The sequence below is a fragment of the Quercus lobata genome, chromosome 7, assembly GCF_001633185.2.
Source record: "Quercus lobata isolate SW786 chromosome 7, ValleyOak3.0 Primary Assembly, whole genome shotgun sequence".
In the NCBI taxonomy this organism is placed as follows: domain Eukaryota; kingdom Viridiplantae; phylum Streptophyta; class Magnoliopsida; order Fagales; family Fagaceae; genus Quercus; species Quercus lobata.
In genome coordinates, this window is record NC_044910.1 from 45,085,347 (window position 1) to 45,157,435 (window position 72,089).

The window sequence follows — 72,089 nt, forward strand, 5'->3', positions numbered from 1 at the left end:
AATATTGTTCAAGGTTTCCAAGAGAATAAATTGGGGCACAACTACAAAAGCTAGCCGAGCCACTAACTCTCTTACTTGAGAGATAATATCTTATAAGATAGTCTCGTAAGATCATCGTCTCACAACATGTGAAACCTACCGTTGTATGACTCCCACATAAGACGGTCTTATAAGATATTCTTTGCTTGGTAAGAAGGGATGTGTCATCAACTGAAACCTTTTACCATCAAGACAAAACTACTATTCAAACTTAGTGGAGACTAAAATTCTTTGATTGAGGTTTTTAAAATTTTGGATATCAATACTAGAGGTTATGAATGCAGTATTATCAAAGTTGGTTTTTGAATTATTAGTAGCCCACTCTGTCACTCAGTTCAATTCAATGCATCAATGAATCCTTTATTATCTAAAAGGATCAAAATTATAAATAAATAAAATATTGATGGTGGACATTTGTTTTTGGTTATAGACTTATTGCTTCAAAGACTAACCCCATCGCGGCCCATGAGTTGATGGATCACGTGGACATAACCTTGGACAACTCTCACCGACAAGTCCAGAAAAAAGGCTAGCCTTTTTTCAAACAAAAAGCTGTGCACCTGTTTTTCTCATGCACCAAAATCCAAATCCTTTTTTCTTTCCCTGAATGTTTTTACTGGTGAAGTCCATCCCTGGTTCCACTAGATCCATATTTTAACTTAAAATGATTGCACGATCTGTCTTCTGGTAACACTGAACACTAAAACACTGCTTTGCAGCAAGCAGCCTTTTAATCTAATGGCTCACTTTTTGTACCATCCACAATCTCAGGCCAGGATACAACGTTATATATTATAGAATGTAAAATTTAGATTTTACTTGAGCTGTGACAATCTGATACGTTACATAGTATAGAATGTAAAATATTTCATATTTGGTAGCACAGGCATCAGTACCTTTTTTTTCTTTTCTTTTTTCTTTTTTTCATTTTTTGAGTGGAAAAGTGACATTTGGGGGTGCTGTGAATTGTGATTTCTTCTGGGTCCTACTTTGCCGAAAGCCTGACCATTTAGTGCAATAGCTAAGGCAATAGTTTTGTCCAGCACTACTTTCCCCTGGTTCCTATGCAAAACTGCCTCACCACCACCACCACCACAACCCAACACCCCACCACAACCCAACACCCCCCCCCCCCACCAAAAAAAAAAAGTGTTTTTCTTTCAAAAATCTGTTCAAGGAATACCACATACATTTACAGTACAGATTTCTTTTTCTGAATAAAAAAGGAGTTTGTGTATTCATCAACCCCACACTACAATGACCGTAAGATTAATATCACGTATATCACTGGGATTTTGATGACACTATTGTTGAGGAGTGAGGACACAACACATTTGTTGAAACGCTACTACTTAAACTACTAAACTTCTACTCAGTATTATGTGTGTTGGGAAATTGCCTCAAATTCCAATTGTGACTTGGAAAGTCAATTAGGTTTCCTAATTGAAGAAGGAAAAATTAATTTGGGTTACCTTGTTATAGAAGGAAAGGTTATTCCTTAGTGTGGAAGTAAGTCTATTCCTTATTAAAGAGGTGATGTGTTCCTATTCCAAGAGAAAATAGACTCCTTATTAAAAAGGTAATGTATTTTTAGTCTAAGAGGGAATAGCAAAAGGGTCTTATAAATAGACAATACTACAAAAAATTTGATGGTTTTGACCCAAAGGTCCTCCTTTTAGGGAGAGGGAAAATAAAGTGTGAAACCAAGAGAGAGAAAAAGGACTTTCACTTGGGAGATACACAAGAGGAAGGAGAGAGTAAGCTACTATCGCCTTCAAGAAGATATAAAGAGAGTATGTGCAAGAGCAAAGAAAGAGGAAGCCAAAAAAAAATAAATAAATAAAGAAGAAGAAGAAGAAAGAGAGAGCAACCAAGAGGAAGTCACTTAGAGAAAAAGAAGACAGTCAAGAGAGAACTGTGCATGGAGAAGAAAATAAAAAAGGAAAGAGTAAAGTATTATCGCCTTTGAAAGAGATAATTAATGTGTGTGTGTGAGTAAAAAAAAAAATGATAGAGGTTTTTTTTTAGTCGTGAGATATACACAAAATTAATGTAATTGATTTGATAATATAATAAAATTATTCGAAATTTGTCTCGTGATTTTTTCCCTTAAAAAAGAAAAGATTTTTCACATAAATATTTATGTTATTGTATATAATTTTTGTTTTAAACTGCTAATATTATTAATAATATTATTTAAGACACACCAATGTGAAGCACCAGGCCACACCCACCCAGAACAGCTTCTTGATAAGATTACACGTTGTGTTGCATTAGTAGAGTTATTGTGCTGTTGCTGTGACAGGGCAGTAGAGTACGAGATTTATAAACAGATAAACTTGATTTTGGAAAACAACTTGATCGCATGGGGTAATTTGCTATTTGGAACAATTTATCGTCTCTCCTAGCCACTTAATTTTTCAATTTCTATGCGTCCATGATTAAAGGGGCGAAAATTGGACTGCAAATGATGAGATTGTTAATGGCCAAACTGAAAATGACAAGAACGGATAGAGAAGTCAATGGAGCCTGCAACCTCCAGTCTGACATGCCGTGCGATGGGTCCCATATGGACAGAATGTTTGGTAGTAATACACTGCTTATACCTCAAGCTAATCTAATGCACTTTTGTTTAGTGAAAATCTATAGACCACAAGCAATTTGAAAAACTTTTCACAACTGCTGTAAAGCAATATCATTTGTAAGAACTTCTAAAAGCTTGTTAACCCAATTATCGTAAATGCCAACTTAATTATTGTGAAAAACACTGTTTATATGTGAATGTTAACTCAATTATTATGAAAAACATTGTTTATGTAGCATTGTGGGTTAAATCCATGGTTCACTTTGCCAAACTTACTGAGTTACCATAATTTGAGTCCCAACATTGAGAAATTACACTATCCCTGGATCATGTTATTTGTCTATCATTTCATCAAAAGACTCTTACTTGATTAAAATTATTGAGTCAATAATCAATTTTTATTTAAAAAAAAAATTTAATTCAACAATTTTAATTATAAATTTTTTAGTGAAATAATAAACCACATCACTGACCTACCATGTACCTTATAATTTCTCACAGACATTAGCCTAGTATTTCATCTTTCCAAGTCCATAAATGCACAGAGACCCTGTGTGCCTGAAACTTGGCCCAAGTGGCAGCTTCTTTAAATATTTCGGTGTAAGTGTGAGTTTGGATAACACTGACCACTGGACAGGTTGCTATGGGGCCTTGGTTTCAGAAAATTGTTTGCTTAAAACAGATCAGGCTAAAAACCATGCTCAATTACATTAACTAGACAAGCTCGGGGTAAGGACCACACTAATAAATGTCCTAGTTTGTAGTCATAGTGAGAAAAATTATTACAATTTCATGAAACGAAGTTCTCATAACATAACATGTGGGTCTCATTAGTTTGAGGGTATAACTCATGAGACAGTCTTCTTAGCCACTTTCTACACGATGCAGTAGCTGTAAATTAACCCTCTCAAAAACCATGCTTGTTCAACACAGGTTTAAGTACTTGTTGGGCTTAAAAAATAATTGTTGAAATACAATTTTAATTTTTTTAAAAGTAAATTTAAGATAAATAGATGTCCCTACGCTGAATAAACTTTTAAAATAAAGTAAAATAAAATAAACTTATGGCAAACATGCCCTGAACCAGGTTTCAATTATCTCAACCTAATCTTTGTAAAGTGGTCTGAATCAAAGAAATTTAGCTCAAAAGAAAATTTTCCACCCTATATTTCTTATCTAATGTGAAATGGATGATGGATTATGTTCCCTAATCATCCTGAAATGAAATGTCCAAAAGCTATAAGACAATGACCTGTTCACGTACCTTTCACATTTTAGACATTAATCATGTACCTTTAGACCATACTTTTTGATCAACAAACCTTTAAAAGTTGAAAGTAAACAGTTGGTCAAAAATCTTAATTGCAAATCTCTGAAAAAAAGAAAAAAAAAAGAGGCAAAGTGGCAAAACTAGCCCCCATTAAAAAAATTTAGAATCATGTTTAAAAATTATTCTTTATACTATAAGATTATCCCCTATATATCAAATAGTTAGAGATATGAACATGTATTACAATAAGATGTGGGGTCACCTCATAAAGGTATTATACCAATAGGCTTTCAACCAATATTGAAGTTGGTCAGTTAAAAAATTCAGAATCATGTTTCATATTTATTATTCTTTATACTATAAGATTATCCCCTATATATCAAATAGTCAGAGATATGAACATGTATTGCAATAAGATGTGAGGGTCACCTCATAAAGGTATTATACCAATAGGCTTTCAACCAATATTGAAGTTGGTCAGAGTATCCAAAGATACTTATTATATTAATCAAAATCCCATTACCCCAAGCCAGTCCATAAAGCAAAAGCAGAAAACACTGAGAACAGTCCCAAACTTCTCGTTCCATGAAATTTGTTGAAAAACACAGACTGATTTAAATGGCACAAACAAATAAAAAGTAATAAATACAGACAGCTACCCATGAGGAGTGGCAGAGCAAAGCGCAGCAGATAGATAGATATAGATGAATACAACTATTTCATTTCTTTCAGCTTTCAGCGTACGACCAAACTTAACTTTTTTTTATATTACCATAGAACCATAGAGATTCTCTCCTCTCTCTCTCTCTCTATATATATATATATATAGCTCCACATGTAATTTTCTTTTTCAATATAAAAAAAAAAAAAAACAATTCAATTCAGCTGCCCAAAAATATTTTCAATTCAGTAAAAAAATAAAAATAAAAAGGGGTAGAGATTATAATAATGGATTTAATCACAAAACAGGTTGTGAGTTTGAACTAGTGAGACCCAACCTTCTTCTTTTCCAGAAATTATATTCTGGAACAAGCTTCTCTCCGGTTCTTGCTGGTTCTGATTTACACCTTGTGAGTATAAGAGGCCCTACAGAGACATCTACAGCTTTCAATTCTTCAACGTTTGAGGAGCTGAGGAATCCTTCTTTAATTGAACCTTCGAATTCTTTCAAAAACTCCAACTTTTTCTCGGTTTCGGGAGCTATCCTCGATTCTTGATCCGAAATTGACTCGCTTGCCGATGTGGGTTTCGCTGTATGCTCCGCATGTTCCTCGTCTCTGTTGTTTTCTTGCTCTGTTCTTTTCCTCTGTTCCTCTATTTCCTCTGTCCCGAGCGGTGATTCCCAGAATCTACTGGCCAGAGATGAAGATCTGTACGGAGCAGATCTGCACCTAGTTAACAAAAAAGCATTCTTTGGTGGTGAACATGAATTAGACACAAAGACCTTAGCTAGAACTTCTTTTTCAAGATCTTCTTGTTCTTGTTCTTCCTCTTCCCCATCTTCTCGCTCTGAAAATTCAATTTTATTCCCAAATTTCTGTTCAGATTTTGGTGAATCTTGTCGAGTTTCGCCTTTTCGTCGAAAACCCACTTGAAAAAACAAGACCCACTTGCGCCAAGCCGGCCCGCAACACCTGGTTTTCCTATTCAAGGCAATATGGCGGCATAACAGAGCATTTTGGAGCCATTTGCACCTGCGTCTTGTCTTGGCTCCGACACGGCGGTTCCGAGCCTTGCAGGGTTGTTTGTTGGAGGAGCGGCGGACCCGGACTTGGCCCATGCATGTGACTTTTGGAGAAGTTGGTTCTTGAGTTTCAATGGCAGCGTTGGAGTTCCTTTTGTTGCGAACAAACATTGGGCTTGAACGTGCCCTGCCTCTGCTTCTGCTCCCCACATTGGTCCTCAGAAACCTCATCAATGGTGGTGGGAACTTCTCAGTCCGACCCGGACTCGATATGGGTTTTGTGGATAGCTTCATTTTCAAACAAACAAAAAAAAACTCTCTCTATTTCAGTTTTCTCTCTCCACTGGACTCTGTTTTTTTTTTTGTTTTTTTTTTGTTTGAGCTTTGTTTATGGAAGAGAGAAGAAATGGGGTGTCTTAACTCCTATGTTATAGCTATATGTGGCTTTTATCTCTCATGTGTTGTGCACCTGTGCTTGTGCCAAAGAGATTTATCTTATTTTATTTTATTTATATAATTTTATTTAATCTTTGCACGGATGGGTAGGATCCACTGTTAAGATTTTATCTATATTTCGAGGTTGTAAAATAAGTCTTGTTGTGTTTGTTTTGTTGTGCAGTCTTCTGTTTGGCATGGCTGGCACTTGTGGTCGGTTCTAGACTTCTAGTAGGAAATTTCTTCCAAAATTGTTTACCTCCAAATTTAGTTTTCCTTCCTTCTAGTTATTTAATTTTTGACGTGCATCAAATTCAAAATATTTTTATAATATTTGTTTTACAAATTATAAATGATATGTTGTTATTGATTTTCATTTGAATCCAAGATTTAAATTATTTTATTACCCACTCATAATAACTAATAACAACTCATCATTTATAATTTATTGTAAAAAGATTATAGAAATAGATTTTTTTTTCTTTCCTTTTCTTTTTTATTCGAAACGTAAAATACGTTAAGAAAATGTCAATAAGTTGAATTATAAGACTCTTATATATTATGTGATGATTTAATCTTTATACGAGCATCTAGGACTATTTACACATTATCTACTTATCCCAAAAAAAAAAAAAAAAGTGGATAGTGTGTAAATAGACCAAATTGGATTAATATTTTAATAATCTTATGATTTAGTATCTATTTGGTAAGATTATTTTTGTCAACTTATTTTTTTTACTATTCATGGGTTTTACTACATTTGTTGGTACTATTCATGAGTCTCATTGTATTATTTCAACTAACTTTTATCTTTATCTATAATACTTTCAACAAAAAATTTATAGTTTCAACAAAATAAGCAGATCCCAAACAGACTCTTAATATTTAAAAATTTAGACTTGCTAAAAAAAAATTAGACTTAAATGGGAAAATTAGACTTATAAGTTTCACCATAATTCATTTTAGTTTTATGAGTTCCAAGTTTATTCAATTAAGACATTTTCAAATTTATTTAATTAATATCTTTTCATCATCTTCAGTTAAATTTTTTATTAAAAATTTTTTGAAAATATTTTCAATCATTAATTTGATTCTTTTTTAAATTTGAAGAAAAAAAATTAAAAGTTTGGACAATTAAGCAATATTAAACAAAATTTGATTGAGAGACCTTAATTGAATCTACTTAAAACTTAGAGGATTAAAATAAACCAAAAAAAATTGAAATAAATTCTATTTATATTTTAAGTGTTAGTTTTGTATTTTAGCCAAAATTTTAATATACTTGGAATTGAATTTTTTTAATTTGAAGAAAAAAAAATTAAAAGTTTGGACAATTAAGCAATATTGAACAAAATTTAATGGAGAAATCTTAATTAAATCTACTTAGAACTAAAAGGACTAAAATGAATAAAAATAAATTTTGAATTAAATCCTACTTATATTTAAATGTAAATTTTACATTTTAACCAAAATTTTAATATAAATGGAATGACTAGATTGGTATGAAATCTTTATTCAGAAACTGCAATTTTGTTTTTATTGTTTTGAAGCACAGTTTCTGACTTACTGCTATTCTGGGGGATTTGTTGTAGCGTATGGAGTAAGACAATTGAATCGAGTAAATATTGTAGAGAGAATAACTGTTAGATCTTTTTGATTTTGTTTGGGTTTTTTGTCGGTTTTATTTATAGCAATAGTAACAGTGATACCATTTTGAGCCTAGGAAAAGTGACTGATTGTCAACTTTTTCTCAGGCCTCAAGAGTCAGACTCTGGGTTTGTCCACTGAGTCACTCAACAATCCATGATTGGTTTGTGATTGATGCACTTCTGTTACTACGTCATGAAGTAATTAACTTCTTTAATCTTTCTTCAACAAACTAAACTGCGTCTCGCTTAATCAAGTAATATTCTTTTCTTTTTCTTTTTTAATCAAATATTATTTTTAGCCATCATATTGAATGATGTTAATTTACCCAACCTTCTTGAGTTGAGCCTGAAAGATTCTCCTATAATCCATTTATGTAAATGTTTAAGGTTGTTTGGGAAGAGATTACCCAACCTTCTTGAGTTGAGCCTTCTTGAGTTGAGCCTGAAAAGATTCTCCTATAATCCATTTATGTAAATGTTTAAGGTTGTTTGGGAAGAGATTACCCAACCTTCTTGAGTTGAGCCTGAAAAGATTCTCCTATAATCCATTTAAGTAAATGTTTAAGGTTGTTTGGGAAGAGATTTGTAGTAATGTTATTTAAGTTTGAAAATATGTGTGAAAATACGTGTTGTAATATTTAAATAACAATTTTTGTCGTTTAAACACCATTACTTAATCAAGCAATATTCTTTTCTTTTCTTTTTTAATCAAATATTATTTTTAGTCATCATATTGAACAATGTTAATTTACCCAACCTTCTTGAGTTGAGCCTGAAAAGATTCTCCTATAATCCATTTATGTAAATGTCTTAGGGTTTTTTAGGTAGAGATTTCTAGTAATGTTATTTAAGTTCTGTGAAAATTCGTGTGAGTGAAAATATGTGTGAAAATATATGTTGTAGTGTTTAAATAACAATTTTTTGTCATTTAAACACCGGGCCTAAGTTCCCCATGGAAGAAAATCTCACTATTTTAGTAAAGAAATGCTAATAAATGTTCTTAAGGTAATGATTAATAATCCATTTAAAGAATGTTTTTATGGGGAAAAAAAAGTAATTAATGTTTTGATAACTTTTTCTATTTCTCATAAAAGTTATATCAAAATTTTACTAAAATGTATTGTTAACCATTACCCCAAAGGTACTCATTAGCATGACCCATTTTAGTATTGTAGTGCAATATTATATTTATATGATAGTATAAAATAAAAGAAATTATATTTTTTTACCATTAGAATTGTTTTCATTTAGGTCCTAAGACTGATTCTTATGTTAACCCTTAGGAGGAATTCAAAATATAAATAAAAAATTATTTTGTTGACACTTAACAATTATTATTGAAAACAAAGACAAACTTGAAGAGCAACAAAAAAAAATCTCAAACTTTAAAGGACAAGTTTAATTTATTCAAAAAAAAATATATATATATATTTTATATTCATTTAACTTAAAAAAATAAAAAATAAAGTAGTCTATAATATACTAAAAATAAAAAGAAACTCACATACCTCTCTCTCTCTCTCTCTCTCTCTCTCTCTCAATGTAGCTCTTGCAAACCGATCACCATAAAACCACTTAATATGCATTTACTTCCTCTCTTTAACCATTACCATAAAACCACTCATACATATACTTCTCTTTCATCATTGCTTTCACTCTTACTTATAAAATCATTTGCATCAATCACATTTAAAATAAATAAGTTTATTTCATTTTTTTTTAATATATGTTATGCTTTATATACAATTTATGTGAACAATTCTATTAATTGATTCTAAGTGAATACGTCTTTAATCATAAAAATTAAGAGTATTGAGTCATTTTATTGTTAAACTTTTTACTAATAATAAAAAATTAAAATCTCACAAATAAACATAAAATATCTCGCTTTCACCTTAACTTATCAATTCATGGTCAAAACAACCCTAACTTATCAATTCATGGTCAAAATCCAACTCACTTCCCTTAAAAATTAAAAAAATTTAAAAAAAAAAATCCAACAAGTAACTCTTGTGCTATTTAAGTTAGGTTCTCATTAATATTGACCCACCTTATTCAGGAAAGAGTTAAAACTATTGTTTTTTATATAAGTTAATCTAATATTTCTTTTGAGATAAGCAGAATTATAAAAGTTCTATCCACTTTTCTTCTTCCTTTTCAAATTAATTCACAAATAAAAAATCTCTTGAGCTATAACTTGACTAAATAAGTAAATAGTTTGGCAAGTTCAATATGCAGAATTTATTACTTGCTTGGATAAATTTTATTTGCTACCTAATTTTATTTATCAGTTTAAACTTCAGAGCTTTAAGTGAAGGCATTAAAATCAACAGTTAAGACTCTTCCCTTCTACTCAAAAACAGCAGTTGCTATACCTACAAGGTAAAAGCAGTGGTTAAGTCTCATAATGGTTTGATCAGTGCCCAACAAGCTAATTCATTTTTGCTTAAGATGTGGGTCTTGCCAGGGGGTCATGCTGGGGTCTTCATTCGTCAATGATCATAGGTTGAAGGGTACTAGACTACTAGGGTAGAACCTAATTGGTTAAAAACCTTTGTGTATGTTTAGTAAGCCTAATTTGATGAGAGTTTTAAACAAATAAATTAATTGATTTGATATCTCAATTAAATTGCAACAAACGGCACCTTACCACCACTCATTTGTAAATTTTTTACTTTTTTTTTTTTTTTTTTTTTTTTTTTTTTTTTTTTTTTGTGTAGGTTTAACTTTTAAGTATCAACCAGCTTATAACTTGTGTATACGTTTGGAAATGTTGAACAATATTGATAAAGAATAACAAAAAATGGAACAATTTTATGTGTATTCATTTTGAATTTTTTAAATTTTAAATTATTATTATTATTATTCAAGGGAAAAAAATGTAGATTATTGTCCTGAATGTTGGATAAGGAATTTGATAGCGTGAAATACTATGGTTAATAACAATCTTTTAAAAAAGTTTTGAAGTAATGAAATTGTTTGTTTATCAATTGGGATTTGAAATAAAAACAAAATTGAAATCCACATTTAAAAGTATCTCATTCCTGGTAATGCTAAAGTTTTGTATTATGTTTATGTATGCAGTGATGAAAAAGTGGTCTTAAAGTCTTACATATGAATTACTTATAGTCATATATTAATGTTAATGTTTCTACAATTTGTTGGATCTATTAATTGTAAAAGAAAAAAAAATATAGTGTCGCATCTATTAATCAGAAAAAGAAAAAGTTATAGTGGAATTATATTGAATTATACGAGAACTTGTTGCATCTATCAATTGTAATAGCAAAAATTTATGGTGGAATTATATTAGATAACATGATGTTAAATCACAAATTTGCAAGTTATCTTACCACTCATTCTTAATCTCTTGTACACAATTGCAATGTTTGAATTTCCCCCTTTACTGAGGAAAATAATATGAATTAAGAGTTTTCTATCTAATTCTATCTGACATGTGATCTGTTTAGAATGTTATGGATATTTTATCAAGCCTTTTTTATTAGTTCCCTCAATTTTAGTGTGTAGTAAATACCTATGCACCAAATTTTTTTTTTATGAAACATGGTAAAAAATTAGACCACGATTGAAATTCAATGGATTTTCTCTAGAAAAGAATAGATTTGATGTTCTTATAAAAAATTATAGTTTACAACATGTATCTAGAAAAAACCACTTGCTTTTGCAAAATCTAAACATTCATAAACTTTAATAAGCTAATATATACAACAAATAGCATTACAAAACAAAATCATTGGTTTTTTTTTTCTTTTTTAAGAAAAGAAAACAAAATCATTAACAAACCAAAACTAAACTTAACTAATATAACTATTATATGGATCGATTGAGGTGAATAATCACTGTCTTTCTTACTTTTCAAAAACCAGAAGAGAACAAATATTACATATATGGGTTGCTTTTTATCTACTCTAACCTCTATTACCAAAGTGTCAGACCACAAAAACTTTCATAAATACAATAGATAAAGTTTAAGCCAAAATAAGATTACCCATCAAGAATTCTATTAATTTTTTCAACTTCTCATTTATCAACATCCCAACCAAAGGGTATAATGAATATATATATATATATATATATATATATAGAGAGAGAGAGAGAGACACACACACACACAATTAAACTGAAATGAAAGAGAACAAACAAATAATTATAGAATAATTTTCTAACTCGCCTAATAAAGTTAGAAATGAAACGATTTGAGGACAATCATAAATACAATACACGGATACACAAAATTAATTTAACCAAAATACACAAAACAAAACTAAAAAAGGTAACAACCCAAAAACCTTAATCAAAACCAAATCTGTTGAAGTGATACACCATTACTTTCAAATCTCCTCCAAAACTAAATGAATGCCACAATAGCAAAAACAATCAAAATCTGATTTTTTTTTTTTTTTTTTAATAGTTGATGGATTTGCTCTGGTCAAAGAAGAATTAGAAGATGTAATTGGTCTCTTTCAATTCAAAGATGTTCCACCTATAGATGCCAACCTGTAGGCCCAAATCAATGAGATGTTAATCTAATAATCAAACTCATAAAAAATTTATGTTCATGACTTTGATTGGATGACTAGTCGAATGCAATAAAAATATTGTATAATAAAATATCTTGATTGAAGAACAGCTACCAATTGTGTGAAGAAATCAACTGTGGTAAATTATGGTGGCTAGCTAATCCCCAAAGTGCATTCATCTCTAGAGACATTTGAGTTTTCTTCAATAGAGGAGTAAATTTGGGTTGAATCTACCACTGCATTCGCTTGTTTATAAAAGCAAAGCCAAGAATTAATAGGGGGTTTTAGGAGTTGAGAAGACGACCAAGTGCAAACTGCCTAAACGTCAAGGTCATTGAGTCATAAACATTGTATTGAGATTCAAAATATTGTATTGAGATTGTACGAGAGTAAATGTTATCTTATTATGTTCACCATCCTTATATGCTCTTCCAAGACAAATCCATAAGTGATTTATTCATAATGGACACTTGGAAGGATAATTATGGTGTGATCTCCACATAAGTGATTTATAACTCTAATTTGGAATTCTAATTTTAGTTTCTCTTAGTTTCACCTATTATTATATGTATAGATTGAATTAATTGACTATAAATCAGTCAAATATTAAAAGTTAAGGTTTATTCATTTAGTTTTATTTCGAACGTTAGCTGAACTTGAGCTTTTGAGCATTAGTATCCGGCATTCTAAAACTCCAAATATGCTAAAATTTAGCATCATACCCCATAAATCTTGCATTACCCACACTTCTAATTCTAAAAAAATTTACCATTGAGCTACAATACTGTAGAGTCTCGTTTTTCAGCCTAATACCACACGGTGGGTGGGATCTTGGACCAGCGGGCCCAATACAATGAATTTGTAGAGAGTGGGCTAAAAAGCTAGGCCTTGGTGAACGGACAGTCGTTAGTCATGGTGTTCATGATGATCGCACAGAAGTGAACTGAGCTTATCCAATAAGACTTTCTCCTCGACACGACCTGGGTTGCTCCAGTTCTTGGACCTCGTCCGTGTCCCCTTTCTGGACTGCTTCTTCCTCCTTTTATACTAGCTTTTTCCCATCCCTCGAACGTCCACATGTAGGTTAAGATTTATAGGGCTGATACTTGTCCCATCAGCCCATACCCAAAGTGATTGAGGGTGGTTGTAAAAGCTGGAAAGTATGGCTCTGTCAGGTGTAGAGTAATTAATTGCAGTAATGACAGTATTTCCCTTGTTCTTTGTTATTTTAGTACTTTTCCTGTTTGGCGAAATGACCCGGAATGTCATCACCAAGACCAAGTTGCTCCCTTTGCCCTCAACTACATTTATGGCCGAGGAGGGTCCTTCCCATGGCCGAGGAGGATCCTTCCCATGGCCAAGGGGTGGGCCTTCCTTGAATCGAGCCCTGAGCCCAATGCAGACATTGACATGGGCTTCCCGGTTTTATACCCCCCCTCCCCACAAATACCATCCTACTACTTTTATGCTGGTACTGTAACAAGAATGTATTTTTTTAAAATATTTTTTTTTTGGGTTTTGGGTATTGAGTTTTATTATTTATTGTGTAGATATATTATTTTAATGTGTTATATGGTAAAATAAAGCTGGGATGTTAGGTGTATTGTAAAATTACATGATATAATAAATAAAGTAGCATTTGTGATAGTAAAATGTGATATTTTTCAAATCCCGAATGCTAATGCTCTTACCAAACAAAATTATATGTCCAAACTTAATTAATTTTCTTGTCAAATAAACTCGAGCTTATTAACAAGCTATTTGTTTAACTTATTCTTTTGCATTATATATTAAAACCATGACTTAAATTTTTACCCTTCACAAATCTATGGACTTTTATTTCGAATGATTGTTTCTATTATCAATAATTACAAATAATAAGTTTATTATATAGACCTATTCACAAATTTACACAATCCAATTTCAAAGGTATATAAGTATATTGAGTCTTATGTTCAAAAGCTTGTTCAAGAACATATTATTATTGTTGAGGGTCATTTGTGAGAATCCATGCAGAAAGAAGAAAAGCCCAATAACAAGGGCATCAAAGAATTGGCAAGCAGATAGCAAAACCATTAGGCCCAAACGGCAAGAATAATGGATCACAGGACCATGAAATAAACAAATGAGCCTCGAAGAGGCAAGTGGGTTTAAAGAAACCCAGAAAGAGAGAAATAACATACCCATGGGCAATATATGATGTAGAAAAGTGAGAAAGGGCCGCCGCAGGCCCAAAGTAATACAAACTAAGAAAGTAAGGGTTTTATGGCAGGCCCATGAATCTCAAGGATGAGAATAAGGTAATTGGGCCAGGGAAACCCAATGAAGTTAGTAAAAGCCCATGGGAATGCAGAATTAGTAAAAGGGTCAAGGAAGCCCAAAGAAAGCAAGTGGGCCAAGAATGCCCAAGAGAAAGACAAAAGGAACACACGAGCCCATAAGTAGGAAAAACCAGTAGCCATACCAAGCCACTGGAGGAAAGAGTAAATGGTTGGCCTAAAGAGGCCCAGCAGGATTGAGTCATTATAACAGGAATAACAGAATAATATGGCAGAAAATGAGGGAAATCAAGAAGTGGGTCAAAGAAATATAAGGTCCATCATCAAATAAGGCTCAGCTCCTAAGAGGAGCGGGAAATCAAAAAGCAGCCCACATAAAAGGTCAAAGAAAACGGACGGCAGGCTATGCAGGCAAGCCTCCAGACCAAGACAAACGAATGGGCAGCAAACAGATTTTGAACACATATGGAAGGAAGGCACGCGCAAGGCCCAGGCACCACCAGCCTGTACCCAACCAATACAGAGTATAGTGAGGTCGGGGGTCAGAAATTCAGAAAGCATGGTTTGGTGGTGAGGAGAGGGGAAAAATCTATTTTTAAGGTTCCGGCTTAGGCTCTTTCGGGGAGGTGTCCTGTTGGGATGACTTACTACCCAAAAGAAGCAAGCTAAGTTGGAACCACTAGGTGCATGCCATGAGGGATAGAGAGAGAAAAAGAACCCAGACCGTAGCAAGAAAGGGTGCCATGGCAAACAAGCAAACAAAATACCCTTCTTTGTCTAGTGATGGGGGGTTGGCACAAAGACAGAACAGTAATGGTCGGCCAGTACACCTAGACCAGACAAATGAGGTTAAGGGCTAAAACAGTAAAATTCGGTTATGGCAGGCACTATAAAAAGAGGGTCTTGCCGTGAACAGAATAACGGAGCAACAACGGGAACCTTGACTAAGAAATAGGAATTTGAAAAAAAGAAACCAAGAAATAGAAAAAGAAACGAGTGGGAAGGAAAGAAAGAAAACAACCAGAAAGAAAACAAAGTGAGAATTAGGGCAGACATGCACCAGTAGATTGATTCCCTCTCTCCCTCACGAAGTCCTGCTCTCTATAAAAACCACAAGGAGCCTCTGTGCATAAACCATTCAGGTTCGTTTCTCTCAGAGCAGTTAATATCCACGGCAGGACTTTTCTTGAGAGATTAATTGCGTTGAGAAAGAACATTCTTTCCTCTCTGGCTTTGCTCCTGCGGACCAAATTTTAGTTGATTTCCTAACATTCTGATTAACCGTACATATTAATACTTGTTCATTTTCGTTCTGTTTTTTTCCTTCTGCAAAAGTGATTATTATTGTTGTAGTTGTGTTTGAGGGTTGTTTGGTCATTTCCCACTGAGTGGCCAGATATTTTATTTATTTTATTATTATGTCTGTCTGCCACAACTTGTCTGAAACAGCTCTGCCTGCTGCAAGCACATTCCTGGCAAACCTGGCCTAGTTTGCGCACAAACTGGACCACCGGTCGCAACTCTCTTATACAAAAAACTTGTGCCTAGTGCCGCAGAAAGCAGCCCAACACCGCTAGCATAGCCCACCACTTTACAATTATATTTGAGATTGACTTGTTTAATAGTCAAGTCTAAACTTAAACTTGAACTTGACTTGTTTGTTAAGCAAAAAAAATAAACAAGTTTTATCCTAAGTCAAGCTTAAGCTGTTTATAAATAGCTTAGTTCATTTATAGCGCTAAATTTGATTCCACGTTAATTTATTTATTTATTTAAGTAGATAGTGGAATTATATTAGGTGAAATAAAACCACAAACATGAGACGCTATAAAGAAAGCCATTAGAGTTTTCATATTAACTTGTGTAAAATTTATTCTTTATTTTAAAATAAAACCTTTTTCTTTACCCAAAAAAAGGAAAAAAGAAAAAAAGAATCCACTTCTTTTTATTTTAGCTAACCATTTTCCCAAACATCTGCGTATAAATTCTCTATTCTAAACACTATTTTATTTAAATATTTTCTTTTTCCTTTACTTTCCAAAACACCAACTTTTCCACCAATTTTCATTAATTTAAAATTAAAAAAAAAAAAAACCGAGTAAAATACATGTTTGGGAAGTCAGTGTGCTATTGTACTATCACTGATTAGACCATAATCTTGCAAAAACAGCCGGAGCAACTAAAAAACTGTTCCACTTATAGTTGGCGAAATGCGAAGCAAGTGTAATTGTTGGGGCCTAATTATCAGATCAAGACGCTTGTAAGCTAAGATTTAAGTCCTGCAAATACTAACTAATCATACCTTTTAAGATCATGTTTAGCAAAAAAAAAAAAAATCATACCTTTTAAGATTATGTGTAGTATCGGCTCTTTATTAAAAAATAAAAAATTACCAACTAATCAGCTGGTCTTTCATAAAATATTCATCCGTGTCATTTTTTTATTTATGGATTATACTAACGAGTGTTTTTAGAATATTGATTAATAATCTATTTTTAAAAAGTTTTAATATCATTTTTATAAAAAATAATAAAAACTGTCAAAACATTAATTGATTTTTTTTCTCATAAAAATTTTCTTTAAATAAATTATTAATCAATACTCTAAAAACATTCGTTAGCATTTTTTTTTTCCTTGGGATTGTTAGCTTATTATGATACTTTCAAGCTCTATAACGTTTTATTTTGATACAAGTATAACTTAAAAATTTTATTCAAAAAAAAAAAGTATAACTTAAATTCATTAATCTTAGCAAAAAAATAAAACTTAAATTCATTAACTTGTTTAACTTAAAAAATATGAAAATTTTTAACAATTAAATCTTATAATTCAACTAGTTAACACTTCCGAATATTTCCAATTCAAAAATTCAAAAATTTGTAACTATCAAAAAATATCTAATAGACAAACGAGAATTTAAAAATTTATACATAAAGTGATTTAAAAAATACACCGGCTTATATAAACTTCAAAGTAACGGACACCAACGCCAATAACCATGGGTCCCTTAATCATAAACAGTAAGAGGTGTTTATACTTTTAATATCAATCAAGACTAATTAACGAATACCTTTAGAATATTTATTAACTATTTTTTTTTAAAAAAAAAAATTGATATCATTTTGCCGACCTCCGTTAACTTTCCCATATTAGTACCCACCAGAAAAACAAACAAGAAAAAAATCTAGGTGTAATTATTTATTAAAAAAATAATAATAATGAGGAAACCTTCATTTTCATAGGATGGGAATCTTCACAGGATGGGAAACAGCAATTCTCCTAGTCCCAACCCCACAATGGCTGCAACTTTCTTCTTGTGTCTCCCTGACTGAGCAACATCATAGCACTAGTTATTGCTACTTTCCACTACTACCCCAAGTGAACTCACACCACCTAATGATAGGTCAGTGCATCTTAGGAAAATACCAGTGATGTGAATGGAGTACCTACTCATATTCTTCCAAACCACAAAACAAAAAAGTCAACTAGGCTTTCAGGTTTCCTTGCTGGCACTCAAAAAAGAGCTTGACTAAGAGCAAGAAGACCAGAGAAGTCAATAGGGAATCATATAGTGAAGATAGTATAGCGCTAGACACTAGGCTTAAAAATTAAGATCATATATAAAATTACTAAATTACATGTGCAGATTGCAAGAGAAGCAAACTACTACAAATTTTTTAATACTATACTATCTTTTGGGAGGGGTGGGGTGTCAAGCTGTTTTTTTTTATTTTGGCCCAAAGAAAGGAACAAGCTGATGATATTTGGTAAATAGGCATTGTGCAAATAAAGGAGGTGCTAACATTACTTTCTTTACCTATATATAATACATTAGTCATCTTACATAATGACCACACAATGCTTAGTCCATAGGTCTTTTCATCCCAACCATTGATTTATTTGATTCAGATTCAGTCTGGTTCTTGTAATCCCATTCACTGGTATGCTTTTGTTCCTCAAGTGCCTCAGTTTCATCATCTAGGAAACAATGCCACCAAGTTCAGTCATTTGAGTTAGTGAGTTACTACAATAGTTGCAGCTATTAAAAACCAAAAGCTTCTTTTCACAATTAGCTTAAATGAAATGAGTTCAGTCCTACCGGAAACATTTGACAGAGAGAAATTAGTTAGGCGTCTAACGCAGTCCTTCAATGCTTGGAGTTCAGCTTCCTTCGAATTAAGTTTGGATTGGGCTGAATGCAATTCAGATTCCAGCTCTACAATTTGGTTTTCCTGCTGTTCAATGAGCAAATGGCAAAGTTTCTGATCAAGTTCAGCTGGCACCACTCCATCAAACTGATTAGAATGCAAATTCTGGCCCTCCACTTCATGTAACTCCATATCTGAAACTTCAGTCTGGGAAACATTTTCAAAGTCAATCTGATAGAATTATCTAATTTAAAAAGATGAATGGTTTAGCATAAAGGAGCAAAAATTGACTCATTTCATGAATTACCATGCCCACAGGCATGTGGCATTCATCTTCTGCCAAGTCCTGTATGGATGTATTCTAACATGCATAAAGATAGAACAATCCTATGTATCGTTTCCTGCTCCATGTACTAAAACTCTATATTCTTTTGGATTTTTGCCGAGTGAAAGTTGAGAGGGATGAATAACTAAACTTGATATTAGAAGTGGAATGCATATTAGTTTTGGTGCACCATAATTGATAGCAGTTGTCATAATACTTGACATTATTAAGTTTTTAGTCCAGCACTCTTACATGTGTACATTTAAGTATAAAGTGCATCACAGACACAAAAATTCCATATCTGGAACTGACACAGAACTCAATTTAATAGAATCAGCATGGAACTCTACGTAAATGTAAATGGGAAGATGAACGTGTAAGTATGAATATCTTTATATGTTAAATAAATCTAATAGAAGGGCATAAAATTAAAAATACTTGTAAAAAAATCTCACCTCACGGTCCTCACCCAGAATTGGTCTCATTTCTTCTTGTTGAGAAGCTTCCATGATGCACCAAGGAAGTTTTTGCAGTTCAGACTCAAACTCAGCTTCCAGTTCATCCATTTCAAGTAGCCTTGGTTCTGGCTCTTCAGTAAGAACACTACTTGCATATTCACCATCATCAATAACAGAGACACCAGAAATTTTGAAATTTTTAGGGTCTACATTCTGTGTGTTAAACTTATTTAACGCAAGTTGAGTATGCTTGCTATTATTTTTCCTTGACTTTGCATCAGCTTTACTAGCAGGAATGTGCAGATGATGAGATGATTTTCTCTTGTAAAGCTCAGTTTTTAATTCCTGAACAACTTTTGCAGTCTCGTCCACAGCCATATTCAGCTTACTGATCTCAGTTTTCCCTGCTGACATCATGTACATGATCCCAACACCAAGTCCCCAGCCAAATAAAGAGCTTTCTGTAAAGTAGAGCATTAGGTGATTTCAAAGTTAATATTAACCAAAAGAAAGCACAAAATTTAAAAACAAAAAACAAATACTGCAATTTAACAATAGACTTAACAAAATGAAAACTGGTGCATGTCCAGTTGTCCACTAAAAAGCATGGATAAGGATTTGTCTACAAAGCAAACAAAAATGATAATAACAATTGATTTTCTCTTCTTTTTTTTGGGGGGGACCCATTTTTTGTCTAGTTATCACTTTGGAGTTGGACCCCTAGAGCTTCATTACAGGACCATAAACAAAGTTGATGGACAATTAGTACAAATCTCTTTTGAAGCAATCAATCGTATGAAAGATTCTTCATGCAAAGATGAGGGTAATAATATACATGGTTTAAATTTATGGCACAAATGATTAGACATCTAGGTCACTTGAATTCTCTAGAAATCACAGAGGATGTGGATTTGAAGACTAAACATAAAATCATGGAGACAGCCTCTTTAGTAAAATGTCTTTACAAAGACACATTTTTTCTTTTATAAGTAAATAAAGACTTTATTGAAATCTTTACAAAGACACATGACCCTACATATAATCACCCTGCAATTTTTAATATGGAGCAATCATTTTTTACGTTTGTGTTATAGGAAGTACGGAACTTCTTTACCTCAAGGCATCATTTTTTCTTTTATATAAAGTATAACAAGACTGCTTCCAAATCCCATGCCCCATTTCTAAGTAAATGATTGCTTTTGGATAATTTCTTTGCACGTAACCTTATCTATGCGTCCTTAGTATCAAACACTACACCCAGATCACGGGAAAAGGAAGCTTCAAAAATTCAGTTTCTATATGTTAGAGATATGTTAGCCCAATAACATGGACTCGAGCCCAATCCTACCTTGCATGCAAGCCAAGTCTTCTACTTATCTTACAAGCTTATTAACCATAGTTACTTAGTTAGAGCAACCGCATCAGCTCATGCAAACTTTCCGTCTATTTTGCACACAAAAAAAACTACTTTTTTTTCTATTTTACATATCCATTTTTACAAAACACCCACATCAATCTGTCTATTCTATACATCTATTCAATAAAACATTCATTCTTTTACAAATTTTTATTATTTCCTCATCCTACCTTGCATGCACAAGTGCATAGAGATTGTGCATTTATGCACAATCTTACACTTTTTTTGCTTAAAATGTATAAGATGGACTACTTTTTGTATTTTGCAAGATAATGCACGATCTGATACGGTTGCTCTTTAGTGTATGGTTAGTCTAAGATTTAGCCTACTATATATACCCATTTTGGGTTTATTGTAACATAAGATTTGTACTTCGCTCTTATAATAAAGATCTGTAAACGTAATCTGTCAAGTTGAACCACGTAACGCTCTTGTGTTGCTCTCTAGTTTTTACTTCTGCTTCCACATCTATTTTAGCATATTTAACACTATGGAGCTCTGTGTTGCTCTAAGGAAACTCCTATTTCAATTCTACACATGGAATTCAGTTTTCAATGGATTGAATTATAATTTTCTATTTCGATTTTTTTTATTATTATTATTGGTAGTCTGATGGTTCAGTGTACTTTGTTCAGCTTAATAAAACTCCTTACTAGCATTTTTTTAAAAAGTTCAATTCCAATTTGGGGAAAAGAATGCCACAAACAGTGAGCCCAATTACAATTTACAAGCAACAATGATACTACACTAAAGAAACAGTAAAAAAGTGAACCTTAATTGAAAAACAACAATTCGGTGACTAACCTTTAGAATTAGAAGAAGACGATCCAGACTTGTTAGCGACATTCTTGTTAGTCTTCCTTCTCTTTAAGGAAACGGCGAATTTCCTAGCAGAGCTCTTCCTCTGAATCTCCTTCACTGCCTCTCCTTTCTGTTTCTCCACACGGCCAGATCTGTCTCCAGCCTTCTTAGCAGCCCCAACCAGTTTACGAGTACCGGGTTTCTTCCGCGAGTTGCTCGATCTAGATCGAGACCCCGAACTCGAAAACCTGAAGATACCATCCCGTTCTTGTTCCTCGAAATTACAATCAATCGGAGTCGGCGGAGGCGGAGAGTCCAATTTGGAAGCTTGAGGGTTGAGGCTGTGGGGTTTTTCGGTGGGATCGGGACTGGCATTGGGGTTAAAGAGGTGTTTGGCGACGAGACTTGTGGATCCAGCTACTGCTGCAGCTAAGAGAACCTGCCACATCCGGTGAGAGAAAAAAGAGAGAGAGATATCAAACGAAGTTTCTGATTTTGTGTTTTTGTGTGTTTTGATAGTGAATTAAGAGAAAGAGAAAGAGGACGTTGAAGAGAGCAGAGAGAGAGTGAAGGTTTGGTAGGAGGGAGGGAGTACTGTACTTGTCACGGTGACACCCTTTGGGTTTTTTTTGTTTTGTTTTGTTTTTTCCCGCTTTCGGCAATTTTTCCAAATGAGAGAAAATAATAGGATCCGGGATTTTGATTTGAACAATTTTTTGAATTTTGCTTGGTGTTCACGTGTACGGCGCCCTGCAGGCTGCAGCTTGCAGGAGCTCTCTCGTTTGTACATGGGCTAAAGCCCAATTATATAAGAGTAAGGAGCGTTCCTATGGAGAATGCGAAATGTCAAATATTTGGTATTTAGCACACTAAATACCAAAAAATAAGATTTATGAGGTGTTTTATATGCTAAAAATTTTAGTATTTGTAGCAAACTTGCTACAGTATAATTATATTGATAGAATTGTACTGTAGCATGAGTTGTTTCAAATTAAATAACAATCTGTATCGTAAAATTACTACGATATAATTTTTGATTGCTATGGTACAATAGCTAGGTTTTTTTAATTATTATTTTAATATAGTGTAATGTTAAAATAAAATATCTGATATATAGCGTATTGTAAAATGATGTGCTAAAATTGATAAAGTAGGTTTTGATGTGATAAAATAGCATTTCACATAGCACACCTGATGGGAATGCTCGAAAAAACTTAGGTGCCCTCTTGTGTAAGAGAAGAGAGCATTGCTCTTTGAGCATATAAGAATTACCGAGGTCTATTACATATTTCCTATTATATAAAGGACAAAATTTAGTTACAAAATTTATTGTAGTCTAAGGTTACAATCTTACTCAATAAAATAAACATTACAACATATTTTTAAATTTTGACCATTGAATTACATGTTCTTTACGCTCTTAATACACATATCAAATTTTGTGTCAATTGGATATTATTTACTATATGGTGTATAAACTTATATTTTATGTATAATTTTAAACTACAAAAATTTGTAATTTAAACAATTTATTGATGACATAGCTATTGATATTTAATTTTTAAAAAATTTTGCAAGCATGGAGAATATAAGAAGAATATGTAATCCAATAGTAAATTTGTCAAAATTTACCTCCAATAAAAAAAATATTGAATAAAGTTGTAAACTAAGGCTATAACCAATATCCCCCTAAAAAAAAAAAATTCTACAACCAGTATTATAGCTAAATTTTGTCCTTACACAAAAACGTGTGTAAAATTTTTAAAATTAAAATGTGCGATTTCAGATTAAATTACACACAAATTTGTGTGCACCAATCATTTTTCCATTAAAAAGAAAATAGTCAAATTAGTTAATAATTGCTAAAATTTTGAATAAAATATAATTTTTCTTTCTTTAATCTATTGTTTAAATACAAAATTTGATAATTATGGTAGTTCTACTTAGTAGACATTTATTATGTTTGTCAAAAAAAAAAGTTAGACATTTATTATAATTTTGTTTGTGTATGGAACTTTTTTTTTTTATTAGAGAATATAATTATGGAACTATCTAAAGAGAATATGATTTAGCATGATTTATGGCAAACTTAATGGAAAATTTTTGTCTTAAACATGTTTGGAGCCTTAGGTTTCAACTCCCAATAGAAATATGACATATGTTCATGTCATGTGCAATGCACATAATTCACTTGATTGGTTTAAGTGTGGTTAAGTGAGTCAAGTGCCAATCTAATACTAGCTATTGCTAATACAATTAGTTAACTCACTAACAAGATCATCCCTAGTATGGTAAATAAGAGTGGCTGCCCAACTAATTAGCAGCTTCTAATAGACAGATTACTGTAACTAATTGTTCTTAAGATATAAGGTTGTCAACTTGTTGCAGTTGCTCTTATGTGATCCAAATGACTCGGCACCATCTTAGACTCTTGGGCCACCCTCTAGAGCCCTTAAATGAAGTCTCTAGGAAAATCTGACTCGAACCGATTCGGTTTTGACATCCTTTGTCACAAACTTATTGGTATCGGGCACCTATTTTTTCAAAGTGGGGTCGGTTTTCTCTCCTAGATTTGACTTTTCCTTAGTGGTCACTGAGCTTTTTAGGTGGGTCAAATTGTAATACTCTTCTTAGAGAGTATAGGAATTGTTTGCCAGATTGTAATGATATTTCTCATTAGCTTTTGGATTGGTTTCAGTGGATTTTCTCTGAAAGTCTGGTCTCTGCCAACATACTGTTATATTTTTCTTGTAAGTTTTTTGTTTTTTGCAATAAAATTCTACCACTTTATCTAAAGAGGAAAGACACCCTATTATTTCAAAGTATAAGAACAAGTTGATTTTGACCCAAAGTTCAAGGGTCTCTTTGAATTTTTCTATTAATTTAAAGAAGAAAAAAACAAAGAAGAGCGTATCATAAAGGGGGGAAAAAAGGTTAATGGGAATGAGTAGAGGCATATGCTAGAATGAATAAGTAATACTAATCAACCAGGTTTAATATCTCATATTTTAGTCTTTATCTTATATTTGAAACATGTTTTATTTTGAAGGGGAGGGGGGTGTTTCTGCTTTATGCGTGTGTTTGTTTGTAAAATAAAATGTTAATCATCCCACACTGCTTAAAAGAGTGCATTATATGTAGTATAACTTACCTCACTCTCCTTTAAAAATTATTATGATTTTTGAACGTGTATTGTTGTGCATATTAACATTTAGCATCTAATAAACTTTACCATGTATTGTTGTGCATATTAACATGTAGAATCTAATAAACTTTACCTAAGTGTTACCCACAATATCATAGAGTTTTCGGCAAATTTTAATTTAATTTAAAGTTCTTTGACTGAATCACACCGAAAAAAATAAAAAATCGTCAACTCAAATTCATCAGTGAACAAGCTCGTATCTTTGTTATTATTCCACCTCCCTCCCGAATGCATAGCTCTAGCTTACATGAGAGTGAATTACATGTATAGCTAGAATTACTTAATTTTCTATATACTTATGCTGTGATAGTCCAACTAGGCTTGCAAGAAATCTCGACACAAAATGAGTTTCACTGAGATGCAATACCAACCTACCTCATTTTGCTGCTGTAGCTAGTTACTGGATGCAGTTAAATTGATGACAAGAAATACATGCAACTGTTATCAACGACCAGGTTTATAGAACTCTTTGTAGCCAAAGTGTAATGAAAAAGATAATACCCAAGCAAATACTTCCCTTCAATGAGTTGAAACAATTTTTGAACGATCCAAGTGATTGCTACACATGTTAAATGTTGGAAGTTTCTACATGTATCCAAAAATATATATTTCTACAATACTTCTTCAGCATGGTAGAATTTATGCAAGTATTAGAATATGTGGTCTTTACAAACATAAAACAATCTAGACTCCAGTATTGATCCCTCAAACAGCTGCCTTTCCTCGCCCCCAAATGAAGTGATCAAACCAAAAGTAACATTTATTGAATCATGTCATTCAATTTACCTGACAAGAGAAACAAAGAACAGTGATTTCAATGATAAACATATATCAAGATCCAAAGAATTCTTTATCCTCAAACACATGGTACAACGGAAATTCATGAAATAGGAAAGACTTTTTCTTGAGAGCTTCAGAATAACAGGATCAATTTAACTTGTTACCCCTGCCATATATTAAAGGAACTAAAAATAGTCAGATATTCTCCAAGCTTTCCATTGTTAGTTCTAGCTAAGTTGGGTTGTAATCAAGAAGAGGCTTTTGTATGTTATTCTAATCCTCCTTCAGTAATTCAACCTATTTGGATTTTGAAACCTCGGATGTAATAACTTCCCAAGTTATTCAGGGTTCTCTGTTTAGTTTCTATCCTTTTCTACCAAAAAATGGGGGACATAATATTGCCCAACCACAAAGTCAGTTAAAATAAATAAATTTTCACTTCGTTATCATCTTGGATCTTATGTTTAGTTTAAAGCATTATTTATATCCTCAATCTAGTATAGTACCTTTAACTCAAAAAAAAATACATAAATATATATATATATATATCTATATGAAAATACTACTAATCTATATATGAAATAGGAGTATGATTTTTGAAAATACTACTAATCTATCCTCAATCAGCATTATCTATAACTAGTTAGAGGCACATGCTCTATTTATACTCATCTTGTTTCCCACATCCACTTCAACATCTGTCATCAAACTATGCTCTTTCCATAGATATGTTATTTCTTAACCATCCAACACAGAGCATTAACCCAAAATTCTACTCATGCTTCTTCACCACATTTACCCTTTACTGTTCACTCCATGCAAACGTCCTTCAAATGCTCTTGATAACACCCCCCCCCCCCCAAAAAAAAAAAAAGTCCTTTCTTGTAGGATGGAAATGTTGCTTATTATCACCTTACTTTTTGGTATGGCATGAACTTGTTTTTTTTATAGGTAAGAAACATCTATATTCAAAAAACTGCCAAGTGCAAAGAAGCACTAGTAGAACAAACGTACAAGAAAAGACAGAAAGGTACAAACATAAAAGAAGAAAAATACTAAGAACAAACGAGAAGAGAACTAAGGAAAAAAGGAAGAGAATCACCAGATGTGAGTCCCCAAGTCCTAGACCAATCAAAAAGAGAACTAGAAAAGAGAGCAAGCATTTGGTCATCGGATCTATCCAAATCCTCAAATGTCCGCCGATTGCGTTCCCTCCAAATACACCACATCAAACACAATGGAACTAAATTCCAAATGTGAGATAAATGTTTCCCCAACCAATTCCACCAGCCAAAAAGAAGATCAGACACCCTACCAGAGGGGACCCAAGAAATCCCAAAGGTTCTATAGACAAAGCACCACAGCCAATAAGCCTTACCACAATGTAACAACAAGTAATCCACTGTCTCCCCACAACAACGACACATAATACACCAATCAACGAAGTCAAAGCCCTTAAGCCTCAATTTATCTCCTATAAAAATCCTATCCCATGTCGCTGTCCAAACAAAAAAAGAGACACGCCAAGGTGCCTTAACCTTCCAAATACCTTTCCAAGGAAAAATGAAGGGACAAGAACCATGTAACTTGTGATAATATGATTAGATAGTAAAATCCCCGTTCTTTGTCAAGTTCCATCTCATTCAATCACTGTCAGTGACAAGGAGAATTGGATTCCATGAGACGGAAGAAATCATTCACCACATCTGCCTCCCAATCATTAGGACCCCGAATGAAACGAACATCCCAAGTTCTCCTATTCCCCGCTCCTTGGCACAACAAAGAAGATCCTACGGAAGCTTCTTTGTTTGCAGCAAAAGAGTACAGGATCAGAAAAACCAAATGTAGAGGAAGATCTCCACACTAATTGTCTGTCCAAAATTTCACTCTATCCCCCACCCCCACCTTAAAGTGGACATTTTTGCGAAACACTTCCCATCCCATCCGAATACTTCTCCACAGACCACACCCATGAACACCCCTTCCCAACTTAGAGGTCCGACCCCCCCCACCCCCCCCCCCCCCACATTCTTCCTCAAATTTCAAGGCTACCACCCTCCTCCATAGCCTATTCTCCTCGATCCTAAAACACCATAGCCACTTTCCAAGTAAGGCTTTATTGAAAGTGGTCAACTTCCTAATACCCAACCCGCCATTAGCAATAGGCACACACACCTTATCCCAACCCAACAAATGTGTCTTAGTGTCACCCCACAAGAAGTCCCTTTGCAGTTTCTCAATTTTGTTCGCCATATGTGTAGGAATGGTGAAAAGAGATAAGAAATAAGTAGGGAGGCTAGAAAGTGTGCTTTTAAGCAATGTCGGTCTGCCACCTTTTGAGAAGTACAACTTCTTCCACCCTTCTAACTTTTTTTCAATTTTTTCTAATATAGGGTTCCAAATAGAGGGAGATGGCATGAACTTGTAAGAGAACAGAACACCCATTTTAATGCTTTGTACTGCAGTAGGCTTATTTCAATGATGCCATCAAACATTGAAAAGACCATATCTAGTAATACCATTTTTTAAGAGTAAGTTACACATGCACTAAGTGGTCTTGAGTGTTTACCTCATCCCCTTCCCCTACCCTGTTTTGGTATGTGAGGAGGAATTATTATTTGAACTACGACATGTTTACAATATCCAAAAGCACCAATTGAGCATAAAATCATATTATATATATATATATATATATTAAATGAACATTAAATCATTCATTAGATATTTGAGCCTTTCCATTTTAGCTACGACATAAATGGAAAAGGATCACCTAGAAGCAGTAGAAAAATTGAGGTGAGTTCAAGTTCCACTATAAGTAACTTCACAAGAGTTACACATTTTCTAGACCGTGGATTTCTATTAGAACTAATGGTTAGAAAAACACTGCTACCTATAAATATTTATTGTTTGCCACCTCAGCTAACCTATTTAATTTTACAGAGAGAAAGTGATACCTTGCATTAGTTTTTTTTTTTTTTTTCTTTCAACTGTTTCTCTCTCCTTATTTATTTAGGGCTTATTAAATGTTCAAAGAGAAAAGGAGACCAGGGGAATGGATTTAACCATGTCAAAAAAGGCAAGGATGAACGTCATGACCTGGAAGAGTGAAGACAATCCTGGTGAGCCAACGGGCATTGAGTTGAGCATTGCCTAGTCGGTTTGGCTGCCAGTTTATCTACAGAGACTCTGATTTTTTATGTGATGAGTGGCTCAAGAATGAGTGGGACAAATTAGCCAACGACATTTCCACGTAGGAGATGACCTATATTACCAAGGGTCAATATCACTGTTGAAATTAAACGTCAATTGCTCCCTTCTATGTGCTAGTGTAATTATCTCTTTCACTTGTCTCTTTAAAATTATTATTTTGAAATTATAAGTAATTTATGATTTCACTTATCAAAAAAAATATTAATTTGAAATTATCCTTTCAAAAGCAAGGATTGCAATGTCAAAAAAGAGAGGAATGGATTCGGCAATCTCTTATACAGCTACGTTGTCAAAGATTGGTTTTGCAATATGAGAAGCCAGATATACAGGGAAAATTCTTCAAATCAAAGAAGCTGTTTATGAAAAAGGATGACAAGGAAGGTTGACATTGTTAAAAGCACACTCTTAGGTTTATCAACATATTATCTCTCCTTATTCATTATTCCCATTTTTGAGGTAAGTAAGTTCGAGAGATTACAGAGAAATTTCTTGTGAGGTGTACCTCAGAAGAGGAGTTCAAGTCCTCTTTGGTGGCATGGGATGTTGCTGTTCACCCAATGCTGCAGGTGTTGGGGGTTACAAAGATAGGGAGCTTTAATTAAGCCTTATTAGGGAAATAGTTATGGCACTTTGGCCCTTTGGGAGACAAGAACACTTATGGCAAAGAGTGATGACTACGAAGTATGGGGTGGAAGGGGTGGCAGCTGGATTTCAAAACCAATTAGAGGGTCTCATGGGTGTAGCCTATGGAAAAGTTTTATGACAGGTGAGGGCAGTTTCTTTGATGTGGGGCTGTGGGGGATGACACACGAGTGAGGTTTTGGCATGATAAATGGTGTGCAAAATATTCTTTGAGGGACTTGTGGCCTTACTTATACGCTTGTTCAGTTGACAGAGATGCCTTTTTTCACTCAATTTTGGAGAGCCAAATGAATTTTGGAGGGGAGTGGGGGTATGTGGTTATTTCTTTCCCTTGGAAGAGCATCTGGCATGTCAAGGCCCTTAAGAGGATCTCTTTTTTTGTTTAGACAGCAGCTTGGGGGAGGATTTTAACCTATGATAATCTTATCAAGAGAGGTTTCTCTTTAAAGGTTGGTGTTACATGTGCTCTGGTGTAGTGGGAAAACAGTGGACCATTTGTTGCTCCATTGTGAGATGTTGCTTACATTATGTGCAATGTAGTTTCTAGAGCTTTTGGAATTCATTGGGTGCTACCAAAGATGGTAGTTGATATTTCATTTAGGTGGAGGAATTGTTAGTTGACCTTCCTAGAAGCAACTCAACTTGAAACAAGATGAAGTGCCAGGATTAGGTTGTGCAAAGTCTTCAGGTTCAATAAAGTACACATTGGTGTTCCTTTCTCTCTTTTTTTCCCACCAAATGACCATGTATATGCAAAATGCAGAACCATGTTAAAGTAATTATAATCGATAGAGCTAATAGGCTCTAGCTCAATAGCACCTTCTCCACTTATAAGAGCAAGATGTAGGGTGAGATCATGGGTTCAAAGCCTCTAAATGCAAGCTAAAAGAAAACAAAGAAAAAAAGTTATTATTAATGAATGACGTGATCAGGCTGTGTTATGATGTATTTACCTCTGTATTTTTTGTTTGTTTAGGTAATAAAGGTTGGACCTGCCTAACAGCATTCGCAAGCCCAGGTTTATCCCATCATCAATTAATTATCTAACCCCCTATCCCCACACTATAATGATGTCTATGATTTGGGAGAAAAATAAAATATATTTATGAATTGACCCTTACTTTAAGACAGATACAAATCAAATAAAAAATTATTCAAGTTAGAATTGAGTTTGCTTCTCTAGGATGCTTCTCCTCAAAAGTCTCTACACTATTTTCTTGATTAGGGAAAAAACCGTTCTTTCATTGCCGAACCAATATCTTCCAAAGTTCACATATACATAGGTATAGTAACAAGTAAGATAAATCAAAAAATAAAATATTCTTCTTTCACTGCTCATCTAACAACCCCAAAAGTTCCTAGGAATGGGGCATACACATTATGAAAAGGAGAAAACTCTAACACAGCCTTAATTATACCAAGAAATAAAGCAAGAGACTAATAAGAGGAAAAAAATTCCAAATCAGCAGTCATCCCCCCAAAAAAAAAAAAAAAAAAAAAATCAAATCAATTAATCCTATGAGCACAAAAGCTAAATTATCGCAAATATTAAAGTGAAAAGCATGCTTGGATTGTTGCAAATAAAGATGGAACGTTAAGGGGCAGGATGGGATAACCTAAGACCATACAAGTTTGTCAAAGTAGACGATCAAGCACCACCATAGGGATTTACAATCCTTCTATTTAACCCTTCACAAATATGACTTAATTCCCTCCATTTTACATTTTGGGATGAAAAGACGATAAACAATTTTCTGATGAGTAACAACAATAAACTATAAAAGAGTAAAAGTCTACAACTTTGTTTGCTCAGCAAATTACATGCCACCTACAAAAAGCCAATTTTACCAAAAAAATGTGTACAATATTCATGAAGAATTTAATTATCAAAGAGAGAGAACATAATCAAAGTCATTTGTTATATTAATTTCTCTAAATAAAGATCCCTTGAAGAACAGCTCAATGGCTAGGACAAATATGTTATTTGGTAGACACAGGCTGGGAATACTAAATGTAAGATATTTTCATTATATTTAGTTTCCATTTATGAGCTTCCTTTTCAAAGTGCACTACCAAAAAGCTTCAAAACTGGATATGAGTTGAATAACACATTAGAAACAAGATTGCAGTGGAAAGGTCTTAACCGTTGGCACATGATCATTGACATATTGAGAGCACCATTAGACAAGGATTTAATTCAATTTGTAATTGAAGCTTATTTTTCTTAAGACAGACATAGGGAATCCTCTTTTGAATGCAGAAATAAGCAAAACCTACAGTTCTCAAAGAAACTAGAAAGCCAAAAGCAATATTATTGATAGTAAAATTCAAGCTATCCTGTCTTACAAAGTTGTCATAACTTCTATTTATTAGAAGATTGAACTATAAAACCTTGGTAACAAACGTGCATGCTCAATAGTTTCAACCCAATGTGATACCCCCATCAACCCTAATTTTCTCTGTATTATTATGGATAGCTTTTCCCTCCCTATTGCATTGTCGTCATGAAACAATGCCAACCCGGATATGGAAATACTTCTATCATAAGTTATATCACTCTAGACTGAATTCATTGTTGAACTAGACTTTTGATAAGTTCATTGTTGAACTAGACTTGCTAATGTACTCCCAAACAATTTGAAATTGAGATTCCACAACATCGGAGGATCTGCTTTTTGACCTTACTATAGCTGAACGCTTGTCCCAAAAGCTTAATCTGGAAATGATGAATTTAATCACTTAAACATCATCCTATTACCCCTTGATACGTGGGGCCCAACATGTGGGATTTTTTTTCTTTTTTCTTTTTTAAATGGGAATTAGAGTGGAGACATAGTTTGACTACCGCTCATCCCAAGCACTTAAGCTGTTAGGAAATGGTGAGCTTAATCACTCAACCATTATTCTAACAGATCATACCAATGAATTCTAACTCAAATGGCACATCTTCCCCTTGTAAGTGAAAGAGAAAGGTGGAGGATGAGGCCGTGTGTTCAAAACCATTAGGTGCCTATCTAATTACCAATCAATAAAAGAACTACAAGATCAAACACGATCAAATTCCCAAATAGGCCAACCTCATTGATCTATTCTAAACAAAAAATATCCACCTTACAGAATTTGAAACAAATCTAACACAGAACTAGCTTTAATCACACATGTAAACGTCCAATGTCTAGACTATCATTAAAAAAAAAAAAAAAAAATAAGTGAAAGAAAGATTGAATTTCCAACATACCCAGATGAATTCCACGACTCAATTGTTCTTGGCAGCCAAGTTTTTCCTAGCAGCCCTGGCATTATCGTACTCGAACTTCAACACATTGGGTATATGAGACGTGTCCTTGACATAGAACATCCTCCCAAACGCGCTTTCCTCAATAGCCGGAAAGTAAACAATGAGCACAGAATTCACAAACCAAAACCACACCGCCCCAAGAAAAGCTCCCAGAATAGCCCCAGCAAAGACCTGAGCAACTGTGTGGTAACCCAAATACACCCTCGAATACATGGTGAGAAACGCCATAGACCAAAGCCAGAAATGCACTGCCCACTTGCTCGTCGTGCGAAACAGCCCATACCCTTTATAGGTCATGAGCGAGAAGTAAACGGAGAAGAAGAACATGTACTGAGAGTGACTCGAAGGCCAGCCGTGCGAGTCGCACATCTCGAGGAGAGCACAGGTCTCGGGCCGAGCTTGCTGTACGGAGGTCTTGATGAACTCGTTGACGAATTGGGAGATTATGAGGCCGAGAGCGAAGAACATGCCTTGGAGTTCGCGGCGGAAGATGAAGTGGGAGACGAAGCCGCCGAGGCTGATGAAAACTGGGACCAGGGAAACCCAAGCTAGGAAGTGACCCAACTGATCTCCTCTCCGGTACCGCACGTGGACCAGTGTCACGGCCTTCAGTGGCGGTGGAGGCATCGTCGTGTGTGAATGGTGCATAATTCTGGGTTTCAATTCAGGTGGGAAAATGGTGGTTAAGGAGGGAGGATTTTGGTTTTGATGGATTATTTTTTGGTGTTTGTTTCTCGGGAAAGCGTTGACGCTAAAAGGAAAAAAGAGGCCTTGTTAAAGACCTGCACTATAAAGGTCCGTTCACATGAGGGCCGCGAGCCCACAACACAAGCGTGATTTTCGTGAACGGCAGACCTGCCTGGTTATGGTCCTTATGGATCGTTTGATGATCAATTTATTTTTCTTTTTCATTTTTTAGAGGCATTAGCATTATCCGTGGGACCCACTGGATATACATGATATCCAAAGAAGCTCATTCACATTAGCTCGTCTAAAATATTCTGTCTATTTTACACCAAAAACCTACTTTTTTTATTTTATACTATCATTTTTACAAAACACCCACATCAATTCATCTATTCTATCACTTCTCTTGTTTAAATAATCAATTCCTTTAATTATTTTATTATTTTTCACCTAACCCATTACCCTTTTTTTTATACGTGCTTTCTCTCTCTCTCTCTCTCTATCATATTTACCCATTTTCTGATTTCTTTCTCTCTCTCTCTCTTCTATCTCTCCATACCCGATCTCTCCCTCTCCATACCGGCGCTTTCTCTTCTATCTCTCCATACCAATTTTCTTTCTGATTTCTTTCTCTCTCCACTCTCCACTCACGGGACTCTATTCTAGAGTTTCTATGAAACTCCTCTCTATTCCAAAATTTTCACTCCTCTCTAATCCAAACATTCTGAACTTTCGATCCAAGCAGGGAGCACGATGCCGAGAAGAACTCCGATACACTCTCTCTGTCTCCGATCCAAGCAGGGAGCACGGCGCCGAGAAGAACTTTCGATCCACTCTTTCTGTCTCCGATCCAAGCACGGCGAGAAGAACGCCGATCCAAGCACTCCGATCCAAGCACGCCGATCCAAGCACTCCGATCCAAGCACGCCGATCTGCCACAAGTTTCGATCCACTCTCTTTGTCTCCGTTGGTGTGCCCGTGTGTGGGTGTGTTTGGTTTTGTGGTGTTTCTGGGTGATTTTGTTGTTGATTTTTGATTTTGACTGTGGGAGTGTGTGTATAAGAGGAAGAAGCAGTTGATGATGATGGTGGTGTTGGTTGCAGATGGAGAAGAGAGAAAGAAAAAAAACGAGCGAAATTATAAATTATTATAATAATGTATAGACGAGCTACAGTAACCGTGTATATATACACGGTTACTGTACCTCATGGAAATTTTTAGATGATTTTACATAGGTTTACATGAGCTGATGGGGGAGGTTTTTTGGCCAAAATGTGTAAAATGAGGAGGTTTTTGTATTATAGAAGACTATCCATCCACTGATGTGGATGCTCTAGGCCCCCATTTAGTACGATAGTCTAAGAGATGTTTTCAGTTTTTAAACAACATTACAAGTATTTTTACATATTTTTTTACCCACAGTCCCACACGTATTTTCAAAAAATACAAATAATGTTACTAGAACAACATTACCAAATCGACCTTTAATGTTTTAAGAGAGATGCTACGTCACAATATTTTCACAACAAACAATAGTATCGTTGCTTAAGTATCAAACACCTTCTTAGGGTTTGAACTACTAATATTGAGGCATCATAAAGAGTGTCATTTCTACTAAATTGTTACATGAAATATAGCAACAACAAATTATTGAAAATTATGTTTAAAAAAAAAAAAAAAACATAGACAATAACATAAGAATATGAAATAGTCTAATCCGCACCTCAATCTTGGTTCATGTAAACCATTTTTGTGGTATAACTTATCATATCTCCAACAAAAATTGTATATAGTAAGTTGCAAAGAGGTGGGTGATAGAGATTGAGGCATGGATTTGATCACTCTCTTGAGACAATTCACACACTCTTGGCAGTATTATTGGCATAGAAAGGTTATTTGACATGTCATCCCCAAGATACAATAAGCCCAGACACCTGCTATATAACTTACAAAATTGCACAGATTTACAAGGTAGAAACTCCACAAATAATAAGGTTTTTTTTATTTTTTATTTTTTATTTTATGAATGGAAGGTAGTAGGAGGAGTGTTGGTGGCTTTGGAAGGAGTTTAGGAAGAAGCTTACCTTTTTGGTGATGAGAAGAAGTCATGTAGTTGTGCTATTTATATGCCTAGTAGGAAGGAAAGAAACCTAAACCTTTTCAGCAAAAAAAAAAAAAAAAAAACCTATTTCTCAACATAAAGTTTCTTATGTATTGGCGTGTGTAACATCTTTCTCACGAGTGAGTATCAAGAAAAAGAAGAAGAAGAAAATTACAAATCACGTGCATATATGATTTATAACTTACAAGTATGAATCCCACATACACATAAAAGAAGCTCCATATATCATTTATACAAATAAATGGGGCAAACTTCGATTCAGTGCCTTCAGTGCATTAGATCCGTTTACAACAATGACACTTGGTCAAATTTGAACACGTGTTGTGATCATAATAGGGTAATGAACCCAAGACAAGTTCTACATTATATAATGCCTTATAAAGTGTATTAATGGTACATTATATAATGCCTTTTGTCTTATAACTTCAAGACTTCAACCACTCTTATACTTTATTATTAATTTTTTTTTTCATCTTTTGTGTTTGTAGTTTGACTTCATTTCACCCAAATCCCTAGATCAAATAGTCTTAAATACATTTCTTAAAAATCTACTATAATTTTATTTTCCTTAAAAATCCCACAAGAATAATATAGAAAATGAAAATTGGATTATGTATTTAACATGTGATCAACAATATTTGAGGTATTAAATTTAATTCTCGAAGGAAAATATTGTAATTCCACTTCTACTATATAAGACTTAGAAACTAACTTTAACCAATTAAAAACCAACTTTGCCAAATGCCTATTATTAGTTTTTTTTCTTCTTATTTTTAAGGGGAAATTGCACTTTACCCACCTGTGGTTTGGTCTGTTTTAACAATTTTCATCCGTGGTTTAAAAGTTGTCACTTAACCCACTTGAGGTGGCCTCCATTAGACCCCCGTTACCCACCTCTGTTATTTCTGTTAAAAAAAATCTCCTTTACTGTATAAGCCAAAATTAGAACCCAAATAGAACCCTAAAAGAAAGAACAAGCTCTCTCCCTCTCTCTACCTTAGAACCCCTAAAAATCTCCAAACCCGTAATCCCTTTCTCTCTTCACTTAGATTGCCAAAGTGAAATCTGACACTTGCAAGCAAGAAAGTGTATTGAAGCTTGGGTTTTCCTCTATAGCAACTTTAGCCCAATCTGCTTCACTCTCCATCAAAGTCGCCAACACAAGCACTTGCTCCTAAAGCTTAAGCGCCGTCGCCTATAGTTAGAAAGACTCCAGTGTTTACTCCGTCTCTAGCAGTGGTGAACTCTCCACCATCTCCTCCTCTAGCTTCTTCTAAGGCTCCGGTGAGTCCTCCATCTTCGATTAGTACTCCACCTGCTAAAGCTCCTGGACCGGCTCAGAGTGGTGTCGTTTTGAACAGATTTGGGTTTGCTGCTAGATCTATGTCCGTAGCAGTATTGACCCATTAACCCACAAATCCATTAAACCCAAAAAATTTGAACCTAGCAATTTAAACAGATTGCTGGGTTTTTTTTTTTTTTTTGCATAATTTTTTTTGTTTACTTGCAAATCTGGGCTTTTTTTAAAGAACCCAGCAAAAGAAAGAGGGTTAGAGTTTTATTTTGTGATTGTTCTATGAAGAATTAAGTAGTCAATTTGAACAGATTGCTGGTTTTTTTTTAGAGAACCCAGCAAAAGAAAGAGGGTTAGAGTTTTATTTTGTGATTGTTCTATGAAGAATTAAGTAGTCAATTTTTGGATTTAGCAGTGGAAGGCTAGCAAATCTGTGGGTGTATGTTCACATGGATTTGCGGGTTTGTTTGTGACTGTAGGTGTATTGGTTTTCTTTTATGTTTTATGTGAAGAAGAAGAAGAAGGAGAGAAAGGAGGAGAGAGACATAAAATATAATGAAAAATACACATTTATCCCTATTTTTAACAGTGAAAAGGGGGAGGTGGGTAACGAGGGTCTAACGGATGGCACCTTAGGTGGGTTAAGTGATAACTTTTAAATCACGGGTGGACACTGTTAAAACGGGCCAAACCACAGTTGGGTAAACTACAATTTCCCATATTTTAAAAATAAAAATTCCAGACCTAATGAGCTGTAATCAAAACAACATCACTTTTATATTGACTTATCATTATTGTTACTTTTATATGTATCAATCTTCAATCATAATGTGTGGCAGTAGTAGTGGGAATTTTGGGCAAGAGACTTGTAGTTCAAGAAGCACTTTATAATTAGGGTTCAAATAATCAATTTTTTATTGTAACCACTGAATTATTTTAAAAAGCGTTTTTTTTTTTAATTTATAAATTTGTATTTTTATAATTCAATAGTTGGAGGTAAAGGGTATTTGTACATTATATATCTTTGTTTAAGGTACCAAAATGTGTCAATCAGTTGAGTTACAAACTTACAGTACACTTGGCAAGCCGAAGAAGATAAAAAAGAAGAAGAAGAAGTGATCCTAGTCTTCCTAGAGTCATTATTTTCACTTTTCCCAATGTCTCTAACCACTAGGTAGGGTGTTTATATTGACAGCTTTGTAAGGGAAATGATTCGAATTGCAGGATAGGAAAAATACATATTGTAATTATTTAAATTATAAAAAAAAAAAGAGCAGGTTGCTTCTTGTAATATCAAGAAACCACAGGGGAGTTTTTCCGAATTTACCATAATAGAGATCAATCGATCACGGTCATACGGTCATAGTACTAAGTACTAACGGCGAAAATTGGCGCTTGCCCCGCGTGAGACCTATAAATTAAAATCGCTCCCAAAAACATAAAATTTCCCAATCTCACAGATTTTTCCGTCACGTTCAAAATCAAAAACCCTCACCAAAACTTTACGTTTCTTCGCTCGAACATTTTCAAAGTTACTCTCAAAGGTCAAAGCTGCTTTTTTTTTTTCTCTCTACAATGGCCGATGAAAGCTTGGCTTTTCACAGAAGAGACCCTATAAAGTCATCAGGTACACATGTTAGGTTATCGTTTTGCTCTACTTTTAACCGTTGATGAAATTAGCTCTTAAACCCTTTTCGTTTTCACACTTTCTCAGCATTCAAACGAGCTGTTAATCAATTAATTGTTCAAGGAAATAACAAACACCGAATTAGGTTTGTTTAATAAATTTATTTGATTGTTGAATAAGCATGTAATATTTGTCTAAGGGGTTGTTTGGCATGTAATTGGTTTTTATTGTTTTTTGTTTGGAATGGTTCAAAAAAATCGAACTAGACATGTTAAAAAAAAAAACTAGTCTATTTTTTTTTTTTTTTTGTTATTTCAAATATTCATTCCCTCCACAATTGTGTTTTCAAAAATTTGAAAAATTTTCATGTATGTTAAATTGGTTCTGATATGATTTTAGACAAACTTGATATAAAATAAAACGAATTTCAAATTTGAAATGGTTTTATTTTTGGTGCAGCTTGTGTATGAACTGGTTTATAAATTTGTAATTTACGAAACACCCCGAAATAGTTTACCTTATTATAATATGAGGCTGTGATGTTTGCATGTGAAAATTGCTAATTTATGTATCTGGTGCTTAGTTGGGAATGTTGCTGCAAATCGAAGACGGCAAAATGCGGTTACTGTGGGAAAAGAAAGGAGGGAATCATTGGTGCGGGCAAAGCGGTTATGCAGAGTGGGGATTAGCGGCGATGCTGATGCTGATGTTTCTCTTGATAGTGAAATGATGATTGATGAAGAACAATCAATTTTGGAGGCTCAAACTTCTTCGGCAGTGGAAGGGTTGAAGTCTGCTGTGGCATACCAGTATGTCAATCTTAGATTTTGCTGTGAATAATATGTCAACTTTTTTTTATTATGATAAGTAATAATGTGCGAACAAATTTAAGTTCTTATTCTGTACTGATTTGAATATGTCCAGTGTTAAGCTTTGGTCTACTTGTATGTTTTCGCTATGGCTTTAATTGAGAAATGAAACTGGCATGAGTTGGAATGGTCTGAAGTTTTTATTGGGAAAAAAGAAAAAGAAAAAAGAGACTAGGAATTGTCTGAAGATTTTTTAGCATAAATCATATTCTATCGTATTATATAACAATTGGTTCCTCATGAAATTTAATGAAATGTGAGTATTTTTACTACTTCTCCCCCTTGCTTAGTTGTTTCCCAAATCCTATACATCTTTTCACATTCTTGTGTTTCATCTATGTTTCTTTGTCTATATGCATGCAGAAGTTCAGGCTTCTGGCAGTGTCCACTTTATTATAGAAAATGACCAAATATGTTGTATGATTGCTAGGGGGAAAGGTGCAATGCAGAAGAGAGTGAGTGCCCTTCGTGATTTAAGGCGTTTATTGTCAAAATCTGAATTCCCTCCTGTTGAAGCTGCTCTTAAAGCTGGAGCAATACCCATACTAGTGCAGTGTCTTTCATTTGGTTCTCAGGATGAGCAGGTCTATCTCATTCCACTTTTATATATTTTTTGCATCAAAATATAATGCTAACCAGTATCAAGTTGAAAGGAAAAGGGAAGAAGAAAATCCAAATCTCTATTACTGTTAGGTTCTAATTATCTAGTAGTGAGCCTTTCCAAATTTCAAGTGTTGAAATGATGTTCAGTTGTTTTTAGGACATGTAATATTTGCTTATAAATTTTTCTGCGAAAGTAGTGCATCAACCATGGATGCGCCATTAAGGATGGGTGACTGAGTAATGAAATTTGGAAGTAAACATACTGATTATTCTGCCCTGTTGTTATATTGCAGTTGCTTGAGGCTGCTTGGTGCCTCACAAACATTGCAGCAGGAAAACCTGAAGAAACAGAAGCTTTATTACCTGCATTGCCTTTACTTATTGCTCATCTCGGAGGTTGGCAAGGACCTTATACATTCCTTTTGATGTCAGAGAATGTTTTCTTCTCTTTTCTTACAAAACACAATAACAAAAATTGTGAAAGGAACTTTTGATCCCGTGGTTTGTAAGCATTGTGGGATGATGAAGTGATTGTGAATACCATATATTAACTTTGAATATAGAAACCATGAGGTTTGAACATTGGTAATTCATGAAAAACGTTGTGCCATAGATTGTTACTTCACATCTGCAATGGTTCTAGCAACACTGGCAGTTGATTGTCTAGGTTGTTTATTTGTAACTGCTTGAGCTTAGTCAGCAATTGTGGATAGCTGGATGCTGCTAACTTGGAGCACATAGAATCACTCTGGCCTGAAAATCATGGTCTGAGTTGTTTAAAAAAGAAAAGCTGCTAATATGAATCAGAGCAGTTTTCATCTAGAATTTCAAAGTGAGAGAATTAATGGCGATCTGTATACTTCTTTAGTTCCATTTTCACTTTTAGTGTTCCAGAGTATACTCTGTTAATGCTTTTATGGTTGAATCTGCTACTGTATAAAGATCTAAGATAAATAATTGTGGTAGTGGCTGGTCCTTGTTCTGTTCAAGGACCTGTGTCTTTCTCAAAGACATTCTTTATTGTCTCCTCTTTTAGTGATTCTGCTTATTGTTTATCTACTATATGTGTATGATTTGTTTGTATATTTAATCATGCTTGAAACTGTTTTAAATCATTTGCTGCTTTTGGTTCTGAATTTATAATGTGTTGATGGTGCAGAAAAGAGCTCCTTGTCTGTTGCTGAGCAGTGTGCATGGGCATTAGGAAATGTTGCTGGTGAAGGAGAGAAGCTGAGAAGTGTCTTGCTATCACAAGGGGCCTTACTACCTCTTGCAAGAATGATGCTGCCAAACAAGGGTTCAACCGTCAGAACATCTGCTTGGGCATTGTCAAATCTAATCAAGGTTTTAAACCTTCACAGAATGACAAACATCATGCATGCCTACATACATACATATATCAAAGGCATTTTTTGCAGGCCACACTCTTTGTGTACACATATATACATGCTAAATATAGGAGATATTCTTTGCAGTCACCACTCTTTAGTGTTGGAGATGGCAATGACCTGGCTGCCCATTTGCCTTGTTGATCATTCTGCCTGCCTCACCCGCCTCTTGCTAATCATTCTTATTAAAAGTTTGACAGTATTTTTGATATTTTGATTTTGTTTTCATACTGGATTCACCATTCTGATGCATTTTTGACATTTCATTCTTCTCAAGCAAATGTGGTTTGACTTTCTACATTATATGAATACAAAGGCTCCGTATATGTATTACTTTTATAGTTGTTCATTATGGAAAATATTTAGTGTGCATGGGTGTGGGTGGGCGTGTAAGTGTGAGCTCTTTTTCTCAAATTTCATTTACATCATGACTTCAGTCTGCTTGAGTGTAGGGACCAGATCCTAAAGCTGCAACAGAACTCATCAGAATTGATGGAATGCTGGATGCGATTGTTCGGCACTTGAAAAAAGCGTAAGTGGAGGTTTATCTCTTTTGCAGTTTTCTTAGTGAATTAGAGTCTTCTGGCTTTTATGTTATGAAAGACGGTGCATGCGCATATTCTTCATTTCATAGGTAATTAAAACAGATGCTTCCAAGGCCCTAAATTTTATATAAAAAAATTGTCCAGTCAGTCCTTTGATTTGTTTATGAATACAAAATGGGCTGGTTGCTGACCAGTTCAATTTAGTTGTAACCGTTTTTAATGGTCACCTTCTTACTTGTTGGTATCACCATGTTGTTGCACTACGTAATAATAGAAATTGAACACACAATATAATTCAAAAAAGAAGAAGTTTAATAAAACATTATTGCTTCTGCTTCATGCTCCTTAGCATACACATTCTTTTGGATTTTCTATTTTTTTAGAAATACCAATAGGGATTTCCTACCGAAAAATGGCTAGTTATCAATGCCTATTTGTTAGGGTTTATTGGTTAGCTTATTTAAGTATAAGTTTTTGAAGCCTTTATTTAAAATATACAAAACAAATTAAGCTAAAATGGACACTAATGAAGTGTTTGGTTTGGGGAATCTAACATGCCCTCTGGCATCTAGATTCCTAGGAATGTGATGCCAGGGGATTTGGATGGCTGGGAATGTAATTATGTCCATGTTTGGTTTGATTATGAATATGATAAGATTTTCAGAAATATGAGATCCACCTGTTTGGTTTATTCTTAGGAATCCTATAGGAGTTATTTATTCTTTCTAAAATACCCTTAGATTTGTTAAAAGTTAAAACTGAAAACAATTTCAAGCTTATTATAATCACTTTTATGTGGCTTCTTACTAATGAATAATGAGAAAAATAATATGAGCCATAAATCAAGTCAAATCTCCCAAAATGATAGACTAGTATTTCCAAGTGACACATACAAGACCAAAATAATTATTTTAATTTCTTTTTGTTCATGGTTTATTAGGACATCATACCCTGTCAATTAATATTATTTATTTTCTTCAAACATTAAAATGGTTCCAAGTACAAGATAAAAATAAAATTCTCTTTGTGGGTGTTCCAAATGTGAAGAGAGCAAAGAGATAGAGGAGAGGTATTTGATTAGAAACTAGTGTTGTTTTAGTTAGTCAAAAGGTTTTAATTTAGGGAGTATAATGGTCACTTCAAAAAAGTACTACTTTTCCAAGCCATGGAAATGTGGAAACCCACCTTTTTAAGAGGGAATTCGCATTCCCACAAAAGTGAGATTATATAGGAATTTGGATGCTTGTGGACATTTGGATTCCCTTGAGCTATTTGCAACCAAACATGAGAATTCGAGGGATTCCCGAGAATTCAAAAATATTACTTGAACCAATCAACTGGGAAGTCTTCATTCCTCTTGGTGATATTATTATGCAACTTTCGCAGAAAATTTTATCATGTGTCATCACTTTGCATTGAAATAAGGTTATCTCATTGCTCCTGAAAATCTTATTTTCTTGGATTATTATTATTATTTTGGGTTGAAAAGGACAGATATCTAATTGTAATTCAATTCCTTCTCAAATTCAGGGATGATGAGTTGGCAACTGAAGTAGCATGGGTAGTTGTGTATCTCTCAGCCCTTTCAAACGTCGCTACCAGTATGCTGGTGAAAAATGATGTCCTTCAACTGCTTGTTGATAGATTGGCAACATCAAATAGCTTGCAATTGCTCATTCCGGTAGTAAAATAATGCTTTATTTGTTTGAACTTATTCTTTCTGCAAATAATGCATTAATTATTTATTTGGAAACAGCTCAGGAATGTTCATTATATGATGGTTAATGGTTTATATTCATATCACGTTTTTCATGCACTTTCTAGTCTATACTTGTCCAAGATTCTCATATGGTAGCTATTTCTTGTGTTCTCAGTCTCATGGTACGTATTTGATAGTACAAACATGAATGTGTATTGGCTACATGAATGTGGATGGGGAAATGAATGAGAATGAATGGAATTGACTTAATTTGAGGTAGTCACCCTCCAAGAAGAAGAGAAAAGGGAGAGAAGAGAATTTGAGAGGAAAAAGTGCGAAAGTTTGATCTTATTTCCTCAATGATGAAATGCTATGTATTACAAGCTTAATGATGCACATTTTTTACAAGCTTAATGATGCACATTTTTTTTTTAACAATCATCTCTTCAAGATTTGAAAGTAAGCTTTGAGTGGTACATCTAGCTATATTGATGAAATGATTTCTAAAGTGGTTGTTGTCTTGTTGCGGATTAATATTGACAAATTGTATTTCATTTAGGTGCTGCGAAGTCTAGGTAATCTTGTGGCTGGTGATTCCCACACAATTTATGCTGTTCTTGTTCCTGGACATGATATTACAGGTTAGTGAGTCATGTTTTCTGCTTGTTGGTAAACCTCACCATCTATTTCGTGCAAAAATACTTGCATTTATTCTTATTATTATTTTACATCATTTCAGACAGTGTCATAATAGTCCTAGTAAAATGTTTGAGGAGTGAACACCGGGTCCTGAAAAAGGTATGTTAGTTTGTGTTAATTTTTATGATTCTACCTTATATCACTCGTTCTAAGTGGAAGCTCTATCATTTATGCAGGAAGCAGCGTGGGTGCTTTCTAATATAGCTGCTAGTTCTGTTGAACACAAGCGGTTGATTAATTCTAGTGAGGCAGTGCCTTTGCTATTGCGCCTTCTTTCCACAGCACCATTTGACATAAGAAAGGAAGTAGCATATGTACTGGGCAACCTATGTGTTGCCCCCACTGAAGGTGATGGAAAACCAAATTTGATCCTGGAGCACTTGGTTTCACTTGTTAGTGGAGGATGCCTGCCTGGTTTTATTGATTTGGTTAGATCTGCTGATACCGAGGCTGCAAGAGTAGGACTTCAATTCATAGAGCTGGTAAGCAATCTGATTGAGCATCTATCAATTTAGTGTTTGTTAGAGGATCTTGTTTATCTGCTATCTAGGATAATTGTTTTCTATGTATTTTGGTTTTATTTTATTAGTGTTATTAAGGCTTATAAATCATGTAGATTGAGAAAAATTAGTTTTCTGTTGCTTAATAATTTGGACTCTTTTTATTGATAAGAAATAATAATTTGGACTCTTTTTCCTTGTTTTGTGAACACGGTACATGCATGCACTAGCACCACAGTCATGAACTTAGAGAGTTACATTTATTTGTAGTCTTGATTTTGCATATTGCCTTGAGTTGGCAAAATGTGAAATGATTATTCTACAAATGGATCAAATTGGCACATTTTTACAAAAAGTTTATGATTTAATTTATTCTTAGCAGATGATCTGTCAGACACATCTGCATTTGCCTGTGGTTTAACATAGAATTTTGAGGAGCTAGGCCTGGTGGAATTGACATAAGGAGATGGGCCAGATGGCTCCATATTCCCTGATCATCTTGTGTTAATCTTTATGTGAGGTAGGGTTTGCCATATAACCTTGGGAGCTGACATATGGGAATGGTTGATGGAAGGGGTACCTTACCCATAGAGGAAGGGTTGCTCACTTCTTTTCTATGGGTGTTTTTGTGGGCAAAAGGCAGAAGGATTCACTAAACTTTGAACCATTTTCAAACAGACCACCTGTAGTTTCACTTTTGTGTTATTCACTCACGAGGTTAGGGAATTGGTAAAGTTGATCCTTTCGTCTCACTTCAATTAATTGAAGAGGGGAGAGAGTGATCACATGCAGGGCACCCAGTCACTTTATCATATAGTATGCATTTTAAATAATGTTAGCTCTAGGAATTGGGTCTTATCGATCTGCTCTATTTCATTTGATTACTCATGCTTTTTCAAAAGAATTGTTGTTTTTAGGATCCTGATCAATCATCCATTCATTGAAAATTTTCATTTAAAAAAAAAAAAATTATTGCAGGTGATCACTTTATTATATAGAATTCATTTTAAAATAAAATTTTCATTTTTAAAAATCGTCCTCCTCCTCTGTCCATATATTCCCTCTCTTACACAGGCTCACATGGGCATGGCCAGCTTTGACCCATTCCTCACCAAGCTTCCTTATTTCCCCTCACTGATCTCCTTCCCCCACATCTAACTAATTGTTACTGCAGCAGCAGATATTCTGGTGTGTGATTCTTAACCAAAAAAAAAACTTTAATTTGAAAAGAAAAACCATTAATCCCTAATTTGTTGGAACCTTAATTACTTTGCCCAAATGACAATTTTCTTCCAACCTCATCCCCTTCTCGATCTATTATAATTTCAAAGCCCATCACAACTACATAACCCTATGCTACTCAATTTATATCCCCACCACCCATGTATCGCAGCTGAATTCGCTATCAGTTCAGTCCAAAATCATTCGTTTAAAACTATCAAATCAATTCAGCCCTAGATCGATCCCACAACAATTCAATATTATGCCCCAATCTTAATTCCATGGGCTCTTCTTCTTTAACCCTATCTCCATGGCCACAGACGCCACCGTCAAGTTCCATAAAGCACACTTCTGCCTGATCCCACAGCCCCCAGATTTTCACCCCGAGCTCACAGTCTCAACGTCATGGCCATGCTGTGGATCAACACCATTAAGTCCCATATGCAAGCTCTTCGGTCATGCTTGATTGAGTCAGTGTTCTAGTGAGCCCATGGGTGAGAGAGAGAGAGAGAGGAATCGGTTTAAAAGAGAGACTGAGGATAAGAAGGCAGAATGGGTCAAAAAGAGGGTGATTTTGGTGCGTTACTAGTGAGAGAAGAAGAAAAATGAAAGAATAATAAATTATGTTACATTTTATTTTAAAATCATTTTTATATAATAAACCGATAATGTGCTAAGGAAGTAATAGAGAGTATGATTTCGAATATAATAGAATGACAAAAAAGAATACTTGTGGCCAACTCCCAAAAAACTGGACTATGGTTTGATTGTAGTTGTAAACTGATTACGTGTAATGCACATGATCACTTGCTGTCCATTTCAGTTCACTGAAGTGAGGTGGAAAGGATCAATTTTACTATTTTCTTAAAAACACTTAATTGAAACTTCATAATTTTGAAAATGGCTCATAGTTCAAGGGGTCTTTTTGCATTTTACCCCTTTTTTGGGGGCTGGGTAGGCAAGGTTCAGAAAGATGTTGCATGATTACTCAACAAGGATGATCACTGTCATTTTTTCCCTTTTTGCTACATTAAGTTGGGGGTGGGTATCAAACATTGGATGTCATCATTGGAAATGTCAGGAGGTACCAAGAACTAAGGGATCATTGGCTGCTCACAGGCATGTTTTGTTACTTGTAGTCTCCTTTTTTAATGTGTTTTGTTTCATCAATAAACACTTTTTTCCTGTTACGATGTTTGATGTTTCAAATATTGTTTTACCAAATCAATATTTGGGTGAATTCTTGTATAAGAATAGTGATTGCTTTTTTATGCTTTTGCTCTTGACAATTTCAAAAAAATTACAAGTTTGATGACATATTTATCATGCAAGCAGGTTTTGAGAGGCATGCCAAATGGTGAGGGCCCAAAACTTGTTGAACGAGAGGATGGGATTGATGCAATGGAAAGATTTCAGTTTCATGAAAATGAAGACTTGAGAAATATGGCAAATGGTCTGGTTGATAAGTACTTCGGGGAAGACTATGGGCTTGATGAGTAGGGCAAGTGACGTGGTGATACAAGAGCGAAAAAAAGGGGCAAGCGTCTCCCATGACTTCTGGCTATCATCTTCTGTCCCTGTATGCTACACATCCTCTGAGGATTCTTTGCCAATCCTCTCTCTGCAAATTATGAGTTGGCTTAAGAATTCATTGTCCAAGTGAATAGAATTTGGCCGGGATATGGGTTGGTTTAAACATGTAATATAGTGGGTGTTTATCACCAATAAAAAAAAATGTAATTGGTGTGTAGCTTTGTGGCCTCTGTTTGTCATTGTTGTAAGGAACCTGTTGTTCTAGATGTTATATTTTGACATGTATCTTGTGTGGGTAAATTGTTTTGGATTGCTGCATAGAGATGATTATTTCATTCTGATAGAGCTCACTGAGTTCTTTTTTTCTTTTTCTTTTTCTTTTTTTTTTTGCTACTTCCTTTTCCCAGAGGATTTCAGGGTTTTGTTTATCCGTTGATGGTATGTTAATTTCGGGACATGGGTTTCTTGTCTTCATCAATTCTAAATATACATTAGTGAACAAACTTATTAAAAAAAAATTGTAAAATATGAACGATGACCATATTTTTTGGTCAGTTAAATAAGGTGGTTGGTTCGGGATTCAAAAAACATTTCCAAAAGAAATGGTTGTGGGGTGACTTAAAATTTCAAAGTTAATTGTACTCTAATCAGTATTAGAATTCGTAGAGGAGCCATTTTATTCTACATTTTTACATTTATGAAAAATTAACTTCTTACTATAAAATTGACAATTTGGGGTTCGTCTCCCAAACTATGTTTTCTAATTAGGTATAGGGCTTACGTGTTAGTGATACATATGTCTCATGTGATAGTTTGGAGTTTAATGGGCATAACAAAGTGTAACAACTTTCATACAAATTTTTATCTTATAAAATTCTATATATTTTTCTAAAATCCTTACAAGAAAATATGTTATCTCTTTTATTTTTTTTATTCTATAGAATCATTGTAAAACCCAACTAAAGTAGAGAGGAGATGATAATGCGTCTTTTTTTTTTTTTTTTTTGAGAAACTTAAGTAGGAAAAAGAATTTGTTTGGATTAAAAAAGACTTAGAACTGGTAAAACAAATTAGAGTTAAATAGGAAAAAGAAATTGTTTGAATTAAAAAAAAAACTTAGAATTGGTAAAACAAATAAAAAAAATTAGAAGGTTTACTTGAGGTTACAAGAAGTTAGTCGATAATTTGAAAGTTTTGTGAATTTCAATTAACTTAATTGAAAAAGTTTCTTATTGTGTTAGTTGAAATAAAATTTCTTGTAATCAGTCAAATAATGGACCCATTATCGAATTTAGCCTACATTAAAAGAAAATCATAATATCTTAACTTGATGGTAAAGAATAATAAATTAATCTGCAAATAAATAAGTTTTCTTGCCATTTTGAACAACTTTATCTAACGTAAAAAGCAATAATATAATAATAATAAGAAGAAGAAGAAGTTTTATGATAACTACTTTTTATCATCAAATTATGAGTTCGATAAATTTTTTTTTTTCTTGTACGAGATTTAAACCCAAAGGTTAGATTCTTTTATAGTGGTACTTTGGTTATGTAATCTATATATATAACTGAAACCTCTAAAACTCTTACAATTTTCTATATCATCACAATATTTAAATAAAATTATTTTTGTTTAGTCTAAACTTAATAAGGTGTAAAACTTTATTTCTCTACCAAGTCCAACTTAAACTCAAACTCATCATTATCATTTTTTTTAAACAATTTTTTTTTTTGTTTAATCCAAACTTAACAATCAAAATAATAATAATCCCTTAAATTAAAATTTGATAGGTTTTTTAAAAGAAAAATTAGAAAGAGATAATGATAAGTTAATGAATAATAATCATAACCTAAAAAATAAAACTAGGCAAAAAATTAATGAATTTTGTAGGGAAAAAAGTAATGAATAATTTCATGATGGTTTTCATTCCAAATTATATAGATTTGATAAATTTCAAATTAAAATGTTACCAAAAATGATAACCTTGGGAGATTTAAAAAATAAAGTGGTTGAGAATTTGAAAAATATAATTGCTAGAAATGAATAATTGAAAAAAGTTTACAAAACAAAAAAAAAAATTACCCACTATTTGATTTCTTGAAAGTAAGGTACCATATAAAAAAAAAAAAAAAAAAAAAAATCACTGCACAGTCCACACTCTAAATATTAATTACTATTTTAAATATTTATAATCCACTTAATAGTATAAAATTTACAAAAGAAAAAAAAAAGTGAAAATTGTTTTTACCCAATACTTGATTTCTTGAAAGTAAAGCACCATACAAAAAGAAAATAAAAATAAAGATAAAGATAAATCACTTCACAGTCCACAATCTAAATACTAATTTCTATTTTGAATATTTATAATCCACTTAATTATACAAGATTTACAAAAAAAGAAAAAGTGAAAAACAAATTTACTTAGTACTTGATTTCTTGAAAGTAAATTACTATACAAAAACCAAAAAATTTATATTTAAATAAAATTATCATTTTATTTACATAAAATTATTTTTGTTTAGTCCAAACTTAATAAGGAGTGAAACTCTATCTCTCTAACAAGTCCAACTTAAACTCAAACTCATCATTATCATTTTTTTAAAACAAAATTATTTTTGTTTAATCCAAACATAACAATCAAAATAATAATAATCCCTTAAATTAAGATTTTATAGTTTTTTAAAAGAAAAATTAGAAGGGGATAATGATAAGTTAATGAATAATAATCATAACCTAAGAAAATAAGACTAGGAAAAAAAAATTAATGAATTTTGTAGGGAAAAAGTAATGAATAATTTAATGATGGTTTTCATTCCAAATTATATAGATTTGATAAATTTCAAATTAAAATGTTACCAAAAATGATAACCCTGGGAGATTTAAAAAATACAGGGGTTGAGAATTTGAAAAATATAGTTTCTAGAAATGAATAAATGAAAAAAATTTACAAAAGAAAAAAAAATACTTAGTACTTGATTTCTTAAAAGTAAAGTACCATATAAAAAGAAAAAATAAATAAAGATAAATCACTCCACAATTCACACTATAAATACTAATTACTATCTTAAATATTTATAATCCACTTAATAAAATAAAATTTACAAAAGTAAAAAAACAAAACCTAATACTTGATTTCTTGAAAGTTAAGTACCATACAAAAAGGAAAAAAAAAAAAAGATAAAGATAAATCACTCCATAGTCTACAATCTAAATACTAATTACTATTTTAAATATTTATAATACACTTAATAATATAACATTTACAAAAAGGAAGAAGTGAAAAACAGATTTACTTAGTACTTGACTTCTTGAAAGTACAGTACCATACAACAACCATAAAGTTTATATTTAAATAAAATTATAATTTTATTTAATTAAAATTATTTTGTTTAGTCTAAACTTAATAAGGAATGAAATTCTATCTCTCTAACAAGTCCGACTTAAACTCATTATTATCATTTTTTTAAACTAAATTATTTTTGTTTAATCCAAACTTAACAATCAAAATAATAATAATCCCTTAAATTAAAAATTGATAGGTTTTTAAAAAGAAAAATTAGAAGGGGATAATGATAAGTTAATGAATAATAATCATAACCTAAAATATAAAACTAGGAAAAAGAATTAATGAATTTTGTAGGGAAAAAGTAATGAATAATTTCACGATGGTTTTCATTCCAAATTATATAGATTTGATAACTTTCAAATTAAAATGTTACCAAAAATGATAACATTGGGAGATTCAAAAAATATAGTGGTTGGGAATTTGAAAAATATACTTGCTAGAAATGAATAAATGAAAAAATTAAAAAAAAAATTATCCAATACTTGATTTCTTAAAAGTAAAGTACCATATAAAAAAAAAGGAAAAAGAAAAAGAAAAGATAAAGATAATTCACTCCACAGTTCACACTCTAAAAACTAATTACTATCTTAAATATTTATAATCCAGTTAATAAAATAAGATTTACAAAAAAAAACTAATACTTGATTTCTTGAAAGTAAAGTACCATACAAAAAGAAAAAAAAAGGATAAAGATAAATCACTCCAAAGTCTACAATCTAAATACTAATTACTATTTTAAATATTTATAATACACTTAATAATATAACATCTACAAAAAAAAAAAAAAAAAAAAAAAAAAAGTGAAAAACAGATTTACTTAGTACTTTACTTCTTGAAAGTAAAGTACCATACAAAAACTAAAAAGTTTATATTTAAATAAAATTATCCTTTTATTTAATTAAAATTATTTTATTTAGCCTAAACTTAATAAGGAATGAAACTCTATCTCTCTAACAAGTCCGACTTAAACTCATTATTATCATTTTTTTAAACAAAATTATATTTGTTTAATCCAAACTTAACAATCAAAATAATAATAATCCCTTAAATTAAAAATTGATAGGTTTTTTAAAAGAAAAATTAGAAGGGGATAATGATAAGTTAATGAATAATAATCATAACCTAAAATATAAAACTAGGAAAAAGAATTAATGAATTTTGTAGGGAAAAAGTAATGAATAATTTCATGATGGTTTTCATTCCAAATTATATAGATTTGATAAATTTCAAATTAAAATGTTACCAAAAATGATAACGTTGGGAGATTTAAAAAATATAGTAGTTGAGAATTTGAAAAATATAGTTGCTAGAAATGAATAAATGAAAAAAATTTTAAAAAAAATTATCCAGTACTTGATTTCTTAAAAGTAAAGTACCATATAAAAAAAAGGGAAAAAGAAAAAGGAAAGAAAAAAAATAATTTACTCAACAGCTCACACTCTAAAAGCTAATTACTATCTTAAATATTTATAATCCACTTAATAAAATAAGATTTACAAAAAAAACTAATACTTGATTTCTTGAAAGTAAAGTACCATACAAAAAGAAAAAAAAAAGGATAAGGATAAATCATTCCATAGTCTACAATCTAAATACTAATTACTATTTTAAATATTTATAATACACCTAATAATATAACATCTACAAAAAATAAGAAGTGAAAAACAGATTTACTTAGTACTTGACTTCTTGAAAGTAAAATACCATACAACAACCATAAAGTTTATATTTAAATAAAATTGTAATTTTATTTAATTAAAATTATTTTGTTTAGTCTAAACTTAATAAGGAATGAAATTCTATCTCTCTAACAAGTTCAACTTAAACTCATTATTATCATTTTTTTAAACTAAATTATTTTTGTTTAATCCAAACTTAACAATCAAAATAATAATAATCCCTTAAATTAAAAATTGATAGGTTTTTTAAAAGAAAAATTAGAAGGGGATAATGATAAGTTAATGAATAATAATCATAACCTAAAATATAAAACTAGGAAAAAGAATTAATAAATTTTGTAGGGAAAATGTAATGAATAATTTCATGATGGTTTTCATTCCAAATTATATAGATTTGATAACTTTCAAATTAAAATGTTACCAAAAATGATAACATTGGGAGATTTAAAAAATATAGTGGTTGGGAATTTAAAAAATATATTTGCTAGAAATGAATAAATGAAAAAATTTAAAAAAAAAATTATCCGGTACTTGATTTCTTAAAAGTAAAGTACCATATAAAAAAAAAAAAAAAAAGATAAAGATAATTCACTCCACAGTTCACACTCTAAAAGCTAATTACTATCTTAAATATTTATAATCCACTTCATAAAATAAGATTTGCAAAAAAAAAAAAAAAACTAATACTTTATTTCTTGAAAGTAAAGTACTGTACAAAAAGAAAAAAAAAAAGGATAAAGATAAATTACTCCATTGTCTACAATCTAAATACTAATTACTATTTCAAATATTTATAATACACTTAATAACATCACATCTACAAAAAAAAAAAATTAAATAAAATGAAAAACAGATTTACTTTGTACTTGACTTCTCGAAAGTAAAGTACCATACAAAAACTAAATAGTTTATATTTAAATAAAATTATCATTTTATTTAATTAAAATTATTTTGTTTTGCCTAAACTTAATAAGGAATGAAACTCTATCTCTCTAACAAGTCCGACTTAAACTCATTATTATCATTTTTTTAAACAAAATTATATTTGTTTAATCCAAACTTAACAATCAAAATAATAAATATCCCTTAAATTAAAATTGATAGGTTTTTTAAAAGAAAAATTAGAAGGGGATAATGATAAGTTAATGAATAATAATCATAAACTAAAATATAAAACTAGGAAAAAGAATTAATGAATTTTGTAGGGAAAAAGTAATGAATAATTTCATGATGGTTTTCATTCCAAATTATATAGATTTGATAAATTTCAAATTAAAATGTTACCAAAAATGATAACGTTGGGAGATTTAAAAAATATAGTGGTCCGGAATTTGAAAAATATAGTTGCTAGAAATGAATAAATGAAAAAATTAAAAAAAAAAAAATATCCAGTACTTGATTTCTTAAAAGTAAAGTACCATATAAAAAAAAGAAAAGAAAAAGAAAAAGAAAAGATAAAGATAATTAACTCCACAGTTCACACGCTAAAAACTAATTACTATCTTAAATATTTATAATCCACTTAATAAAATAAGATTAACAAAAAAAAAAACTAATACATGATTTCTTGAAAATAAAGTACCATACAAAAAGAAAAAAAAAAGGATAAAAATAACTCACTCCATTGTCTACAATCTAAAAACTAATTACTATTTTAAACATTTATTATACACTTAATAATATAACTTCTACAAAAAAAAAAAAAAAAAAAAAGGAAAAAGAGATTTACTTAGTACTTGACTTCTTGAAAGTAAAGTACCATACAAAAACTAAAAAGTTTATATTTAAATAAAATTATCCATTTTATTTAGTCCTAAACTTAATAAGGAATGAAACTCTATCTCTCTAACAAGTCCGACTTAAACTCATTATTATCATTTTTTTAAACAAAATTATATTTGTTTAATCCAAACTTAACAATCAAAATAATAATAATCCCTTAAATAAAAAATTGATAGGTTTTTTAAAAGAAAAATTAGAAGCGGATAATGATAAGTTAATGAATAATAATCATAACGTAAAATATAAAACTAGGAAAAAGAATTAATGAATTTAGTAGGGAAAAAGTAATGAATAATTTCATGATGGTTTTCATTCCAAATTATATAGATTTGATAAATTTCAAATTAAAATGTTACCAAAAATGATAACGTTGGGAGATTTAAAAAATATAGTAGTTGGGAATTTGAAAAATATAGTTGCTAGAAATGAATAAATGAAAAAATTTTTAAAAAAAAATTATCCAGTACTTGATTTCTTAAAAGTAAAGTACCATATAAAAAAAAAAAGGAAAAAGAAAAAGAAAAGATAAAGATAATTCACTCCACAGTTCACACTCTAAAAACTAATTACTATCTTAAATATTTATAATCCACTTAATAAAATAAGATTTGCAAAAAAAAAAAAAAAAAAAAAAAATTAATACTTGATTTCTTGAAAGTAAAGTACCATACAAAAAGAAAAAAAAAGATAAGGATAAATCACTCCATAGTCTACAATCGAAATACTAATTACAATTTTAAATATTTATAATACACTTAATAATATAACATCTACAAAAAAAAAAAAAGTGAAAAACAGATTTACTTAATACTTGACTTCTTGAAAGTAAAGTACCATACAAAAACTAAAAAGTTTATATTTAAATAAAATTATCATTTTATTTAATTAAAAATATTTTGTTTAGTCTAAACTTAATAAGGAATGAAACTCTATCTCACTAACAAGTCCGACTTAAACTCATTATTATTATTTTTTTAAACAAAATTATATTTGTTTAATCCAAACTTAACAATCAAAATAATAATAATCCCTTAAATTAAAAATTGATAGGTTTTTTAAAAGAAAAATTAGAAGGGGATAATGATAAGTTAATGAATAATAATCATAACCTAAAATTTAAAACAAGGAAAAAGAATTAATGAATTTTGTAGGGAAAAAGTAATGAATAATTTCATGATGGTTTTCATTCCGAATTATATAGATTTGATAAATTTCAAATTAAAATGTTACCAAAAATGATAACATTGGGAGATTTAAAAAATATAGTGGTTGGGAATTTGAAAAATATAGTTGCTAGAAATGAATAAATGAAAAAATTAAAAAAAAAAAAATCCAGTACTTGATTTCTTAAAAGTAAAGTACCATATAAAAAAAAAGGAAAAAGAAAAAGAAAAGATAAAGATAATTCACTCCACAGTTCACACTCTAAAAACTAATTACTATCTTAAATATTTATAATCCAGTTAATAAAATAAGATTTACAAAAAAAAAAACTAACACTTGATTTCTTGAAAGTAAAGTACCATACAAAAAGAAAAAAAAAGGATAAAGGTAAATCACTCCATTGTCTACAATCTAAATACTAATTACTATTTTAAATATTTATAATACACTTAATAACATAACATCTACAAAAAAATAAAATAAAAAAAAAGGTGAAAAACAGATTTACTTAGTACTTGACTTCTTGAAAGTAAAGTACCATACAAAAACTAAAAAGTTTTTATTTAAATAAAATTATCATTTTATTTACTTAAAATTATTTTGTTTAGCCTAAACTTAATAAGGAATGAAACTCTATCTCTCTAACAAGTCCGACTTAAACTCATTATTATCATTTTTTTAAACAAAATTATATTTGTTTAATCCAAAGTTAACAATCAAAATAATAATAATCCCTTAAATTAAAAATTGATAGGTTTTTTAAAAGAAAAATTAGAAGGGGATAATGATAAGTTAATGAATAATAATCATAACCTAAAATATAAAACTAGGAAAAAGAATTAATGAATTTTGTAGGGAAAATGTAATGAATAATTTCATGATGGTTTTCATTCCAAATTATATAGATTTGATAAATTTCAAATTAAAATGTTACCAAAAATGATAACATTGGGAGATTTAAAAAATGTGGAGGTTGGGAATTTGAAAAATATAGTTTTTTGAAATGCATAAATGAAAAAATTTAAAAAAAAAAATATCTAGTACTTGATTTCTTAAAAGTAAAGTACCATATAAAAAAAAAGGAAAAAGAAAAAGAAAAGTTAAAGATAATTCACTCCACAATTAACACTCTAAAAACTATTTTCTATCTTAAATATTTATAATCCACTTATTAAAATAGGATTTACAAAAAAAATAAATAAAAAAAAAAACTAATACTTGATTTCTTGAAAGTAAAGTACCATACAAAAAGAAAAAAAAAAGGATAAAGATAAATCACTCCATTGTCTACAATCTAAATACTAATTACTATTTTAAATATTTATAATACACTTAATAACATAACATCTACAAAAAAAAAAAGTGAAAAACAGATTTACTTAGTACTTGACTTCTTGAAAGTAAAGTACCATACAAAAACTAAAAAGTTTATATTTAAATAAAATTATCATTTTATTTAATTAAAATTATTTTGTTTAGCCTAAACTTAATAAGGAATGAAACTCTATATCTCCAACAAGTCCGACTTAAACTCATTATCATCATTTTTTTAAACAAAATTATATTTGTTTAATCCAAACTTAACAATCAAAATAATAATAATCCCTTAAATTAAAAATTGTTAGGTTTTTTAAAAGAAAAACTAGAAGGGGATAATGATAAGTTAATGAATAATAATCATAACCTAAAATATAAAACTAGGAAAAAGAATTAATGAAATTTGTCGGGAAAAAGTAATGAATAATTTCATGATGGTTTTCATTCCAAATTATATAGATTTGATAAATTTCAAATTAAAATGTTACCAAAAATGATAACGTTGGGAGATTTAAAAAATATAATGGTTGGGAATTTGAAAAATATAGTTGCTAGAAATGAATAAATGAAAAAATTAAAAAAAAAAAATTATCCAGTACTTGATTTCTTAAAAGTAAAGTACCATATAAAAAAAAAGGAAAAAGAAAAAGAAAAGATAAAGATAATTCACTCCACAGTTCACACTCTAAATACTAATTACTATCTTAAATATTTATAATCCACTTAATAAAATAAGATTTACAAAAAAAAAAATAATAATAATAATAGTACTTGATTTCTTGAAAGTAAAGTACCATACAAAAAGAAAAAAAAAAGGATAAAGATAAATCACTCCATTGTCTACAATCTAAATACTAATTACTATTTTAAATATTTATAATACACTGAATAATATAACATCTATAAAATAAAAAAATAAAAAAAGTAAAAAACAGATTTACTTAGTACTTGACTTCTTGATAGTAAAGTACCATACAAAAACTAAAATGTTTATATTTAAATAAAATTATCATTTTATTTAAATAAAATTATTTTGTTTAGCCTAAATTTAGTAAGGAATGAAACTCTATATCTCCAACAAGTCCGACTTAAACTCATTATCATCATTTTTTTAAACAAAATTATATTTGTTTAATCCAAACTTAACAATCAAAATAATAATAATCCCTTAAATTAAAAATTGTTAGGTTTTTTAAAAGAAAAACTTGAAGGGGATAATGATAAGTTAATGAATAATAATCATAACCTAAAATATAAAACTAGGAAAAAGAATTAATGAAATTTGTAGGGAAAAATTAATGAATAATTTCATGATGGTTTTCATTCCAAATTATATAGATTTGATAAATTTGAAATTAAAATGTTACCAAAAATGATAACGCTGGGAGATTTAAAAAATATAATGGTTTGGAATTTGAAAAATATAGTTGCTAGAAATGAATAAATGAAAAAATTAAAAAAAAAAATTATCCAGTACTTGATTTCTTAAAAGTAAAGTACCATATAAAAAAAAGGAAAAAGAAAAAGAAAAGATAAAGATAATTCACTCCACAGTTGACACTCTAAATACTAATTACTATCTTAAATATTTATAATCTACTTAATAAAATAAGATTTACAAAAAAATAATAATAATAATAATAATAATAGTACTTGATTTCTTGAAAGTAAAGTACCATAGAAAAAGAAAAAAAAAAAAAGGATAAGGATAAATCACTCCATAGTCTACAATCTAAATACTAATTACTATTTTAAATATTTATAATACACTGAATAATATAACATCTATAAAATAAAAAAATAAAAAAAGTGAAAAACAGATTTACTTAGTACTTGACTTCTTGAAAGTAAAGTACCATACAATAACTAAAAAGTTTATATTTAAATAAAATTATCATTTTATTTAATTAAAATTATTTTGTTTAGCCTAGACTTAATAAGGAATGAAACTCTATATCTCCAACAAGTCCGACTTAAACTCATTATCATCATTTTTTTAAACAAAATTATATTTGTTTAATCCAAACTTAACAATCAAAATAATAATAATCCCTTAAATTAAAAATTGATAGGTTTTTTAAAAGAAAAATTAGAAGGGGATAATGATAAGTTAATGAATAATAATCATATCCTGAAATATAAAGCTAGGAAAAAGAATTAATGAATTTTGTAGGGAAAAAGTAATGAATAATTTCATGATGGTTTTCATTCCAAATTATATAGATTTCATAAATTTCAAATTAAAATGTTACCAAAAATGATAACGTTGGGAGATTTAAAAAATATAGCGGTCGGGAATTTGAAAAATATAGTTGCTAGAAATGAATAAATGAAAAAATTTAAAAAAAAAATTATCCAGTACTTGATTTCTTAAAAGTAAAGTACCATATAAAAAAAAAGGAAAAAGAAAAAGAAAGGATAAAGGTAATTCACTCCATAGTTCACACTCTAAAAACTAATTACTATCTTAAATATTTATAATCCACTTAAGAAAATAAGATTTAAAAAAAAAAAACTAATACTTGATTTCTTGAAAGTAAAGTACCATACAAAAAGAGAAAAAAAAAAAAGGATAAGAATAAATCACTCCATAGTCTACAATCTAAATACTAATTACTATTTTAAATATTTATAATACACTTAATAATATCACATCTACAAAAAAATAAAAATAAAAAATAATTGAAAAGCAGATTTACTTAGTACTTGACTTCTTGAAAGTAAAGTACCAGACAATAACTAACAAGTTTATATTTAAATAAAATTATCATTTTATTTATTAAAATTATTTTGTTTAGTCTAAACTTAATAAGGAATGAAACTCTATCTCTTTAACAAATCTGACTTAAACTCATTATTATCATTTTTTGAAACAAAATTATATTTGTTTAATCCAAAGTTAACAATCAAAATAATAATAATCCCTTAAATTAAAAATTGATAGGTTTTTTAAAAGAAAAATTAGAAGGGGATAATGATAAGTTAATGAATAGTAATCATAACCTAAAATATAAAACTAGGAAAAAGAATTAATGAATTTTGTAGGGAAAAAGTAATGAATAATTTCATGATGGTTTTCATTCCAAATTATATAGATTTGATAAATTTCAAATTAAAATGTTACCAAAAATGATAACGTTGGGAGATTTAAAAAATATAGTGGTTGGGAATTTGAAAAATATAGTTGCTAGAAATGAATAAATTAAAAAATTAAAAAAAAAAAAATCCAGTACCTGATTTCATAAAAGCAAAGTACCATATAAAAAAAGAGGAAAAAGAAAAAGAAAAGATAAAGATAATTCACTCCACAGTTTACACTTTAAATACTAATTACTATCTTAAATATTTATAATCCACTTAATAAAATAAGATTTACAAAAAAAAAAAAAAAAAAAAAACTTAATACTTGATTTTCTTGTGAAAGTAAATCCCATACAAAGAAAAAAAGGATAGGATAAATCCTGCATAGTTAGTCTACAATCTAAATTACTAATTACTATTTTATATATATATAATCCACTTAATAATATACATCTACAAAAAAAAAAAAAAAAAAAAAAAAAAAAAAGACGGGAAAAACAGATTTATTTAGTACTTGACTTCTTGAAAGTAAAGTACCATAATAAAACTAAAGAGTTTATATTTAAATAAAATTATCATTTTATTTAATTAAAATTATTTTGTTTAGTCTAAACTTAATAAGGAATGAAACTCTATCTCTCTAACAAGTCCGATTTAAACTCATTATTATCATTTTTTTAAAGAAAATTATATTTGTTTCATCCAACCTTAACAATCAAAATAATAATAATCCCTTAAATTAAAAATTGATAGGTTTTTTAATAGAAAAATTAGAAGGGGATAATGATAAGTTAATGAATAGTAATCATAACCTAAAATATAAAACTAGGAAAAAGAATTAATGAATTTTGTAGGGAAAAAGTAATGAATAATTTCATGATGGTTTTAATTCCAAATTATATAGATTTGATAAATTTCAAATTAAAATGTTACCAAAAATGATAACGTTGGGAGATTTAAAAAATATAGTGGTTGGGAATTTGACAAATATAGTTGCTAGAAATGAATAAATGAAAAAATTAAAAAAAAAAATCCAGTACTTGATTTCATAAAAGCAAAGTACCATATAAAAAAAGAGGAAAAAGAAAAAGAAAAGATAAAGATAATTCACTCCACAGTTTATACTTTAAATACTAATTACTATCTTAAATATTTATAATCCACTTAATAAAATAAGATTTACAAAAAAAAAAAAAAAAAATAATACTTGATTCCTTGAAAGTAAAGTACCATACAAAAAGAAAAAAAAAAGGATAAGGATAATCATGCATTTAGTCTAACAATCTAAATACTAAATTACATTTTAAATTTATTAAATCCACTTAATAATTACAATCTACAAAAAAAAAAAAAAAAAAAAAAAAAAAAAAAAAAAACGGGAAAAACAGATTTACTTAGTACTTGACTTCTTGAAAGTAAAGTACCATAATAAAACTAAAGAGTTTATATTTAAATAAAATTATCATTTTATTTAATTAAAATTATTTTGTTTAGTCTAAACTTAATAAGGAATGAAACTCTATCTCTCTAACAAGTCCGATTTAAACTCATTATTATCATTTTTTTAAAGAAAATTATATTTGTTTCATCCAACCTTAACAATCAAAATAATAATAATCCCTTAAATTAAAAATTGATAGGTTTTTTAATAGAAAAATTAGAAGGGGATAATGATAAGTTAATGAATAATAATCATAACCTAAAATATAAAACTAGGAAAAAGAATTAATGAATTTTGTAGGGAAAAAGTAATGAATAATTTCATGATGGTTTTCATTCCAAATTATATAGATTTGATAAATTTCAAATTAAAATGTTACCAAAAATGATAACGTTGGGAGATTTAATAAATATAGTGGTTGGGAATTTCAAAAATATAGTTGCTAGAAATGAATAAATGAAAAAATTTTAAAAAAAAATATCCAGTACTTGATTTCTTAAAAGTAAAGTACCATATAAAAAAAAAGGAAAAAGAAAAAGAAAAGATAAAGATAATTCGCTCCACAGTTCACACTCTAAAAACTAATTACTATCTTAAATATTTATAATCCACTTAATAAAATAAGATTTACAAAAAACAAAAAAACAAAAAAAAACTAATACTTGATTTCTTGAAAGTAAAGTACCATACAAAAAGAAAAAAAAAAGGATAAAGATAAATCACTCAATAGTCTACAATCTAAATACTAATTACTATTTTAAATATATATAATACACTTAATAATATAACATCTACAAAAAAAAAAAAAAAAAAAAAAAAGTTGAAAACAAGATTTACTTAGTACTGACTTCTTGAAAGTAAGAAGTACCATACAAACAACTTAAAAAGTTTAATTATTAAATAAAATTCATCTTTTCATTTAATTAAAATTATTTTAATCCAAACTTAACAATCAAAATAATAATAATCCCTTAAATTAAAAATTGATAGGTTTTTTAAAAGAAAAATTAGAAGGGGATAATGATAAGTTAATGAATAATAATCATAACCTAAAATTTAAAACAAGGAAAAAGAATTAATGAATTTTGTAGGGAAAAAGTAATGAATAATTTCATGATGGTTTTCATTCCGAATTATATAGATTTGATAAATTTCAAATTAAAATGTTACCAAAAATGATAACATTGGGAGATTTAAAAAATATAGTGGTTGGGAATTTGAAAAATATAGTTGCTAGAAATGAATAAATGAAAAAATTAAAAAAAAAAAAATCCAGTACTTGATTTCTTAAAAGTAAAGTACCATATAAAAAAAAAGGAAAAAGAAAAAGAAAAGATAAAGATAATTCACTCCACAGTTCACACTCTAAAAACTAATTACTATCTTAAATATTTATAATCCAGTTAATAAAATAAGATTTACAAAAAAAAAAACTAACACTTGATTTCTTGAAAGTAAAGTACCATACAAAAAGAAAAAAAAAGGATAAAGGTAAATCACTCCATTGTCTACAATCTAAATACTAATTACTATTTTAAATATTTATAATACACTTAATAACATAACATCTACAAAAAAATAAAATAAAAAAAAAGGTGAAAAACAGATTTACTTAGTACTTGACTTCTTGAAAGTAAAGTACCATACAAAAACTAAAAAGTTTATATTTAAATAAAATTATCATTTTATTTAATTAAATTTATTTTGTTTAGCCTAAACTTAATAAGGAATGAAACTCTATCTCTTTAACAAGTCCGACTTAAACTCATTATTATCATTTTTTAAAACAAAATTATATTTGTTTAATCCAAACTTAACAATCAAAATAATAATAATCCCTTAAATTAAAAATTGATAGGTTTTTGAAAAGAAAAATTAGAAGGGGATAACGATAAGTTAATGAATAATAATCATAACCTAAAATCTAAAACAGGGAAAAAGAATTAATGAATTTTGTAGGGAAAAAGTAATGAATAATTTCATGATGGTTTTCATTCCGAATTATATAGATTTGATAAATTTCAAATTAAAATGTTACCAAAAATGATAACATTAAGAGATTTAAAAAATATGGTGGTTGGGAATTTGAAAAATATAGTTGCTAGAAATGAATAAATGAAAAAATTAAAAAAAAAAATCCAGTACTTGATTTCTTAAAAGTAAAGTACCACATAAAAAAAAAAGGCAAAATAAAAAGAAAAGATAAAGATAATTCACTCCACAGTTCACACTCTAAAAACTAATTACTATCTTAAATATTTATAATCCACTTAATAAAATAAGATTTACAAAAAAAAAAAAACTAATACTTGATTTCTTGAAAGTAAAGTACCATACAAAAAGAAAAAAAAAAGGATAAAGACAAATCACTCCATTGTCTACAATCTAAATACTAATTACTATTTTAAATATTTATAATACACTTAATAACATAACATCTACAAAAAAAAAAGTGAAAAACAGATTTACTTAGTACTTGACTTCTTGAAAGTAAAGTACCATACAAAAACTAAAAAGTTTATATTTAAATAAAATTATCATTTTATTTAATTAAAATTATTTTGTTTAGCCTAAACTTAATAAGGAATGAAACTCTATATCTCCAACAAGTCCGACTTAAACTCATTATCATCATTTTTTTAAACAAAATTATATTTGTTTAATCCAAACTTAAAAATCAAAATAATAATAATCCCTTAAATTAAAAATTGTTAGGTTTTTTAAAAGAAAAACTAGAAGGGGATAATGATAAGTTAATGAATAATAATCATAACCTAAAATATAAAACTAGGAAAAAGAATTAATGAAATTTGTCGGGAAAAAGTAATGAATAATTTCATGATGGTTTTCATTCCAAATTATATAGATTTGATAAATTTCAAATTAAAATGTTACCAAAAATGATAACGTTGGGAGATTTAAAAAATATAATGGTTTGGAATTTGAAAAATATAGTTGCTAGAAATGAATAAATGAAAAAATTAAAAAAAAAAAATTATCCAGTACTTGATTTCTTAAAAGTAAAGTACCATATAAAAAAAAGGAAAAAGAAAAAGAAAAGATAAAGATAATTCACTCCACAGTTGACACTCTAAATACTAATTACTATCTTAAATATTTATAATCTACTTAATAAAATAAGATTTACAAAAAAAAAAATAATAATAATAATAGTACTTGATTTCTTGAAAGTAAAGTACCATAGAAAAAGAAAAAAAAAAGGATAAGGATAAATCACTCCATAGTCTACAATCTAAATACTAATTACTATTTTAAATATTTATAATACACTGAATAATATAACATCTATAAAATAAAAAAATAAAAAAAGTAAAAAACAGATTTACTTAGTACTTGACTTCTTGATAGTAAAGTACCATACAAAAACTAAAATGTTTATATTTAAATAAAATTATCATTTTATTTAAATAAAATTATTTTGTTTAGCCTAAATTTAGTAAGGAATGAAACTCTATATCTCCAACAAGTCCGACTTAAACTCATTATCATCATTTTTTTAAACAAAATTATATTTGTTTAATCCAAACTTAACAATCAAAATAATAATAATCCCTTAAATTAAAAATTGTTAGGTTTTTTAAAAGAAAAACTTGAAGGGGATAATGATAAGTTAATGAATAATAATCATAACCTAAAATATAAAACTAGGAAAAAGAATTAATGAAATTTGTAGGGAAAAATTAATGAATAATTTCATGATGGTTTTCATTCCAAATTATATAGATTTGATAAATTTGAAATTAAAATGTTACCAAAAATGATAACGCTGGGAGATTTAAAAAATATAATGGTTTGGAATTTGAAAAATATAGTTGCTAGAAATGAATAAATGAAAAAATTAAAAAAAAAAATTATCCAGTACTTGATTTCTTAAAAGTAAAGTACCATATAAAAAAAAGGAAAAAGAAAAAGAAAAGATAAAGATAATTCACTCCACAGTTGACACTCTAAATACTAATTACTATCTTAAATATTTATAATCTACTTAATAAAATAAGATTTACAAAAAAATAATAATAATAATAATAATAATAGTACTTGATTTCTTGAAAGTAAAGTACCATAGAAAAAGAAAAAAAAAAAAAGGATAAGGATAAATCACTCCATAGTCTACAATCTAAATACTAATTACTATTTTAAATATTTATAATACACTGAATAATATAACATCTATAAAATAAAAAAATAAAAAAAGTGAAAAACAGATTTACTTAGTACTTGACTTCTTGAAAGTAAAGTACCATACAATAACTAAAAAGTTTATATTTAAATAAAATTATCATTTTATTTAATTAAAATTATTTTGTTTAGCCTAGACTTAATAAGGAATGAAACTCTATATCTCCAACAAGTCCGACTTAAACTCATTATCATCATTTTTTTAAACAAAATTATATTTGTTTAATCCAAACTTAACAATCAAAATAATAATAATCCCTTAAATTAAAAATTGATAGGTTTTTTAAAAGAAAAATTAGAAGGGGATAATGATAAGTTAATGAATAATAATCATATCCTGAAATATAAAGCTAGGAAAAAGAATTAATGAATTTTGTAGGGAAAAAGTAATGAATAATTTCATGATGGTTTTCATTCCAAATTATATAGATTTCATAAATTTCAAATTAAAATGTTACCAAAAATGATAACGTTGGGAGATTTAAAAAATATAGCGGTCGGGAATTTGAAAAATATAGTTGCTAGAAATGAATAAATGAAAAAATTTAAAAAAAAAATTATCCAGTACTTGATTTCTTAAAAGTAAAGTACCATATAAAAAAAAAGGAAAAAGAAAAAGAAAGGATAAAGGTAATTCACTCCATAGTTCACACTCTAAAAACTAATTACTATCTTAAATATTTATAATCCACTTAAGAAAATAAGATTTAAAAAAAAAAAACTAATACTTGATTTCTTGAAAGTAAAGTACCATACAAAAAGAGAAAAAAAAAAAAGGATAAGAATAAATCACTCCATAGTCTACAATCTAAATACTAATTACTATTTTAAATATTTATAATACACTTAATAATATCACATCTACAAAAAAATAAAAATAAAAAATAATTGAAAAGCAGATTTACTTAGTACTTGACTTCTTGAAAGTAAAGTACCAGACAATAACTAACAAGTTTATATTTAAATAAAATTATCATTTTATTTATTAAAATTATTTTGTTTAGTCTAAACTTAATAAGGAATGAAACTCTATCTCTTTAACAAATCTGACTTAAACTCATTATTATCATTTTTTGAAACAAAATTATATTTGTTTAATCCAAAGTTAACAATCAAAATAATAATAATCCCTTAAATTAAAAATTGATAGGTTTTTTAAAAGAAAAATTAGAAGGGGATAATGATAAGTTAATGAATAGTAATCATAACCTAAAATATAAAACTAGGAAAAAGAATTAATGAATTTTGTAGGGAAAAAGTAATGAATAATTTCATGATGGTTTTCATTCCAAATTATATAGATTTGATAAATTTCAAATTAAAATGTTACCAAAAATGATAACGTTGGGAGATTTAAAAAATATAGTGGTTGGGAATTTGAAAAATATAGTTGCTAGAAATGAATAAATTAAAAAATTAAAAAAAAAAAAATCCAGTACCTGATTTCATAAAAGCAAAGTACCATATAAAAAAAGAGGAAAAAGAAAAAGAAAAGATAAAGATAATTCACTCCACAGTTTACACTTTAAATACTAATTACTATCTTAAATATTTATAATCCACTTAATAAAATAAGATTTACAAAAAAAAAAAAAAAAACTAATACTTATTTCTTGAAAGTAAGTACCATACAAAAAGAAAAAAAAAAGGATAGGATAAATCACTCCATAGTCTAAATCTAAATACTAATTACTATTTTAAATATTTATAATACACTTAATAATATAACATCTAACCAAAAAAAAAAAAAAAAAAAAAAGAAGTGAAAAACAGATTTACTTAGTACTTGACTTCTTGAAAGTAAAGTACCATACAAAAACTAAAAAGTTTATATTTAAATAAAATTATCATTTTATTTGATTAAAATTATTTTGTTTAGTCTAAACTTAATAATGAATGAAACTCTATCTCTCTAACAAGTCCGACTTAAACTCATTATTATCATTTTTTTAAACAAAATTATTTTTGTTTAATCCAAACTTAACAATCAAAATAATAATAATCCCTTAAATTAAAAATTGATAGGTTTTTTAAAAGAAAAATTAGAAGGGGATAATGATAAGTTAATGAATAATAATCATAACCTAAAATATAAAACTAGGAAAAAGAATTAATGAATTTTGTAGGGAAAAAGTAATGAATAATTTCATGATGGTTTTCATTCCAAATTATATAGATTCGATAAATTTCAAATTAAAATGTTACCGAAAATGATAACGTTGGGAGATTTAAAAAATATAGTGGTTGGGAATTTTTTTTTTTTAAAAGCCCTGTCAAACTTCATTCATTAAGAAAAGAAGAGTCAAAGTACAAGGCATCTAGTGCTGGTGGTGGAGACTCTTCCAACCACACAACTTCCTCATCTAAAACATTAGCATATCTAGCTAGTGAATGGGCTACCGAATTGGCACTGCGCCGAATGCAATTAAAAGAGACATAATGAAGACCTGCTGCTAAGTGTCCAATATCATCATAAATCACACCCAAGCGCAACCAGTCCTGGTGAGTGGATGAAACAGAGGACAAGACTACCGAGTTGTCCCCTTCCACAACCAGTTCCGAGAACCCTGCATCAATAGTAAACTCCAGAGCTTTCCGGCAGGCCATCGCTTCCGCTTCCTCACTGTCAATCACTGCTGCCCCCCTCGCAGAAAGAGCTGCCATAACCTCCCCAGCAGCGTTCCGGATCACCGCACCAATCCCTGAACTATTAGCGAAGATAGCCGCATCAAAGTTCAGCTTATATAGCTGACCCGTTGGAGGCTTCCAATTCTGCAGAAAATCAGTAGATACCGAACCAACTGCCAAGGAACTCTGAGCCTCGCAGTACTCCTTTAGATAATCCATGACTCTCTTGTTTAACTGCACAGGATGTTGCATGCTACCACCATGTAACAGCGAGTTTCTCCGATGCCAAATAAGCCAGCATTGGACTAAAAAAGTCTCAAGCTCTTCATCTGAAAGTTTGGCCATCATAGCATTAAAAAGCTGCATAAAATCATCAAACTCCCCACCACACTTCTGTATCCGGACAGTGGACCCAACCCATACGTCCTTAGCAACACCACAATCCCATATTGCATGAACAATCGTCTCTGGACACCTTCTACAGAAATCACACCTATCTTCTTGCAGCACTTGTCGTCGAACTAAGTTCACCTTTGATGGCAAAATATTAAGGCAAGCCCTCCAACCAAAAACTTTGATTTTGCTAGGCACATGGAGTTGCCAAAGTTTGTTCCAGAGGCGGTGGTTTCTCCTTGGGCCTGAACTTTCCTCCCTTCCATTGGTATCTCCATCTAACATACGAGCCACATGATAACCCGACTTAACCTCATACTTCCCCTTACGCCCAAACTTCCAGACCAATCTGTCTTGTACATGTCTCCTTCTCAACGGAATTTTCAGAATTGCCTTAGCATCAAACTGATTGAAACAATTATAAATCCTCTCCCTATCCCATCTGTGCACATTCCAATCTATTAAATCTGAGACTCTCCATTCCCATTCATCATTTTCAGTTGGAAACAACACCTTATTCTCAGGATGATTTGGTATCCACCTGTCTTCCTTTACTCGTATTGAGGAACCTGTGCCCACCCTCCAATAACACCCTGTTTGTAGAATATTTTGAGCAGCCAACACACTCTTCCAAACATAGGAGCTGTTAGGACAATCATCTGCCTCTAGAAAACTACATATTGGAAAGTACTTAGCCTTGAAACACCTCGTTAACAGTGAATTTTGGTCTTTAGTCAGCCTCCGCCCTTGCTTTGCTAGCATAGCTAGATTAAAACTCCTAATATCCCGGAATCCCATCCCACCTTCCTTCTTTGGTTTTGTCAGAAAATTCCAACTCTTCCAATGAATTTTCCGTTCATCTCCGGTTTGCCCCCACCAAAACCGTGCACAAAGTGCATTTAACTCATTACAGAGCTTTACTGGTAGCAAGAAGACTCCCATGGTATATGTTGGGATTGATTGGGCCACTGCTTTGATCAAAACTTCTTTTCCAGCACGAGATAACATTTTGCCTTTCCACCCCTGAAGTTTTTTCCACACCCGTTCCTTAAGATATGCAAAAGTTTGATATTTGGCCCTCCCAACCAATGTCGGCAGCCCCAAATAAGAATCAAATCTGTCCATTTCCCTTACTCCGAAGGCTTGCTTAATCCATTGTCTTTGTCTCTCAGAAGTATTGCTACTAAAATATGCAGATGACTTCTCAAAATTAATGTATTGTCCAGAGGCTTCTACATACAACTGCAATTTATCAGAGACCACCTGCACTTCTTCCTGATTTGTTTGGCAGAATATGAAGGAGTCATCAGCAAAAAGCAAGTGTGAAATACATGGAGCCTGTCTACAAATTTGGACCCCATAAAGCCGCCCTTCATATTCTGCTTTGGAAAGCAAAGACGTAAACCCTTCTGCACACAGAAGAAACAGATAAGGTGATAAAGGGTCCCCTTGGCGGAGCCCTCTTGAAGGGATAATATTTCCATATGCTTTACCATTGATTCAAACTGAAAAACAAGGAGTGGAGACACAACTCATCACCCTATTAATCCATACCCCCGGAAATCCCAATCTAATCATCATACCCTTCAAAAAATCCCATTTCACTCGATCATAAGCCTTACTGACATCAAGTTTCAAAGCTAGAGCACCTTTCTTCCCCTTTTTTCTTCTATGCATGGCATGTAAAGTTTCATAAGCTAGCAGCACGTTATCAGTTATAAGTCTTCCTGGCACAAAAGCACTCTGGGTAGGGGAGATCAACTGGGGTAGAATAATTTTCAGTCTATTAGCTAGAACTTTAGAAATAATTTTGTAAATTACGTTACACAAACTAATAGGTCTGAAATCCGTCATCTTCTCCGGTGACTTAACTTTTGGAATAAGGACAATATGAGTGTAATTTATTTCAGGTAACATTGTTCCAGAATTCAAAAAATCCAACACAGCAGAACAAACATCATTACCAACTATATGCCAAAACTTTTGGTAAAAAAGAGTATTCATACCATCAGGTCCTGGAGTTTTGGTCGGTCCCATCTGAAATAATGCTGCTTTTACTTCCTCGACACTATACGGCCTCGTCAACTCTTCTGTCATCTCTGTAGTCATCTTTTGAGGGACTGTGTTCAGACATTCTTCCATTCTCTCACAAGTACCTGAGTGAAAAATTGACTCAAAATAGTTAATAGCCACCCCCACCACTTCTCCAATATCCTTCACCCAATTACCATGTTGGTTTTGAATACCCTGAATGAAATTCCTCTTGCGCCTTTGAGAAGCTTTTGAATGGAAAAACTTTGTATTCCTATCTCCATGCTTCAGCCAGGATACCCGAGAACGTTGTGCCCAAAAAATTTCCTGCTTAAGAAGTAGATCATTCAATTTTTTGCTTGCTACAAGTACCTCCTCCCTACTCTCCTCAGTTAACTCTTCTTCATTCATCTTCTCAATCTTTTTAGTTAACATTTTTATTTCATTCACAGTAGGAGCTGTTTTGGCCGAACCCCAAGCCAGTAAATCCGCCCCACATTCCTTAATTTTGTCCATAGTTGCACTTAGACCAGCAACCTCACCACCCGAATTAGTCCAAGAATCCATTACCACTCCTTCACAATCCTCCCACATCAGCCAAGATTCTTCAAACCTGAAACCACGAGGCCCACACCTCCTGAAGTCACGGTCTATACCTGTTTGGAGAAAGATTGGAACATGGTCAGATGCATGGCTGAACTCGTGGATAAGAGTACTAGCTGAAAACCTTTCTTTCCACTCCCGGTTCGCCACAGCTCGATCCAATCTCTCTCTAGTATTAGCTGCCCCCGGTCTTTTATTATTCCAAGTAAATTTGTACCCTTGGAATCCCAAATCATATAAATGACACAACTCCAATGCTGCCTGGAACTTTTCCATCTACTTATACGGAGGTGGATGTCTACTTTGCTTTTCAGACTGATGCAAAATTGCATTGAAATCACCTATACAACACCACGGCCCATCCACAAACGAGGAAATATGAGATAAAAGAGCCCAAGACTTCTTCTTCTCACTAGCTTCTGGCCATCCATAGAACCCAGTCAAAAACCAAGTGAAACCATCATCCTCAACCACCTTCGCTAATATGTGATTATCTGTGAAATTAATAACATCTAACCGAACTTCAGACTTCCACAACAATGCTAATCCCCCCCCCCCACCCAGAATAAGGTTTTTTAACAATGAACTTATTCTGAAAGGGCAACTCTCTACCATGAATAAATGAAAAAAAAAGTTACTCAGTACTTGATTTTTTAAAGTAAAGTACCATATAAAAAGAAAAAAGGAAAAAGAAAAAGAAAAGATAAAAATAATTCACTCCACAGTTTACACTTTAAAAACTAATTACTATCTTAAATATTTATAATTCACTTAACAATATAAATTTTACAAAAGGAAAAAAGTGAAAAAAAAAAAATTTACTCAATACTTGATTTCTTGAAAGTAAAGCACTATACAAAAAGGAAAAA

At 30.9% G+C, this 72,089-nt stretch overlaps 4 protein-coding genes across 5 annotated transcripts; 1 reads left to right on the plus strand and 3 right to left on the minus strand.

Annotated features, from left to right (window-relative positions):
- Positions 1–4,747: 4,747 nt before the first annotated feature.
- On the minus strand, positions 4,748–6,048 carry LOC115953276. The gene has a single exon (XM_031070871.1). It carries the CDS (start codon positions 5,869–5,871, stop codon positions 4,852–4,854), a length of 1,020 nt encoding a protein of 339 aa, XP_030926731.1. The 5' UTR covers positions 5,872–6,048; the 3' UTR covers positions 4,748–4,851.
- A 12,005-nt stretch (positions 6,049–18,053) lies between these two features.
- LOC115952246 lies at positions 18,054–22,359 on the minus strand. The gene is made up of 4 exons (XM_031069337.1): positions 21,634–22,359; positions 19,410–19,873; positions 18,581–18,836; positions 18,054–18,459 (listed from the first exon to the last, which is right to left on the minus strand). The coding sequence occupies exons 1-4, from the start codon at positions 22,076–22,078 to the stop codon at positions 18,344–18,346; spliced, it is 1,281 nt and encodes a 426-aa protein (XP_030925197.1). The 5' UTR covers positions 22,079–22,359; the 3' UTR covers positions 18,054–18,343.
- Positions 22,360–25,318: 2,959 nt separating this feature from the next.
- Positions 25,319–33,634, minus strand: LOC115953089 (lipid phosphate phosphatase gamma). Its single transcript, XM_031070574.1, has 2 exons — positions 32,706–33,634; positions 25,319–25,621 (listed from the first exon to the last, which is right to left on the minus strand). The coding sequence occupies exon 1, from the start codon at positions 33,411–33,413 to the stop codon at positions 32,724–32,726; it is 690 nt and encodes a 229-aa protein (XP_030926434.1). The 5' UTR covers positions 33,414–33,634; the 3' UTR covers positions 25,319–25,621; positions 32,706–32,723.
- A 4,586-nt stretch (positions 33,635–38,220) lies between these two features.
- LOC115953237 (importin subunit alpha-9) lies at positions 38,221–47,919 on the plus strand. Of its 2 annotated transcripts, none has more exons than XM_031070773.1 (11): positions 38,221–38,495; positions 39,079–39,304; positions 39,795–39,948; positions 40,261–40,363; positions 41,127–41,311; positions 41,808–41,887; positions 43,431–43,581; positions 44,159–44,240; positions 44,339–44,397; positions 44,475–44,780; positions 45,181–45,632. In XM_031070773.1, exons 1-11 carry the CDS (start codon positions 38,444–38,446, stop codon positions 45,217–45,219), a joined length of 1,437 nt encoding a protein of 478 aa, XP_030926633.1. In that variant the 5' UTR covers positions 38,221–38,443; the 3' UTR covers positions 45,220–45,632. The 2 variants fall into 2 exon arrangements, with proteins under 2 accessions (XP_030926633.1, XP_030926632.1); XM_031070772.1 differs by lacking the exon at positions 45,181–45,632 and adding an exon at positions 47,355–47,919 and having other exon boundaries at positions 38,225–38,495.
- Positions 47,920–72,089: the final 24,170 nt, after the last annotated feature.

Bases quoted from the DNA above. Each gene is read 5' to 3' on its own strand.
- LOC115953276 (XM_031070871.1), bottom strand. From the start codon at position 5,871: ATGAAGCTATCCACAAAACCCATATCGAGTCCGGGTCGGACTGAGAAG.
- LOC115952246 (XM_031069337.1), bottom strand. From the start codon at position 22,078: ATGTGGCAGGTTCTCTTAGCTGCAGCAGTAGCTGGATCCACAAGTCTC. The intron at 19,874-21,633 runs GTTAGTCACCGA...TCTACTTTACAG, and splicing joins GTCTTCTTCTAATTCTAAAG to AAAGCTCTTTATTTGGCTGG. The intron at 18,837-19,409 runs GTGAGATTTTTT...AATGTTTCCCAG, and splicing joins TTCTGGGTGAGGACCGTGAG to ACTGAAGTTTCAGATATGGA.
- LOC115953089 (XM_031070574.1), bottom strand. From the start codon at position 33,413: ATGCACCATTCACACACGACGATGCCTCCACCGCCACTGAAGGCCGTG.
- LOC115953237 (XM_031070772.1), top strand. From the start codon at position 38,444: ATGGCCGATGAAAGCTTGGCTTTTCACAGAAGAGACCCTATAAAGTCA. The intron at 41,312-41,807 runs GTTTTAAACCTT...GCTTGAGTGTAG, and splicing joins CATTGTCAAATCTAATCAAG to GGACCAGATCCTAAAGCTGC. The intron at 44,781-47,354 runs GTAAGCAATCTG...TCATGCAAGCAG, and splicing joins GACTTCAATTCATAGAGCTG to GTTTTGAGAGGCATGCCAAA.